This window comes from Tasmannia lanceolata, unplaced genomic scaffold (assembly GCF_043159265.1).
Source record: "Tasmannia lanceolata isolate RefF3 unplaced genomic scaffold, GAP_Taslan_0.1 ptg000002l, whole genome shotgun sequence".
In the NCBI taxonomy this organism is placed as follows: domain Eukaryota; kingdom Viridiplantae; phylum Streptophyta; class Magnoliopsida; order Canellales; family Winteraceae; genus Tasmannia; species Tasmannia lanceolata.
The window spans coordinates 29588408-29659706 of record NW_027518679.1 but is presented as its reverse complement, the minus strand read 5'-3'; the positions used below and the strand labels follow the sequence as shown (position 1 = coordinate 29659706).

Here is a 71299-nt window from a genome sequence, read left to right as displayed (position 1 = left end):
GAAGTCCAAAAATTTGTTCGAACTTCCGAGTAGGGCTAGGAGCTGATGTTACGTCCTCAAATTGAAGGGTTAGGATGATCCGATGGAGCTGATTTTTTTCGGCAGACCCTATATATGTGAGGGCCCATCAAATGAACGCCTTGGATGATCCAAACAATGTGGGCCCACTGTGTTTTTGGTAGTATATGGATTCGGGTATGGGGTTTGGAGGGGTTTAACACAGCAATGATACACTCATGATCGCTATTACAATGTACGAACTATTAGTTGGACTCTTGGAACCATACTTTACACTCATTGAACCAATATTTAACCTCTCGGAACCACTAAATTGTGGTTCCGAGGCCTACATAATGATTCCAATATGTTCCAAACACTAATGATACAATCATTTTCCCTTTGAAAACTAATAAAGTAGAATTACAATGTACCAACCACTTCAGAACCATAATTTACAGTCTTTGAACCACTAAGGAACCACATCTTATACCTCGAAACCACTAGGGAACCACATTTTATACCCCGAGACCACTAGGGAACCACATCTTATACCACGGAACCACTAGGGAACCACATTTTCTACCCCGGAACCACTAGGGAACCACATTTTCTACCCCGGAACCACTATGGAACCTCATTTTATACCCCGGAGCCAATAGGGGACCACATTTTCTACCCCGGAATCACTACGGAACCACATTTTATACCCCGAAACCAATAGGGAACCCTGCCTTAAACTTCGAGTCGGAAGTCCGAACCAATTGTCGGACTTCCGAATGGAAGCCAGTAGAAATGAAAAATCGACTAGTTTCCGTCGGAAATCCGAAGGTTGGTTCGGACTTCCGAGTCGGAAGTCCGAAACAAACGTCGGAAATCCGACAGAAACCAGTAGAAACGGAGCTTTATCATGTTGGCAATTAAGTTTTTTTTTCCAAAACTACAATGGCAATGGAGCTTTATCACGTTGCAAAATGAAGTTTTTTTTCAACACTACAATGACAATGGAGCTTGGAAACGTTGGCAATGGAGGTTTTTTTTTTAAAACTACAATGGCAATAGAGCTTGGATAACTTGCCAATGGAGTTTTCACATTAGAAAAGCTTATGGAACAAGAAAATAAAAAAGTCAAATGGGCAGGTGAGAATACATAGGGATTAGAGCTCAAAAAGCAAAATTTCTTACCTAACAGCCTCTCTTTTATAAATTTAAAACCCTACCCTTTGTTCACAATATGAGTAAAACTTTGCATTTTTTTAATAATTTTTCCTTTAAAAAAAAGTAGAGCACAAGCCACTTCATGGGATAATCCAGACCGTTCAATTTTGGGCCACACAATAAAGAGGCTCTTTCCCGAAATTCATTTCCACAGGATGATCTTAATCCTTCTATCTATAGAGGTTTCCTATGGAAAATATTTCCACTTCTTTTATAGCATTTCACTCACTTTTTTGTCTTTACTTGAAAATGTGATTCTTTCCCAAAATGAAATAACTTTTAGGAAAAGAAGAAATGCTGAGGAGGGGTTGGAAACGTTATTTTTGTATACTTTTAAATAACCATATCCTTGTATACTTTTAAATAACCATGATACAAATAGAATTGGAAAACCTTTTCTTTACACCTCATCTTTCATGGGATAGTGCCCTCCATTTTATAACCAAGCATAGAATGGGTGAGGCCCACCTTTGTACACTTGATAGGACGGTCCCACCATATCTACCAAAACCCATGAATATGGTAGGGCCCAAATTTTACAACCGTGCCTAGAATGCGTGGGGCCCACCATTTTACCCCTCACGTTTTGTTTTGGCGGGCCCACCATCTCTCCCCAAACCTAGGCATAGCGTACAACCTACCATTTTACTCCAAAAGTTATTGATGAGGTGGGCCCATCATATCTAGCCAACCCTCATTACGGTAGGGCCCATCATATTACATTTTCGTTTCATTGAATACCATTCATTCCCTACTAATAACGTAACGCATTACCGTGACGAGGGCGAGTCACGGTGCTCTCGCACTCATCTTGAACGAGTCTTGGGACTCGTGCCTCTGAATGCGCCACGTGGGAAAATATTACAGGCCGTGAGAAAAACGTCCTAAACGTGAAGAAAAGTGTCTGAAATTTATTCGAGCGGAATATTCGAGAACTTTTTACCCTTATAAAGACTACCTCTCTGTCTTCCCCAGAGCAAGCATATACACTCTAGTTAACGTGCAAATCCCTTCAAACAATACCTTTTTCAATCAACGGCCATGGCTGTTCTCAAGCTTCACGGAGGCGTGCTTTCAACGGCTACGATGCGAGCTGCCGCTTGTCTTTACGAGAAGGATTTAGAGTTCACATTCATTCCCGTGGACATGAGCAAAGGGGAACACAAGAATGAGTCTTTCATTTCTCTTAACGTAACCTTACCTATCCTCTATCATTTGATTTACACAATTATTCAGTGTATATATTTAGGTCCTGTTTCTCACCGCCTTTGGGGGAGTCTCGGAACTTTGACCGGATATATACTGAATGACGGTGTATATTTTATTGGCTTATTTTTTCCTTTTCTTTTACTAATTTTTTTTTTTTTTTTTGCATGTGATTGGTTTACTCTCTTTGGATAGCCTTTCGGTCAGGTTCCGGCATTTCAAGATGGTGATCTGACGCTTTTTGGTAAATACAGCCCCTTTTTTTTTTTTTTTTGGTTACGCTCATGGGAAATGTTTATGTTAAGGTGTGGAAATATCAGAGATTTTATATCATTATATGGTGTGTGTGGGGACAATAGTCCAGTATTTTTTCATTAAGTACTGTAAGCCCTACTCCATGAGATGATCTAAACCGTTCATTTGTGGGGCCATAACAAAAATAGGTTGTGCCCCTAACCCTCTGATCTCTAGAGGTTTCCATAATGTGCAGTCCCTCTATAGATCGGAGGGTTGGGATCATCCTATGAAAATGTGTTTTGGGGCACAACCTATTTTCTTTGTGGCCCTAAAATGAACGGTTTGGATCATCCCATGGAGTGGGCCGTACAGTACTTTATGAGAAATACTAGACTATGGCCACACATTTTTTATAGGGAAATGTTATCAGGACAACCTTATTGTAACCTTTTCACAGCTCTTTAAATATTAAAAGACAAAATTGTTTGTGAAAGGAAAATGTTATCAGCACAACCTGGTTTTGATATTTGCACAAACCCAGCTGTCTTTTGTCTTTTCTTCTTTGATTGGCTTCTATCTAAATGGTAATTATGTAATTTTGCTGCAGAATCGAGGGCGATTACGAAATACATATGCCACGCGTACGCCAAAAAAGGTCCTGAGCTGATCCCAGCCGAGCCGAAGAAGATGGGACCGGTTCTAGTGTGGATCGAGGTGGAGGCTCTCCAGTTCGACTCGGCGGCTTCAAAGCTGGTTTGGGAGCTGGTCTTCAAGCCGATGTTCGGCATGACTACTGACTCGGCTGCAGTAGCCGAGCTGCAAGAGAAGCTCGCTAAGGTGCTTGACATTTACGAGGCTCGGCTTTCGAATGCCAAGTACTTGGGCGGAGCCGAGTTCAGCTTAGCCGATCTCCACCACCTCCCTTCGTTGCAATATCTCATGTCCACGCCAGCTAAGGAAGTGTTCAGCTCAAGGCCTCATGTTGCAGCCTGGTGCGCCCATATCATGGCTCGCCCCGCTTGGGCTAAGGTTATAGCCATGCAGAAGCGTTGAAGAAATATGGCTACTATCTTTTGGGAGCTTTTTTTAAATAAGTGTAGTTTGGTTTGAGACTTTGGGTTTTGTTTGTTGAGAGGGTATTTAGTGCAGTGTGTGGGATAGGAGACTTTTTTTGGTTTGAGAATGGATGAAGGTTGTTTTTGGGGGGGGCTTTTCTGGTGATGGTAATGGTAGGTTGAGAATAAAGTAGTAAATTTGGCATGAATGGATATGGTTTTGAATTAACTGCAATATGACAGAGATAGAATTAAAACCATTGTTTGAAAACTCGTTCAAAAGACGAGGAACTTGCCCGAGTCGACAAGGATTTTTCTTAACCGCACTCTGCGTTGCACCACATCAACATTCCACAGTTTGTCAGAGTTAATAAAACCTCTTTTGACTCTCCCGAATTATGACCGTGTCAATATTCTTGGCCGCGTCCACGTCGAGTCGAATTGGATTATTCTTCACCGTGTTGCGTGTCATATGGTTAAAATAGATCTTTAAAATGAGGAAAAAGCAAAAAAAACATTTGTAGAGGTCTCAAACAATGTGAAAATTGATAGTGAATTTTCTTTTCCAAAACACCTTAATGAGCCCCCGTTAACAAAACCCCAGGGACTTAGTAAAGGGTAGAGAAGGATTCTCCCATTGGTCAATTTCCATTTATGATGTTTAAATGTCATTTTGGCAACCATGAAAAAATATTTCATAGGTCTAATTGTAACCCAGCGGCAGAGGAGAAAAGGGCTTTATGTGTTGAGAGGGTACAGTGAGAGCATGAGATGTCTCTAGAAAGTTGTGAAACAAAAGCAGTGAAACAAAAGCAAGATACTACTTCAAATGGTCTCTCATTCTCTGCCCATCTCTCATTCATTTCTTTCTAATATCTGTTTCCAATCTCCAATCAACAACGGGTAGATCTATAATTTCCAAAGGTAAATTATAATTTGAATAAGCAGATTGGATTATGGAATCGCGAAACATAATTTTTTTTGAGTTGGATCAAAGCATAGAGATTTCTTGGGTTATCAAATAATACATAGTGTGATATGGTGACCGGACTCCAAAAAATGAGAGGTATTTCATAAATTGAATTATTTTTCTTTCTTCAGAATCATGCTTTTTTGACCGAAGGACAAATGATTCGAACGATTAGGTGACTTTTTAAACAATTCTTCCATGGGGATACACTTCAAGGTACATGTTACACCACGATTTTGAATCAGAAGAGAGATTTTAAGAAATGGCGGATCTATTCACTCTATCAATAACTGAGCTCATTCTTCAACAGGCACGCGGTCAGAGATCCAACTCTCCTCCCACTGCTTGGGAGCTCACGGATTCATTCTCTCTCTCTCTCTCTCTCTCTCTCTCTCTCTCTCTCTCTCTCTCTCTCTCTCTCTCTCTCTCTCTCTCTCTCTCTCTCTGTGTGTGTGTGTGTGTGTGTGTGTGTTCTCTAAGTTTCGTGACGTCTTCTAGAAAATCTGGGAATCCGACAATTGCCGGAAAAGGAGCCTCTGTAAATCCGGGAGGCAACCGAATACCTACAAATTAGGGAGGCAACCGAGTACCTACAAATCCGGGAGGCAACTGAAAATCCGACGCCTGCTCCTCCAGCCATGACCGGCAACCAAGCTGCCCCCCAAACCATGTCCCAAGTGGGAAATGTTTCTGGATCAACTCTGAGTCTAAGATCTTTGACAAGTCACACTAGATATATGAATACGCAATATATGAATAAATTTGTAAGATCTTTTACTACTGAACTCTGATAATAAATTTGTAATATTCTAATGTATTTCTTCTTTCATGTTAACTATTATAGTTAGAGTCCTACTTTGCATGTGCTTTATCTCTAAACTAGTTTGCAGGTGCTACATCTCTAAACTACGTTAAAGAAGTGTTTTTTGGGTTATGCAGATGATGAATGAAAAATTTACTCTAGGGTCTGAGTCCATGCCGCATAGGGGAAGGATTGATAATACTCTGCCAGCCTAGGACCTTATGTGGATGGTTAATGGAATTCAATTATTAGTATGTTAAGCAATATTTTGTTTTGAACCTTCTGTTGTTATGGTCTCATATATGGGATATACTTATGTAGTTCGCTTCTGTTTATATTGAATCATTGGAAATTTTATTGGGATTTTATTTCTATTTTTAGTAAATTTTACTTTTTCAGGTCATGTTAGGGTTTTGGGAGTCCTGACAGACACATATTGCATCGTAACCAAAATCCAAGTTGTTTTATCTCTGGAATACAATTTGTTTTACCCTAATTCATGGTGCAACTAGGGGTTGAAGACGTGATGTTCTTCATGATATTTTGCAATTTTCGCTATTCAAATTTCCTTTACACAAAAAAGATAACATATATGTAAACTGAATGACAGAGAAGAACCTATAAAACTCATACAAGAGATCTAGCCCAAATCCTCAGAATTACCCACTAACAAGAAAAAAAAGAGCATGAACATAAAAGAATTGAAATTATATAAAGGAAATTCAGAAGTTTTTTCACCTTGGCAAAGCTTGCACAAGAAATCAATCCAATCTTATCAACCTCATAAAAAAAATGATGAATCACTGCTCTCCAGATCAGTATTAACTTTTGCCAACTTCATGATAAATTATAGCTAATGTGACGACGAATCAACTAAACAAGACAGAACATTAAATCGCTAACATGGTCGGTGTAAATTAGTCAGCATTTATAAAAGGGAGAATATGTGATAACCTCCAACTGCCACATGCCTTGCTAGAAATTATCACTCGGAAAATTCGAAATCTTGGATATGCATCAAGATATGTCATCGAAATAGCCCTTGGCACTGTCAAATGGAAGACTATTTTGGAAGCTAAGAGACAAATGAGATTCCAAGATCAATGAATTTACTGGATTGAGGCAAGTATAGGAAATATCCATGTTTTCAGTTCTTGTAAATGATCTCCCTATGGGTATTTCAAAAGCATCCGAAAAATTAGGCAACATGACCCACTATTAACTAAAATGTTTGCTGTTAGTCATGGAAGTTTTCAGCAAAAAAACTAATACGGAGCCCTCTAGCTCAATGGTCAAGGCTTTGTTCTCCGACATGGAGGTTTAATTAAGGATCAATCCCACCTTACCTATCAAAAAATAAAAGACTAATATGGAAATTGAGATGGTCAACATTGTGTGACCAAATTGCATAGATGATACCCAAATATCACATCTTGCCTTTGCTAACAATTTTCTGGTTTCTTTTTGGCAGACATAGAGCCTGTCAACAAGCTCAAAGAGGTTTGCAAGCAATTCCATCAGGGGATAGGGCAAGAGATAATTTTTTTTTTTCTCTGTAAACAAGAATAAGAGGATTTAGTGACAGATGACGAAAGTATTCCAATAGGAAGACCTTGCTCTTTGTTTTCACGGACAGGATTATAAGAAGTTTTCATGACTGATTGTGGTCTAGTTTAGATTCAAAAGGAAAAACATCCTGTCCAGTGAAGGATGAGAGAAAGGCTAGTGGAATTGAATGGTGCAGCTCTAACTTATAAGCTTCTAATAAAGAGAATATTTGGGTGAAAGAGACAGAGATCAAATATCGTCAGTGTTCTAACACTTGGAACACCAACAAATTATGCAAGCTCATGACAACGGTACACCATTATTGGAAAAAAAGGGGAAAATCATCTTCTAGTTGGATTCTTGCTACCTAAAGGCCATATTGTACACACACATGCTGTTAGAATCATCTACAACAAGGGACGGGGAAGAGAAGCACTAGTAGAAATAATACAAGAGAATGAATGTGTGGAACTTCAAATTGAAGGCCGTCTTGCTCCCATTTCTAGTTCTCTATGGATTCAAATATCACCAATTCAACTTCTTGCAACGGAAAATGTAGGGTAAACTGTTAGGACACTTGGAACGAGATGGAAGTACTCTCTAAGTTGTTATGGTACACCATCGAAAAAACAAGGTCGAAAGTTGACAAGCACTTTATGGAAGGCCTCAGATTCACATTGCTTAAATTAAAATTGGCATGTGAGCCACACACTGTGCCCTTTATGTTGGAGAAAAACAGAAAATTATGTATACAACTTGTAATTATTTTGCTACATTTCTTGGATAAAATGCTCCATCTATTCAAGATATATTATCAAAAGGAATGGCACTACATGATAAATCCTACTGGATTTTGCAATTACAGGAAAAAATCCAAACAGGCACTGCAATTGTATCAGAAATAATAGATGACATACTTGAAGGGTAACAAACATCAACCTACTTTCAAGATCATCACCACACACATAAACAAGATTATCGTCCTTGATATTATTCAAGATACTATTAGGGGTGCAACTCGGGTCGGGTTCAACCCGAACCCGAACCCATCGGGTTGGGTCGGGTTAAGCTTTTCGCAAATCGGGTTGGATTAGGGTTGTGAAAAATCAACCCGAATTGGAAATCGTGTTGGGTCGGGTTGGGGTGTCGGGCAACCTGACCCGACCCAACCTGAATTGGAAATTTCAAATTCCCATTTAGTAGTGATGTTAATTCCAACATATACATATGATCCTAGTTTATATTAATATTATTGTATTCCATCTGAAGAAGTTTTGTATGTGTTTTTCTTTTTTAACATTGAAATAGTCTCCACAGTCCACAATGGACGGTTTGGATAATCCTATGGTGCGGGCCATACGGTACTTTAATAAAGTGAAGAGTGTGATCATCAAAATATAGTAGTGCGGATAACATTTCCCTTTGTCAATTGTTAGTCCCTGTTTGAGAACCGATTGTGAGTCAAAAACTGATTATTGGTGACTCACTATTGGTTCTCAAAATCCAAAACAACCTGGCTTGAGTTGAGGTGGTCAACTGTTGGTACCATATCAAATCAGGTCAACCCGACCCAACCCGACCCGAATTGGAAATCGGGTTGGGTTGGGTTGAGGAAATTGCAAATCGGATTGGGTCGGGTTGAACTCAGTCAGATTGGATTGGAAAAATGGGTTCCTCGGGTTGGGTCGGGTTGGCCTCAACCTGACCCAACCCGACCCGAGTTGCACCCGTAGATACTATGGTTAAAGTTGCTCAAAGCGATCAAATGGAGGTTCATAATGTAGAAAATCATCAAATTCTTCTACATTTCTAATGCCATAATATCCAAGCTGACATCAACAAGCCAAACAACACAAATGGTAGGGCTGCAACTCGGGTCGGGCGGGTCGGGTTTTGGAGAACCCAACCCTACCCGAGAAATATCTCGGGTCGGGTTTTTTTTCGGAAAACCCACGATTCCCAAACCCGGCCCTACCCATGATAAATCTCGGGTCGGTTCGGGTCCGGTCGGGTTTTTTCACGTTGACGCAATTTTTTAAGGAAAATTCTTGTTTGGCAAGGCAACTCAACTCATAGAAGCAGAAATTACACTCACATTACACTTGAATCAAACAATGATGTAATTACACTCACATTACACTTGAATCACACAATGTTGTAATCAAACAATGTTGTAATTACAATCAAACAATGCTGAATCAAACACTTGAATCAACTCAACTCATAGAAGCAGAAATTACACTCACATACAGTAACAGTGGGTGCATGGGTTTTCACTTTTAACTTTTAACTAACAATAGAAAAAAATGTACATACTATAACTTATGTAACTCGGGTCGGGTCGGGTCGGGCCCCTTCAAACCCGGCTCGACCCAAGATTCATGCGGGCTTTTGAATGCTAAACCCGGCTTGACCCGAAACCCATGAAACCGGCCCGAACCCAACCCAGGGTATTTTCGGGTCAGGTCAATGCGGGTCGGGTAAAACCCGGCTCGAGTTGCAGCCCTAACAAATGGAAACTTTAAAGTGAAGGATGGATGAAAATCAATGCCAATGGCTTGCCCAATGATAATCGGTATTTCTATTAGACTTGGCAATCAAACGGGTTCTTGAGTTGGTATTTGACAAAAAAGTACAAAAGAAAACTTAGGGATTAAGAATGATTCCCTCCTATAAGATCAATTCATTAAAAGAGAGATTGATTGACCCACATTACTCTGGACAAGATTGATTTCTACTTAGTTCATGTGTGATCATACATAGAGTTGTTCTACTCTTGTTTCCACTAAATATCCTACTTCTTCACAGCACAACTGATGCAGCCACACTTTTGGCAACTTCGAGCCAAGGGATTTTGTTTGCTAATAATTACCTTCGTCTTTAGAAACGAAATACATTTGAGATGTTAAGATATATTGTTAGGAATTTTATATCTATAGTAGTTTAGAAAGTTGACTTTCATTAGAAGTCTATTATTAGAGGCTTTTCTATTGTTTAGAGATTTGGTAGTTATATTTAGAAAGCTGCGAAGATGAGGATTTATGCTTAATATAAAAGATGTATGGGACATTTGAAAGTGACTTTCATTGGAATGTAAAATCCCTACCAAGTTGAAGGGAAAGTTTTATAAGACAACATGCCACCAGCCATGTTGTACCGTTCAGAATGTTGGGCCACTAAGAAGCAGCATGTGAATAAGATGAGTGTCGCTGAGATGCGAATCCTTGGATGGAAGTGTGGCCACACAAGGTTAGATAGAATTAAAAATGAAGACATTCGTAAAAAGGGGAGGGACACCAATTGAGGAGAAGATGAGAGAGCGCCGCTTGAGATAATTTGGACATATCCAACGTAGGCCTTTGGTTGCGCCGGTGAGAAGAGGCGATTCGTACCAAATTGATGGAGTAAAATGAGGTAGGGGCAGACTGAAAACAACTTGGGTAGAAACAGTGAGGAAAGACTTGATAGCTAGGAACATAACAGAGCCAGGATTAGAGCTGGGTAGATTCCTTTCACCTTCTTCATGAAATTTTCTGAACGATTCATTTAGCCAACCCCAACTAGTTTGGGACAAAGGCTTTGTTGAGTTGAGTTGGTGGGGGTTTATCCACCAAAATATTCAAATCAATAGTGTAAATCACAGCCTCCTTTTGGCAAAAAAACAATTTCAAGTGTAATACGAAGGAAACAAAAGGAGGCTAATGATATTGGCACTACCATGTTTTGATAATTGAACAAACCCATCTTGTCTTTTATAATTTAAGTAGCTGTCAAATGTTATAATGACAGTTCCCAAAAAGCTCTCAAAAAGCTCATTAAAAAGTATTTTTTTATAACTGCACGAACTCATGTTGTCTTTTATAATTTAAGTAGCTGTCAAATGTTACGACAGTTCCCAAAAAAGCTCTCAAAAGCCCATTAAAAAGAAGAAGACGAGCTGAGTTAGTGCAATTATTAAAAAAAGGTACTAGTGTCAAAATCACTAGCCCAACATAACAATCTAAAAAAAAAACCCAAAAAGAAAGAAAGAATAAGGGTTTCTGATTTCTCCTAACATTTAGTAAAAAGAACTAACCAAAGAGAATCAGATCTCCATCCTCGAATGCAGGAAGCTGACCAAACGGCTGAAAAACAAAAAACCCAACAAAAGAAAATCAGGAAAACAAATTCATGAAGAAAAAAATTGGAAAAAATTAGTAAAGAGATTAATGGGTTAATTACGTTGAGGGAGATAAAGGGTTATTGCTTATGAGCACCGGTTGGAAAATTAACGTGTACAAGTTGGAAATCAATTTCCTTGTCATTAAGACATGCTATAACACGTGCAGTGTTTGAAGACATTGGAATCCCATGTACTTTGATCCCCATCTCTCTATCTCTTTGCTTTGATTTGCTTTACTTCCTGTGTTTTTCTATGCGTCTATGTACATATTCAAGGAAGGAAAATAGGGGTCTAAGAGATTAGTTGCAAAACAATTAGCCGTTCAAGTGTAAGGATTGGGTGACTTCAGTGTACAAAAAAAGGTGACCAATTTTGTCTGACTAAACTCGTGCAGCCGACACAGCTAAGATAAAGATACCACTAGGGGTGCAAGTTTGGCCCTGACCCGCCCTGAGCCCGAACAGGGTGTGGGCTGGATTTTCCAACCCTAAGAGCGGGTCAGGGTTCATTTTTTAGGCCTTGACTCTGACCCGGCCCGATCCTAAGTTTTCTATTATAGAATTGAACCATCTGTGCATGTTTCTTTTGCTAATGTTTTCTATTATCTTTGATTGATGTTTCTTTAGATTGTTATTATTAATTGTCTATGCTGCTCGTCATGTTGTTGAATTCATATTGCCTTATTCTATTCGATTTCTTTCTTTATTGGTCATTTTGTTCTATATGATATGTGGGTACTTTATTTTTGGTACTCTTAACAAGTATTTGCACTAGGGTCAATCAGGGCCAGGCCGTGGTCATTTTGTTCTATATGATATGTGGTTACTTTATTTTTGGTACTCTTAACAAGTATTTGCACTAGGGTCAATCAGGGCCAGCCCGGCCTGGCCCTATTCAATCAGGGCCAATCAGGGCGGGCCAGGGCCGCGCTGAGGTTTTTGACCCTGACTCAGGGCGGGTCAGGGCCGAGATAATGGATCCGGGTTTGGGCTGGGGTTCTGAAAAACCCGACCTTGTTGCAGCCCTAAAAACGCAGGTTAAAATTACGAAAATACCCTTAGTCTAGATAATTTTTTTTCTTGGAAGATGTGCTTGGATTGCTGTAGTCATCCTTTTCATTTTCTATTGTTAGTCTCACCTAATCCTTAGCTGTCAAAGTTTTGCAACCAATCTCTTATACCCCCATTTTCACATAGACACGTAGAAAACACAGAAAGTAGATCAAATCAAAGCAAAGAGATAGAGAAATGGGGATCAAAGTACATGGGCTTCCTATGTCTACAAACACTGCTCGTGTAACAGCATGTCTTAATGAGAAGGAAATCGATTTCCAACTTGTACCCGTTAATCTTCAAACTGGTGCTCATAAGCAAGAACCCTTTATCTCTCTCAACGTAACCCACTAATCTCTTTACTAATTTTTCCAATTTTTATCTTCTTGAATTTGTACGTTTTCCTGATTTTCTTTTGTTGGGTTTTTGTTTTTCAGCCGTTTGGTCAGCTTCCTGCATTCGAGGATGGAGATCTGGTTCTCTTTGGTTAGTTCTTTTTACTAAATGTTAGGAGAAATCAGAAACCCTTACTCACCTTTTTTTTTGGGGTTTTTTTTTCGATTGTTCTGTTAGGCTAATGATTTTGGCACTACTACCCTTTTTTTAATAATTGCACAAACTCAGCTCGTCTTCTTGTTTTTAATGGGCTTTTGTGAGCTTTTTGGGAACTGTCGTAACATTTGACAGCTATTTAAATTATAAAAGACAACATGAGTTCGTGCAGTTATCAAAATTTTTTATTTTTAATGGGCTTTTAAGAGCTTTTTGGGAACTGTCATAACATTTGACAGCTACTTAAATTATAAAAGACAAGATGACTTCGTGCAGTTATCAAAACATGGTAGTGGCAATATCATTAGACTTCTTTTATTTCCTTCATATTACACAGGAAATTGTTTTTTCCACTGAAAAGGAGGCTGTGATTTACGCTCTCTTGATTTGAATCTTTCGGTGGGTAAACCCCCACCACCCTCTTTGATTTTATATCTTATCATTGACTTTTGGAGCTCTATTCAATTAATGATAAACAATCACACCTGCTAAGGCAAATTGGAGAAGAAGATGAAAGGAAAATGTCCAAGTTTCTCCCTTCCAATCAAAGTCACCTTTCAAATGTCCCATATATCTTTTATATTAAATCCTCATCTTAGCAGCTTTCTAAATATGACTACCAAACCTCTAAAAAATAGGAAAGCCTCTAATAATAGACTCCTAATAAAAGTCAACTTTCTACTACTAAAGATATAAAATTTCCTTACAATATATCTTAAAATCTCAAATTTAATTCGTTTCTAAAGATGAAGGTAATTATTAGCAAATAAAATCCCTTGGCTCGAAGTTGCCAAAAGTGTGGCTGCATCAGTTATGCTGTGGAGAAATAAGAAATTTAGTGGACACAAGAGTAGAACAATTCATAGTCTTTGTTATTCTTAGATTACCAACTGACTGCTTGATTTGCCTCTATGTGATCACACATGAACTAAGTAGAAATCCGGGGGGGGGGGGGGGGGGGTGTGAATTTTGATGGTTGCTCTATTGGAAAGTCGGGTCGTGCTGGCATTGGAGGCTTGATTCGAGACGCAAATGGTGCAGTATTGATGTCTTTCTTGGCCCCGGCTGGATTTTGTGATGCTAATGAAGCCGAAGCTAAAGCCTTACGTGGTTTGTGAAGCACAACTTGGGCCTGTAAACTTTATTTAATTTGAAATTAATGCGGAACTTACCTCTGGTCATGTCGATTAGAGTTGAAGATCATGAATCCTTCAAAGCTTTGGAACCACGAACACTATCTCCACTGCGCACGAACAAGAGAAGATAGATCTTCTAATCTGTAGAAAACCTTAGGGCTCGATCGATGGAATCGCAGGTACAATATTTCCTCTCAGATTAGGAACCCTCTCTTTATGATGTACTTACTTGAAACACTCACATGTTTTAGAGTTTCAAGACACTTGGGATTTATCCCTAAGACTCCCTTTTGTGAATACAACAAAAAGTGAATAGGAAAGCCAACGTTTTCTCCTAAAGTGGGTCCCACCAAAGTGGGCCACACCAATACACCATAAAACACCAACAGGGCCCGCTCATTATTTTGAAGGAGACTCATCGAACACGCAGCTTGGACGGCCAATAAAAGTGGGGGACCATGGAAGCTTGATAATACTGTCGCGGAGATTCGTGACTTGATGCGCCTATTAGAGCCTCAAATTCAACGTATGAGATGATTGGCCAATGAGACGAGTGATGATTTGCAAAGGAGGGTGTGGAATTGGAATCAATTGAGTTGGTTCTAAACATCCCTCAAGATGGAGTCAGATGATTTGCTTGCATGAATAATCGAAGCCATTTCACTTTTTGTTTTTTCTTTTCTTCTTTCTGATGGGTTGGGTATGTCTTATCGATTTGCTGTAAGAACTGTTACAAGCCTTTGTTGGGCTTGTTCTGTGGTTTTTTGGGGACAACTTGTCCCCTTGGATGTACCATTTTCTTCCTGGGATTAAATTAGTTACCTTTAAAAAAAAAAGTCTTAAGCCCTAAGCTTTCTTTGTTAGAAGTTTCAATCTTTGAAACCTTCTAACCTTGTTTGTGGCCTTGCATTAGGCAATCCTTTGCATAAAGGATACTAATCAACATATTTGGTACATTCTTAAAAGGCAAGTTAGCACTAAAGAAACATGCTAATCTTGTGCTAAAGAAGCCAAACAAATTTCTGCTGTTTTTAGAAGTATTATAGGAGCTTCATAGCCTATAAATCTAGACTCTTGGTCCCTCCTCCTCTCACCATTAAGTGTTCCTTCTTTTTCTGGAGAAAACACATCAAATGAGAGGTTTCCCATAAGCCTAGCGATGGGGATGAGGAGGAGAAGATCAAGGGGCGTTTCCGAGTCGTCATTGTGCTCGCAAAATTACAAAGGCTTCGTCCAATTTCAAGCTTCAAGGCAACGACCATGGTGAAAGGTACTTCTAACCCATCTCGTTAATTCAAATTTTTCTTTGATTTTCAATGCCCAAGATCCAAAGGGATCATTAAGTTAATGTTTATAATAACATTTGGTATCAGAGCGTAGGTTGTAGGCTTTGAAATCAAAGAAAAATTGAGATTTTGGATAAAATATACTTATTTTACTCCTCACCGGAAAAGTGATTCCGTCCAGCTACCGGCGAACTTTTCCTGCGATTGGCCAGTACGGTTGTGCTCCCCTCCGACCAAGCAACATTCTCCTAAAGTTTCATTAAAAATTGACGGTCAAATTGTGTGATATGTGCTTCCAAATATTAATGGCATATTCAATAACTTTTATAGAAAGTTACTGGTTTAAGGAAATCTCGTCGAGAAGACGAGTCAGACGACTGAAACTTTAATATTAATAAGGGATGTGCTAGCCACCTTCTCCAAAAGCTATTTTGCATGATTAAAGCATGTCAGTTGAATTAAACGAATAATACAATGCCTTCCAAAAGGGGAAGATAAAGATTTATTATTTTCACCCCTAGATTTTGCTTGGGACAGCCCTCTAGTGTATTTATAGTTCTCTGTTTACATTACAAGGGGTCCTTTTACATAACAAGGGGTGGGCCGGGGAAGTAAATGGGGACGAGTTTATTATTACTGATAAAATAGGGTCTGTGGTGCGGCATCGCTGTGACGCTGTGCCCGTAACGGTGACATGCGCGTCACAGTGAATACCTCAAGTTTGTGTATTTAATGAGGATCGGATCCTATAGCTTTTGTGTAAATGTGCTTATAGGCCTCCCTTTGTGAGTGGTTTTGGACCCTTAACTTTCAGTTTTCTGTTTCTCACAACTCATACTTGTTTTGTCTTATTTAGATGCATTAATTGCATAAATTAGTTTTTTCTGGTATGCATGTTTAGTTTACTTTTATGCACCCAAACACATATTGTGGATTCTTTGTATTCCCTTACTTGATCTTTCAACATTTATGATTGCTTGTTCTTGAGGTTGTGAGGCATACTATTAATTGGGTACATATTAATTTCATTATTGGACATGAATCTAATATGAAGATGTGCTTTTAAGCTCCTTTTAAATATCAAGTGCACTTTTGTGTTTTGATTTTAGTTGGATTACCTAAAAAATATTTGTGCATGTTTTGCGAATGACCTTTGGATTCATGTAACAAAGTTTTCAGAGGATTCATGATGTTTTGAAGCACTAATTAAGAGCCTAATATATGTAAATATACAATAAGGGATTGAAATCTTGCGAGTTGCATTGTTGGTTGGCCGTGGATAAACACCTTTGTTGTACTCTGTATCTATTTTGTTTCCCTTGTTGAACCAACTACGGTTCCTACGTGTTCATTATTCACATAAAAGTTTTTTGTGCCTATATGTAAAGGATTCTTTGGATTCACGCAACAAAGAATCCCTATTGGTTGTGAGGCACAAATTGAGAGGCTTACTTATGTATGCACACTGTGAGAGTTTGCAATCTTGGAAATTGCTTAAGGGCTTTGATCGGCCCAACGGAAGGTCATTGCTCATGTGTAATTTTGTCTATATGATTGCAAAATTTCATAATTGTAGCCTCTATGCATGTGATTGAGATTTTAAGTTGGATCTTCTCTTCTATGGCTAACTTTAAGGATGCAATCTCCTTATATTATTATGTGAGTATATATTACAATCTGTTGTATGAGGTCATGTTCAACTGGCTACCACCCAGGCATGGAAAGGTTTAACCCAACCAAGAATGCTTGTCCGGGTTATTTGGGTGATATAAGGAAGTTGAAAATGAATAACCGAGCTTAGAATTCTATTATGCCCAACGGTGATGGAATTTCTAGTGCTAGGTTGTTCATTTGCCTCGTGGAGAGAGCCCACTGTGTGTCGTGGTTCGGCCCAACGGAAGGGCCACGATGACACGCCGGGTATCACGGCAAGGTCACATGAGGATATTGTGGGTGATCTTGTAACAATCTAACAAAGTTGGATAAATTAATCAAATTCTAAATAGTAGGTGTTGAAAGTGAGCTTGTTAGGAAATTTCGGTCCATGACATTGAGCCCTAAAGGTGTCTGATTTGGATACCTGGTTGTATTAAAGTACATTGGTGGGATAAAACCCGTGAAAGAACGGATCGATACAGTTCTATGCTACATGGATAGACTATACATTACTGGAAGACACGCCCATCAAATTCACATATGAAGGAAACTTGTGAAAAGTCTTAGAATTTACACCCGTGATAATGCTCACAATGAGGTCATTTTAAAGGCAATATATCGAGTCTGGCAGATATAGTGACCCAACAGGGTCAATTGGTTAAAGATTAAGACTTTGTATTTAGTGTCGCCCTTATGGTAGAGGGAAGACACATCAAGTAACAATACCTTAAGTTTGTGATGGCTGTAAAAAAATGTGGTAGGACTCTATTTTTTCAAGTACTCATAGAAACAAATTCATGGATAGATTTAGATCTTACTATCCATATTTAAGTTTCGTGTGAGGATTCTTATGAGTAGATTCTAAGTAGCAGAAAATTGGATCAATACATTAGGGAATGAGAATAAAGTACGGATTGAGGCCGTTATCGTTTTCTGTTAATTTCTGAATATGATTTTCATTAGTTTCAGAAATTTTATTTCAGGAAACTTGCTTCTTTCAGCTTTGAATCAAAGTTTAGAAGCATGGCGGATTCTTTCTAATTTTTCATTGTCATTTAGTATGTAAGTGATTCTTTTTCAAAGGCAATCCATAAAGATTCGGATTGGTTTCTTCTTATTATCTGACTCGAATTACCTTACATGAGAATAAGATAGTCAGTAATGTTGGAAATGAGCAAATCAAGTGAGTAAGAGCTTATCCAATCAGTGGCTCAAACATTAGGCCATATATATATGTTCAGAAAATTGGGTTAAAGAAAAGTTCTAAATTCATTTGATTTTACAGATTACAGTGTTTTTATGGATTACATTAAAGAAAAACATATAATGGTAAGGGTTTAAAGGTGTCACTTAAAGTATCGGTCAACTACTGATCATTTATGGTAAGATCGGTAGACCCTTTCTAACTTTGATGGTAAGTAAAAGAGATTATTAATCTCTGACTCTTATAGTTTAATTTTTCACATGTTTATCTCTTTAATTGAAGAATGAAAGCCGTCGTCTGAGGATTTTGGCCTTATATCTTAAGAGAACAATATTGCTAAAAACGAGACCGTACACTTATTGACATAATGATGAGCACGTTGTGCAAATCATCCTTACCTGAGTTTCTATGGGGAGATGCCTTAAAGCCAGCAGTGCAAATTTTAACTCAGATTCTTTAAAAATGTTACACCTAAGACCTCTCTGTGTTAAGGGTCAGTAGGGAGTCGAAACTAAAACAATTGCACATATGAAGATTCATTAGCCGAGACTAAAGTATACAATCTCCAAACTAGGAAAGTTGGACCCTAAGATAAGTAGTTGCTATTTAAGTGGTTATTATAAAAGGTTTAAGGGTTTTTGGTTTTCTAGCCTTAGAGATAGTACCTGTATCTTAGAAATTAGATACGCCGAGCTTGGAATAATGGCAACCTTAGTGGGAGTGCCTTGATCCCACCTCAAGGTGGCAAACAGGCCGAGCCATGTCGGCACGGCACGAAAATTGTCGGCCCAGCGTGGCCTGTGGCCCGTGCCGGCACGGCACGATTTGGTCACGGGCTGTGCCGTGCCGGCACGCCAAAGGGTGGGGGTTAGGCACGGCACGGCCTGCGGCCCACTCGTGGCGTGCCGTGCCGGCACGTTTCGGCACGTAACGGTAATTCCGAGAATATGTTTTTTTCTACTGGAATTTTTTCCTAGAAAAATTCCAGTAGAAAAAAAAACATATTCTCGGAATTCTGAGAATTTTCTTGGAATTCCGATAATGCACTTGTTGAAAAAAATTGAAAAAATTTGCATGTCATTTATGAAAGTAATTTAAAAACAAAGATTGATTGTGCCTGGAATATTTATCCAGGAACCCGGGCGGCATCTTAAAATTTTATTAATATAGAAAATTATTAGAGGACATAGAACCTTGCCTCTAACCCACCAACATACAAGAAAAAAAGAAAAAAAATGAAGTACAAATACATTGTGAAGTACAAGTAGAAATTAACGACTTAAAAATTCGAATCCTCATATTTCTTCAGGTGAGTCGGTTGAGTCATCTTCTCTTCTGTCTTGTGCTCTATCATCTGCATCCAACCAGTCCTTGAGGCGCACGCATACCCTACTATTTTTTGTGACATTCTGCTCCGTGTGTCATCTAAGACCCTGTTACCTGCACTAAAAGCAGACTCCGATGCTACTGTGGACACCGGGGAGATTAGTAGATCACGTGCCATGGCGGATAGTACTTGATAACTTTTTTCATGTTCTTTCCACCATGTCAAAATATCAAAACTCTCCTATTCATCAGGATTAAGGTAGCTTGAATAATCATTTCCCAGATATAACAATAGCTCATCAGAAGATGTACTAACACTATTTATAGGTTTTTTTTTATTTATTAGTGACCAAAGTGGGTTATTTATAGGTTGGTAGTTTTGTGAAGAACTCGGTCTTCTATGTCCATGTTCTGTCTCATACAATGCATACATAGAATGTAATAAATTTGTAATCTCATCTATACTATGCCCAGATCCAGTACCTGCGTTTTCATTGCATGCATCTAAAATGACCTTTTAACCTTGTAACTTGATCCTTGGGTCTATTATTGTACTTAAAAAATATAGAGGAATTTCTTGAAAATATTTTCTGAATTTATCCTCCATTCTATGAAGTAGACTTCCATTTCCCAATCTCGATCTATTGTTTTTAAAACAAATAGTAATTTTATATATTTGACCCAAAATTAATTGTGAGGTTGGATAGTAAACACTTGGAAGAAGATTAGTTGCATTTAAAAATACTTCTAAGAAATCTACAATAATTTCACAACTATTCCAATATTCTAGAGATATAGTATGATTGCAAGGTGGAGGCATATGTTCTTGGCAAAATGTTGTAATTATAGTTTTGAACTCAAATGATGCTTTTAACATTCTATAAGTTGAATTCCACCTAGTTTTAATATCTAAGGGATTTTTTTGTAGTTTTTTTCAAATTTTTTACATAAAGTTTTAAATTCTTGTCTTCTATGCCTTGAAGACTGAATAAATTGAAGACAATTCTTAATAATCTCTATCTGTGGTGCAATTTCCGATAAACCATCTTGTACAGTTAAATTTAAAATATGGCATACCCATCTAATATGAAATAGTTGTCCATTTAAAATAGGTTTCAATTGAGATTTTAATAACCCTATTGATGCAGTATTATTACTAGCATTATCGAAGCTAATAGAAAAAAATTTATTTTGAATTTTAAAATCGTGAACAATAGATAATATAGATTTTGATATAGAATGACCATTATGCGGGAATTCTAATTGAGTAAAACTAAGTATTCTTTTTTCTAACATCCAGTTCGAATTAGTATAATGTCCTGTTACACAAATATAGCTTTCATTTTGTTTACTAGCCCAAATATCGGAAGTGCAATTTTTCCATTAAAATTTTTAAAACTTGAAATCAATTGTTCTTTGCTTTCAATAAATAATTTAAAGGAATATGATTTTATAGTATTTCTAGTCACTTTTTTAAAAGCAGGATTTAGAGCTTTTTGAATATATTTTTCAAATCTTTGACTTTCAGCTATAATAAATGGTTGCTCATCTTGTATGATGTATGATGCTAGTTCTCTCCTATTCCTATCTTGAGAATAAGAAAAAGTTCCCAATGAACTAGAAGTGAGGCTTAATTGGGTTTGTTTATTGTTTAATGACCCATGCTTTGCACCACAAACAGTGGAGTGCCTTGCCAAGTGCCCTGTTCCACCTTTACTCTTACAACTAAAATCTTTTTTACATAATTTACAAATAGCCCTTTGTTCTAAAACTCCCTTAGAATCCTTCTTTTCTTCAATGGTAAAGAACTTTCATACTTGTGAAATCCTACCTCTAAACGTTTTAGTACTAGGAGCTTGACTCCCATTAGTACTACAACGTCCTTCGGTAGGTTCAGGAGCAATTGGATATTCGGATTCTGGAGTATATGTATCATCATTCCAAGGTTCTACACAAGCCTCCAGTAATTCATCATTTCCCATTTGGTTGAAAATAGTGGTCACTTGAACCGGCCATTTTAAAAAGCTTTGGATTCGGGTATGGGCCCACATTATTTAGATGATCCAAAGCGTTCATTTGATGGGTCCTAACATAGATAGGGTATGCCCAAAAAATCAGCTCCATCGGATCATCCTAACCCTTCAATCTCTGGACGAACCTTCAGCTGAGGGGGCAAACCTTAAACAAAACGAAACTAGAGGGGATGTCTTTGTCACTTTTTAAACTATAGGGGTTGAAGTGGATGTGTCAGAAACTAGAGGGGGTGTAAATGTAATTATCCCTTAAAAAAATTACAAAGATGGACTATAAGTAAATTTTAAAAAATAAATTCTAAATACCTCAACTTTGCTTGAATTGTCCACGGAGTTGTTAAGTGCCTTCTTGAATACTAATTACCGCAAGTTGTTAAGCACCTCCTTAATCCCTTCTTCTTAATTGTTAATCGAAGTGCATAACGGAGAGAAGGATTAGAGAGACTAATAAGAGAGAAGGATTAAAGAATTGGATGTAATAAGAGAATTTGATGTAATTAGAGAGAAGATTAGAGAGAGTAATATGAAAAAGAGAGCAATAAGAGTGAGAGTAATAAGAAAGTAATAAGAGAGTAATTGAGGGTGAGAAATGAAGTGAGGGGGAGTGATATTTATAAGACTTGTAATATAATGAGTTACCAAAATACCCCCAAAATATAGTTGTTGGGGGGGTTATTTTGGTAAAAACATGTGTAATCCCTAAAGTACCTTCAAATATAGTTGTTGGGGAGGTTATTTGGGTAAAAACAGGTAAAATCACTAATGTACCCCCCAAATATAGTTGTTGGGGGGTTATTTTGGTAAAAACATATGTAATCCCTAAAGTACCCCCAAATATAGTTGTTGGGGGGTTATTTTAGTAAAAACATGTGTAATCCCTAAAGTACCCCCCAAATATAGTTGTTGAGAATGGTATTTTTGGAACACAAGAAATTACCCAATGTAATTTCTGAAATTACCCCCCTCACTAGCCGTTTTTTCTAACTTTAATGCTCTGTTTGGTTGCCGGGTTTTTATTGTTCCTGGGAGTTATGTGGGAGAAAAAAATATCCTGGGAGATAGGTGGGAAAAAAAGAGTCCTAGAAGTATCCTGGTAAAATAAAAATCCCATGTTTGGTTGACCGGATTATGGTGGGAAAAAAAAAACCTTTGTTTGGTTGGTTGAACTATTGGGTAGAAAAAAAATTCTTCTCAAGCTTATTTTTGGTTCCTGAGTTTATTTTTGTTCCCGGGGTTATTTTGGGATGGAATGAAAAGGCAATCATTACAAAAGTGGGATTAAAAAAAACACCACACAAGCAATCATTACAAGAGTGGGATTAAAAAAACCTAGTGCTAAAAGGCAACCAAACATGGGATGGGACAAAAATTTAACTTACTCTCCCACATAACTCCCACGAACAAAAAAACCCGGCAACCAAACAGAGCAAGGGGTGTTTTCGAGAAAACACAAATAATTTTAAAAAACACAAAAAAAAAAAACGAAGGCAAAATCGCCAGTGGGCCGTGCCGTGCCGCGGGCCGGCAAGCCTAGCCCGGCACGGCCCACGTCACTGTAGCAATCGTGACGTGCGTGCCGGGCGTGCCGCGGGCCGGCACGGCCCAATTGCCACCTTGAATCCCACCTCTTTATATCCAGCCATAATGGGTAATCCGTCGACTCAGTGGCTTGACGCTTCAAGCCATGAAGGAAGAGCTGCTCTCAATAGAAAGGAACCAAATTTGGAAACTCAATGAGTTGCCAATGGAGTCAAGCCAGTTGGCTATAGGCAGATCTTTTAAAATCAATATTTGACTCCAAGGATGACATTGAGATGCATAAAGTAAGGCTGATTGCAAAAGACTGTACTTAGAAGGAAGGGATATAAAATAAATGGAATCTCTCTAGTTTTAAAGAAAGATTCTTTATGTATAGTTATATTCTGTGGATCCTTTTATTCTGGAGTTGCACTGGGTGTCTCGGTAGTGGTATCTAAAGTTTTACATATTAGACATAAGATTTGGGTTCTATAAATATGTCATGGATAGATGAATATATCTTAGGGACAGTGGGAGTGATACCATCATTTTGGTACTTGTGAGTTAATGGTGTACTATGCTCTAGTAGTATTCTTTTGTCCATGTTGTATTAAGACCAAGCAAGCGCAGCCTTCTGGCTGGGTAATTCATTACTCTAGTGCCATGTTGACTATGTCTTGGAAGGAATCTTGGTATAAAGGTTTAGGTGGAACATTCTATATGATAGAAGTCTATGTCGACCTAATTAGGATTACTGATATTATCTCCGAAGGCCTATAATGAGAAGGTCCTTGAATTATCAACATGGATAAGTACCCCACTAGTGGTTCCCCTTATGGTTAGTGATGATATATTCAGTTAAGTTTACAGGTCCCAGGATCGTACATGAGCAAATAAAAGAGAATCCTCTATAGTTCTGCATTTGGGAATCTCATAAATGCTTGAGTTTGCACCTGTTTCAGCATAACCTATGTGGTGGGCCAGCTTAGAGGGTACGGATATGATCCTATGAATGGATTATTATGAAGCTGCCAAGAAGGTTATGTGTTGTCTGTAAGGGACTGAAGGCTTACATACAGTAAATCAGACGACCTTAAGGAAATTGGTTGATCTGATTCCGACTTTGTAATTGTCGGACACCTAAAGTTCTGCTTAAGGATATTTTAGCAGAAATTCTTAAATCGTGGAAGAACGTAAGATATACACCATTGGTTGCTTCCACCTTGGGTTTAGAATTCATGGTGTATTCCAAGCAAGGTTGCCAGAGCAGGAATCGAAGGCTCCCAGGGAAGAATCCTGCTTCCTTGATTCCAAGGCCTTAAGCTATGCCTTGTAGTTGCGGAATTTTGACTTTGGGTGTTACCTTGTTGATAATCAACAAGTTACTAAGAATGTGTTGTGATAATTCCGTTGCGTTTTACTTTTTCAAGAACGACAAATAAAGTAAGGAGTCAGTGTGTTGACATATTGTAGTGAGGAAGATAATTCAGGATCAATTAATGTCTATTGAGTACATAAGTACCACACTTATTTTAGCATATCCAATAACCAAAGGCTTACCATTTGAGAACATCAATGACCAAAAAGCGCTCATAAGGTTGGTGGTTAAGGCCGATTACGTTGATTGGTGGGAGTCTGCATAAATATTATAGACATTGTAATGTGATCACTTTTGAGCTTGATCCTGATAAATAAAGTTATCTGCTTTCCCATTATTTGTTTTGTGCACATTGAATGGATATTGTGAAAGCGGAATGTCGATAATGACATAAAGTAGACCATGTTTTGTTCATGTTGGTAAGTTTGCTAGTTTTGTGACCATGGGGAGGTCATTGGACAATTTAATAGTCCAATGATTACATGATCCATTGTTAGTATACTTATTGAACGGAATGTAAGGAAAAGTTTATCGTGATTAGTAAGTGTTGCAAAAGGTTTAAGGCCCATGGAGGCCAAGTGGGAGATTGTTAGAAGTTTCTGTCTTTGAAACCTTCTAACCTTGTTTGTGGCCTTGCATTAGGCAATCCTTTGCATAAAGGATACTAATCAACATATTTGGTAACTTCTTAAAAGGCAAGTTAGCACTAAAGAAACATGCTAATCTTGTGCTAAAGAAGCCAAACGAATTTCTGCTGTTTTTAGAAGTATTATGGGAGCCTCAACGCCTATAAATCTAGACTCTTGGTCCCTCCTCCTCTCACCATTAAGTGTTCCTTCTTTTTCTGGAGAAAACACATCAAATGAGAGGTTTCCCATAAGCCTAGGGATGGGGATGAGGAGGAGAAGATCAAGGGGCGTTTCCGAGTCGTCATTGTGCTCGGAAAAGTACAAAGGCTTCGTCCAATTTCAAGCTTCAAGGCAACGGCAATGGTGAAAGGTACTTCTAACCCATCTCGTTAATTCAAGTTTTTTCTTTGATTTTCAATGCCCAAGATCCAAAGGGATCATTAAGTTAATGTTTATAATAACATACTTTACATTTTTTTATGGGTAAAAAAAATGTACAGAAGAAAGCTCAGAGCTTAAGACTGATTCCCTATTATAAGATCAACTCAATAAAAGAGAGATTGACTGACCCACATTGCTCCAGAACCCGTTTGATTGCGTCAAGTCTAATAAAAATACTGATTATCATTGGGTGAGTCATTGGGATTGATTTTCAGCCCCCTTCACATTAAAGTTTCCATTTGTGTTGTTTAGCTTGTCGATGTCAGCTTGGATATTATTGCATTAGAAAGTTTGCAGAATTTGATGATTTTCTACATTATGAATCTCCATGTTATCGCTTAGAGCAACTTTAACCGTAGTATCTTGAATTAATAACAAGGATTATAGTCTTGTTTCTGTGTGTGGTGATGATCTTGAAAGTAGGTTGATGTTTGTTACCCTCCAAGTATGTCATCTATTATTTTCTGACGCAATTGCAGTGCCTGTTTGGATTTTTTCCTGTAATTGCAAAATCTGGTAGGATTTATCATGTAGATGGAGCATGTTATCCAAGAAATGTAGCAAAATCATTATAAGTGGTATACATGATTTTCTATTTTTCTCCAACATAAAGGGCACAGTGTTGGCTCACATTCCAATTTCGATTAAGCAATGTGAATCCTAAGACCTTCCATGAAGTGCTTGCGAGTTGCAGAAATTATGCCTTGAAATGTTGGCAGGTAACCAATCTGTTTTCGTCCATTCCACTTTCGATCTTGTTCCTCCGAAGGTGAGTACTGCCATCTTGTTCCAAGTGCCCAAACAGTTTACCCTGCATTTTTCATTGCAAGAAGTTGAATTGGTGATATTTGAATACACAGAGAACTGTAAATGGGGGCAAGACGTCCTTCAATTCGAAGTTTGATTCATTCTCTTGTATTATTCGTACGATTGCTTCTCTTCCCCATCCCTTGTTGTAGATGATTCTAACACCATGTGTGTATACAATATGGCCTTTTAGGTAGCAAGAATCCAACCAGTTGAGGATTTTTCCTTTTGTTTCCAATAATGATTTACCAGCGACGTTGGTGTCTTACGTTAATTGACCTTTGCCTCTTTCACCCAAACAGTCTCTTTATTAGATGCTTATAAGTTAGAGCTGCACCATTCAATTCCACTAGCTTCGAAACCCCTAACTTCATTCCATTGGATATGATGTTTTTCCTTTTTAAATCTATACTAGACCACAAGCAGTCATGAAAACTTCTTGTAATCCTGCCCATGAAACTTCAGGGAATTCAAAATGTGGTAGAATTTACCCATATAAAATAGAATTTAGGCCTTCCATCTGCCATGTTTATTTTATTATCTGTCACTAAATCCTCTTAATATCATCCTTATTTTGTCTTCTTATTGCTGAGTTCTGGTTTGTTTTCTTGTCTCTGAATTCTGGTCTTATGATCTGACTGCCAGAATCGCGCGCCATCACCAAATACTTGGCAAAAAAATACGAGGAAACAGGTCCTGATCTTTTGGGACACAAAAGCCTCGCCGAATCTGCATTAGTCGAAGTGTGGCTAGAAGTGGAGGCCCAACAATACAACCCATCTATCTCACCCCTTGTCTTCGAAATCCTCATAAAGCCATTGCTTGGAGGGACAACGGACCCACAAGCTGTTGAGAAACATGCTGAAAAGCTTGGAAAAGTGCTAGACGTCTACGAGGAGAGGCTGTCCAAGGCCAAATACCTTGCTGGTGACAATTTCACATTGGCTGACTTACACCACCTTCCTTATACCTTCAATCTCATGAGCACTCCCAAAGCGACTCTCATCACGAGCCGCCCCCACGTGTTGGCTTGGTGGGAGGACATCTCGTCGAGGCCTGCGTGGAAGAAGACCGCGGAGGGGATGAAGTATGCTTAGTAAAAGTCTCTGTTTTGAGAGCTTTGATGATCAGAATAAAATGAGGGGTGTAATTTCTCTGCTTCTTTGTGTTTGTTTTTGCTCTGTTTTTGTTTGGAGTGAAGGGGTGTGTGTGAACATCTATATATGTTGGCCCCCATTCAAGTGTGTGTAGGTTTTTGTTTGGCTATAAGAGGCTTAGGCCCTTTGGATTTTAAAGATGGTTGTTTTTTTCTGTCTCTAGTTTGTATGTTTCTTTGGTTTTTGGTATATGAAACAGCATTGGCAGGAATGAACCCTCTAGAGGGCAGCCTTAGTGGTGTCAAAGGGCTGGTCCCACTTGTGGATTCGCTTTGAACTGTGTGTCATGATGTCTCCATCCCGTCGCATTCCATTTGGAAATAGCTCGAGCTCCAGTCAAGGAAAGCAACTGTTTGATTGTACAACATGGAGGACTTTACTAGTTGTTTACTGAGTAAAGTTAGGTTCATGTGATGTTTAGTTGTAAAAAGGTGCCAAAACCCCATAGGACCATTTACTCACTCTCTAGTCTACTCGTGAGTCGATTGTCTATTGAGGTGGCGACCTTTTCACTCTACTACTAAATTCCCCTTTAAAAGGTAGTATTTTAGTAGTAGTGTTGTAGGATTGAAGTCTCTCTGTCTAGATCTCCTCTACAAAGACGCTACTGACATCTTTGAAAGAGGAGCCCTAGGTTGATTGGAGAGAGCAATCTAGATCATATTGGAGGGAATGGGAGACACTTGAGAGGGCATGGTTGGTGAGGGCATGGATAGAGCATGAGAATTGCTTTAAAACAGTGAAAAAGTAGGGCGATGATAAATTCACACCCCTTTAAACGAGCGAATGCGGCAGACTGCAGACTCTAAGGTTATGTTTGGTTGCAAAAACATGGAAGATGGTTGGGCATTTTCCGGGGACATCATTATTAGCTTTTTTCCTACTTAGTGCTTATGTGTAGAATATGTCTTGTCTTGTGTAATCATTACATTTTTCTCTCTTTCTCTCTCTTCACTTTCTCTCTCTTCTACTATCTATTTTGGTAATGACACCCTTACATTTTCCACACGGCCTATTCTCCTCTAGACAACTCTATACATCTCCCATCCTTGTCACCTCCCCGTTGACTACAACTTCCACTACTCTCCCAGAGAACCAAACAGCGCCTAAGGCTTTTTAACTTTAAACTGGTGCCAATTATCCACTTGGGAGTCCAGTGGTGCGAATTCATCACTGCCCAGATTGGGGCAGCAATTCAGGGTAATCCCATAACCGGAGTGGCATAAGCTGCAAAGCCCTTCCTAGCAGTAGAATTCCCTTGGTCGAAGCCTCCCCCGGCTGGCCCTGCCAAACCGTTAGTCGCCTTTAGGGGATACTAACCTAATAAGGGTGTGAGAGGGGCGCCAGTTACAGCACTTTAAAGAAGCCCCCTATCACGTACTACACTAATAGAGACGTGAGAGACTGCTGCTTACTGCTCAAGTCGCAGCAGTTGCATCATCTGCTGGAATTCTCCCATTTGCTTTCTCAATGCTTCGAAGTCAGCTGAAGAGGGTGTCTACTGATTCTGGTGCTCGGGCTTATCATATAGTTAGTGTTGCTTCAAGCAAGAAACCCCCAAGCGGGGGCCACCGTTCAGCTTGTCATCAACGATTCTGGGATCCAGCCGTGGTTTCAAATTTCTTTCGAAATTTCGCCGACATTTAAATCCGAAATTTTGTTTTTTCAATACCGGATTCCGGCCAAAATTGTGGTCTCGGTTATGGCCGAAACATATATTGAAACCAAAATTTAAAACCATGGACCCAGTAAGTCAATTAGGTAAAATATATGCTCGCTAGTCTAGCTCCATGGCACCAAAAATGTATCAGGGTTCAAATGATTCACCAAAGCAGCGAGAACTTGAAGGATTCCTCGAGTATATGAAAAACAACATTTAGGTGAAGAGGTCCTACGATGAGCTCGCTGATTTTATATGGCGTCTGCGCATGAGGTTCAGTATTTTTCAAAAAGTACCATGGGGCACACTTCATAAGATGATCCAAACCATTCATTTGTTAGGCCATAACATATATAAATCGGCTATACTCCTTTAAACTCATCTCTATAGGATGATCCTAACTCTCTGATCTACTGCTGAATTATCCTACTGAGATGATTTATGGGATACAGCCTATTCAAGTCGGGCGAGAAATTATATGGTGAACACGCATGTAGATCAGTGTAGGTGGTATGACACAAGTACGGCCCTTAATATTTATCCGGCAATAGTAGGGGTGTAAACGAGCCGAGCCGAGCAGAGCTTGGCCAGGCTCGGCTCGGCTCGTTAAGCTCAAAAACTCGGCTCGGGCTCGAACTAGGCTCGGGCTCGGGCTTGGCTCGGCTCGGTCAAGCTCGCGAGCCTTACCGAGCTCGGGTTATATTCAGTTCACACCCCTCATCTTCCCTGGACAGCCCTATCTAGTGTAATTTGACTACTTTTTTTACACTATGGGGGGTGGTCCAAGTAACAAATGGGGTTCCAAAAATGAAGTGACATATTTTGCCTCCCCCTTTCACTCCATGGACAACCCTTTTAGTGTATATATTAATATATAATATATATATATTTAAATATATTAAATCCTTAACGAGCCTTAACGAGCCTGGAGAGCCGCCTCGGCTCGGCTCATTAAGGATTCGAGCCGAGCTCCAGCGAGCTTCCGAGCCCGAGCCAAAATTGACACCCTTAGGCAACAGCACCTTAAAAAGTGCACTGCTGTTGGAACAAATAGATTGTGCCCCAAAAATCACTTCCATACCCTCCAATTCTAAGCGGTAATTGATATCAGCAAAACCCGGTTTTAATTTTTTTTTCACTAATCCATCATCGTTTCTTTTATTATTTAAAGAGTTGTCAAAGTAATTACAGCTCCTAAAAAGCTCTCACAAGCCAATTTAAAAAGAAAAGACAAGATGGTTTAGTGCAGTTATCGATATAATTTCCTTCCTAAATATTTAATTTTTTTTGTCCTATCTCCCTCATATGCCCATTTACAGAACGAATATTCCATTGAATATGTTTTCATGGTGTGGGCACACTCAAGTCTCACCATCTCCTGTCCATCTCTTAGGGGGACCAAACCAAATTTTGCATGGAATCTTTTTTCATGGTGACCAAACATGGGAGTGAGGGGAGCTTGGAAAGTTCTTAAAAATTAGGAAAATAAAAAACCAATTCTAAATAGGTAATTAAATGTTTGGCCCAAAACAATGTCAAATTTGTGGACCACCTAATCAATCTGAATAATTGAATCTACTTGTGGGGCCATTATAAATGTTCTAACTAATCTAGGGAATCACGTTTTTATAGACTATTTGTGTCATCACTTTCTATGTACTCAATTTTTGTATCCTATAAGAAGAGTGATTTCAGACTAGGATGACAGGGATAGGCCGAAATTGATGTACGAAATTTCGGATTTCGGTGGAGACCGACACCGAAATGACGGAAAACCGAAACAGTATATTATTTCGGCTGAGATTTTGGAATTTTGGTCGAAATTTTGATATTTCCGAAATTTCACCCAAAAAACCTGTTTTTTTTAAATTAATTTAATATTTCACCGAAATTACCGAAATTTAATATTGAATAAAGTAATCTTTTCGGTTCAGTACCAGATTTCGACCGAAATTTTGAAATTTTAAACCTTGATCCTAAATGTATATTTCCTTAGATGAGTGATTTCAGACTAGGACGACAGGGACAGGTACTACCACTCCTGGTGCGCCCTGCAAGTGAACCACCTGAGCCGTTCGGCCCACATGCATGGTGCATATAAATGGAAAGTGGTAGTCCTAATTCTTTGTTCTTTGGAAAATAGTAAAGGTGCCTTCTTAGTCATCATATTTTTTTGGTAGGTAAGATGGGGTTGAACCTCTGACCTTCTGGTTGAAGGACAAAACCTTGAACATTACTATGGGGAAGGATTATCCCGGATCTACACTGAGGTATTGACGGTGATTCTCAAATATCGCCGGAATAAAAATTGGACCCAACGAATTCCTAATGGGAATGATGGGATCCTCTTTAATTTGGTTTGATTCTTTTGTCACATTGTGTCACCATATTTTGGTAGGTAAGCTGGGGTTGAACCTTCGACCACCATTACTATGGGAAAGTGATATATTTGGCCGTATTTCTTTTGTGGGTCAACCCCTCTAGTGTATTTATGACTCTTCTTTTCACACTACAAGCGTGTGGCCCAGGAAAGAAAACGAGGCAAATTTATGACTTTCAACATGGGAAAATGTAATTCAACAAGAGCATGATCTGAGTTACAGTCACATGCAAATCTAACGGTCATCTATTCACCAATCCAAGCTGGTCCACCGTCTCTGCACCCACCAGATCAATGGTGACAATCAATTTTAGGATCCTAGTGGGGAACTTCCCAATGGACCCATGCATAAGATAAAGACCCGGAAAAATCAACAATTTAGCTTTCATTGGCAGAACCCTAAATAAGCTTGATTATAAGGACTTAGGATCGTGCGATCAAGGTGTTCTAAACAGATCAAGACCATAGATCTAATAAGATCAAGTACACAAAGACATAAGTGGGTCCCACTAAATGCCTTTTAAGAAGGAGCATAAAAGTGACTTTCCTTCTAAGCATTTCCCAATTGCCTTCTAAAGTTAGAAAATTCTAGAAAAGAAAAATATTTTCTAAAAAAGTTAGGATCATCTAATCAAGGTGTTCTAAACATATCAAGACCATTAAACTTGCCGAAAGTATGAGGAGATCCACATATCTAATCAGATCACTAGGGGTGTAAATGGATATTTGAAAATTCGATTACCGTCCACATCCGAATCCATTTAAAGCGAATATTATCTAGATCCATTTCAAGCGGATATTATCTGAATCCGTTTATGAGATATCCGGCTCTTAGCGGATGCGAATCTGGTAAATGGTATATCTGATCCAGTTAACATCCGAATCCGAGAAGTAAATCCTTTTTATTTATTATTAATAATATCATTAATATTTATTTTTAGTAATGATACACTATCTTTTGTTTCTAAAAGAAAAGTGAATTTTTCTTTTAGAAAAAAAAAACAAAAAGTGTTTTGAGTAGGAAATGAAGTAATCTCTCATTTTAAGGGCATTCTTGGAGTTTGACATGGCTTCTTTATGAAGCGACAAATGTGGGCTGTAGAATGAAAGAGATAAATGGATGATGGTGATTGAAAGAAGATGTCATAGTTTCTTGAGAATTCTAAAGCAAAAAGGCCATCTAGGTCATTGATGGTAAATGGACGGCTCAGATCAATTGTCCAACTTAGGGTTATATAAAAACCCAGAATGCAATTAAAAGATGAGACTTCTAAAGTTTGCAAGGAGAAGGAAGAGAGGGGATAAAGGAAGAGGCTGAGACACCATCTTCGGCATTCCTTGGTGCCTCCAACCCCACCAAAATCCACCGCCTCCCCTCTCCACCTTCTCACAGCCACCTCTATCACCGCCAGTCACCTCCTTCTCTAACCCAATCCCCATCTCCATCCCCATTTCTCTTCATCTTCCACAATCAGCACCCACACTTCCCTTGTTCAAAATAGCCCAAACGCATTCCATCATATATAATAGGGGTGTAAATGGATATTCGGAAATTCGATTACCGTCGCATCCGAATCCGTTTAAAGTGAATATTATCCGAATCCGTTTCAAACGGATATTATCCGAATCCGTTTATGAGATATCCGGCTCTTAGCGGATGCGAATCTGGTAAATGGTATATCCGATCCGTTTAACATCCGAATCCGAGAAGTAAATCCTTTTTATTTATTATTAATAATATCATTAATATTTATTTTTAGTAATGACACACTATCTTTTGTTTCTAAAAGAAAAGAAAAATAGCCTAAACCCATTCCATCAAAATAGCTCAAACCCATTCCATTATATAAAAAAAAAAAAAAAAAAAAAAAAAAAACCCAAAGACCACTACCAACACTATCATCCATCACCACTGCCTCCCTCTCTCTCTCTCTCTCTCTCTCTCTCTCTCTCTCTCTCTCTCTGCCTTTGTTTTAAAAGGAAGAAGAGGATCTCATATATTTTAGGGTTTGAGAGTTAATTTTGTGAAGAGAATGTAGAGGTCTAATTTTAGGGTTTGGAAAATTCATTCAAGAAGGAGAAAAAATATCAAGTGCTGCAATAAAATGTTCAAATTTACCGGATAAACGGATACGGATAATATCCGAATTCGAACAGTATCCGGCGGATAAGAATTCGGTAATAAATATTAAATATCCGTCGAATCCGAATCCGAATTCAGATAGTGTATATTGTAATCGAATTCGGATATAGCCATATCCACTCAGAATTCGATCCGTTTACACCCCTAATATACACACACACAAAAAAAAAAACCCAAAAACCACTACCAACACCATCATCCATCCCCACCGCCTCTCTCTCTCTCTGCTTTTGTTTCAAAAGGAAGAAGATGATCTCATATATTTTAGGGTTTGAGAGTTAATTTTGTAAAGAGAAGGTAAAGGTCTGGTTTTAGGGTTTGGAAAATTCATTCGAGGAGTAAGAAGGAGAAGAAAGATAAAGTGTTGCAATAAAATGTTCGAATTTACCGGATAAACGGATACGGATAATATCCGAATTCGAACAATATCCGGTGAATACGAATTCAGTAATAGATATTAAATATCCGTCAAATTCGAATCCGAATCCAAATTCAGATAGTGTATAGTGTAATTGAATTCGGATATAGCCATATCCTATTCGAATTCGATCCGTTTACACCCCTAGATCAAGTAAACAAAAGGCATAAGTGGGTCCCACTAAATACCTTTTAGGAAGGAGCATAAAAGTTACTTTCCTTTTAAGCATTTCCCAATTGCCTTTTTAAAGTTAGAAAATTTTAGAAAAGAAGAAAAAAGATTTTCTACGTGAAAAAGTCAAAAAGGAAAAAAGAAAAATACGGATCAAAATTAGTTATTTCTCTCTTTAAATATAGGCCTCTCTCTCTCTCTCACACTCAGAACTAGAAAACCATTTTTTTCTGAGTTTGAGATTACAGAGAGAAAAAAACTCCAGAATTTTCATGGCGTTGAAGGTTTATGGAATTCCCATGTCCACGTGCACTGCACGTGTGCTTTCATCCATCTACGAGAAGGAAGCTGATTTTCAGATCGTACCCGTCAATCTCCAGGCCGGAGAACACAAGCAACCCTCCTACCTTGCCACCAAAAATGTATGATCCGCGTCTGACCCTAGCTTTATCTCTCCATTTTTTATTTATTTGGGGGATCGGAATTGATATTTCCACACCCTTTAATAAGATTTTTCTTTTACCTTTTGTTCTCTGTTTTTGGTTCTGTAGCCTTTTGGTCAGATCCCGGCGTTGGAGGACGGAGATCTCACGCTCTCTCTCTCTCTCTCTCTCTCTCTCTCTCTCTCTCTCTCTCTCTCTCTCTCTCTCGTGTTTTGATAATTGCACGAACTGAACTTGTCTTTTCCTCTCTCTTTAATAGTATTTTGATAATGGCACGAACTGAACTTGTCTTTTCCGTCTTAATTGGCTTGTGTGAGCTTTTTGGGAATTGTAAGAGCTTTTGACAGCCGGTTAAAACAATAAAAGACAGGGTGAGTTGTGTCATTATAAAAACATGGGATTGCAAATATCAGCAGCCCAATTTATTTTTGGTTTTTTAGTTTTTAATTTACAATGGGAGAGTACTTGTTTTCATGTGCATACGTCACAAGCTAGGATCTCGTCTTTATTTGATATTTACAGCCCTTTGCCATTAATTTAGGAGACTGATATCTCCACGACCATATATTGATGAGATTTTATATAATGTGTGGCCGTATGAATCATATGGCCCACTTCATAGGATGATCCAAATCGTTCATTTGTAGGGCCACAATGTAAGTATGTTTTCCCCAAAACTCATCTCCATTTGGATACTGGTAGATGTTGGGAGGATTTGGAGAAGAAGAAGTTAAAGGGAGATTAAAAGCAAATAAAAAAAAATCAGTCAATGGAGAGATTGAGAGCAAATTTAAAAGATGTTGTTTGGTTTAGCCAAGATTTGCCACTTTCCAATAAACTCATGAAGATAAGATTTGCCACTTTCCAATAAAACTCAGAAGATAAGATTTGCCTGAGAATTTCTCCCCTTTTTTCTTCAATTTGGAGAAATTCATCAAGCGAATTTTGAGGGTTCCACGTCACCGACAAGCGCCCGACATCCCCGGTAGTCAAACTCCCCAATTTCGCCAAATTCCCTACCAAACACCCTTCAGCGAATCAGGAGAATTACATTCCCTTCTATTTTTCTCAACAAAAGGCAACCAAACAGATATGTTTCCATAATTTGTAGTCGGAGGATCATTTTGTGGGGCCACAACCTACTTACATTGAAACCAATCAAATGAAACGGTTTGGATCATCCTATGAAGTAGGCTGTACAGGTTTTTTTTTCTTTTTTTAAGAAATACGGGTTCATACGACCACACATCATTTAAAATCTTTATTTTGAAAAGCTTTGTGGGAGTGGCGATATCTTTTAAGAGATGGTTAAAAAAGTGTTAAAGAAGGGGTGTCAATACCTTAATTTATCAGAATATAAAATTTTAGGATGGAAAGAGGTGGAATTGATGGGAAGTTTGGAAAGAAAAAATATTTCTAAATTTTACAACTTTATTTTTGCACACGAGAAAAAGTAACTTTACCAACAAATATTTCATTATTTCCTTAGAGGGACATCTATTTTAGGCTACTGATATTGCACTGCATTGTTCTGATAACTGCACTAAAGCACCTTGTCGTTTTCAGACCCATTCTTTTAGGTTACTGATATTAAGCCACGTATGCTTTTATTTTTAATCACAACCACTCCTCTGACTTTAGTACAAGGAGCATGTTAGTTCTCAACAACTTCAAATATATAAGAAAGTGGGTTTGGTTCTTCGAGTTCAGGTCGGGGTCTGCCTAACCCTATCCAAGTGTGATTTCTATGTTATGTATGGCCGTGCCTAAGGCCATATGTTATGTATGGCCGTGCCTAAGGCCATATCGGTTGAAGTAGATTCTTCTTTTTAATCAATAAAAACCCCTTCCCAAACTGTACAAAACGTTAGAGTATTTCTTATCGAGCGGCTACGATGATCTGATTTGTCTGCCGTGAGATGAAATATCGCAATACGATCCTGCCATGGAAGAGTGATTTAAGATAGAATTTATTCTTTTAACAGCGAGTGAGAGATGGGGCCCAATTAGAGGTGAATGGTTTTCTATCTTGGCTTGTGATGTACTAGGCCAATGATATCAGCACAACCATGGTTTAATAATTGAACAATCTTAGCTTGTCTTTTTTTTTCTAATAGGCTTGTGAGAGCTTTTTGGGAACCATAAAAATCTTTGAGAGCTAGTTAGTGCAATTAATAAAAAATGGTTGTGCTGATATCATTAGAGGGTTACATTACATAGTGGGTCAAAGTCTAATGCCAAACATATCTTGTTCTAATATTGAGGCGTGCAAAAATCAATGGCTTAAAGATTCCAGGGCCTAATTAGGTTAGCAATTTTCTTTTAAAGCACGACAAATTTGTTATGGTATTTTTTTGGGAGTTTTGATAAGCTTTCACAGCAGGTTAAATGGTAAAAGACAAAGTGAGTTAGTGCAACTATAAAATATGGCATCCCAATGTCAGTAGCTATTTTTTTTTAACTATGGGTCCAGTTTTTTGGACGTAAAAGGGGTGTTAAACAATTTTCAAGTCCAGTTTTTTACTTAAAAATGTGTGTTAAATTTGTCTTATTACTAATTTTTCATTGAATTAAATTTGTCTTACGCCGATTTTACGTCCAAAAGGAACAGAATATGGAAAAAAAATTCTATACAAAATGAGCTAACCAAACCTTCAAAATTCATTAGCCAGGGAATTTCTTTTCCTACATCTAAACAGGCCCTTTAGGCTATATTTAGCAATAATGAAAAAAATTTCCATGAAATATTACTTTACCACGAGCGAGTGGTAGAGAGGGTAGGAGAGGGAGAGGCTTGAGATTTTGTGCAGAATAAATTTTCAGGGTCACCAAACATGGCCTTAGGGTATCCTCTTTTAATTGTGCTTTCAATGAATAGAAATAAAATCTTGTCCTGTCTAACTATCGAGACGCATATTATTTATTCACTTAGCTATTGGTATTTGCATTATCATGTTTTGATAATAGCACTAACTCATCCTCTCTATTAATATTTAAACAGCCATAGAAGGTTATTTCAATTCGTAGAAAGCTCTCATAGAAAAAGGGAAGCTGAGTTTGTGCAATTATTAAAAGAGGAATGATAGACTGAAGGGCGGCCTTGCAAGTTACAAAAAACCCCGCTTTTATTGGTCCTTACAAGCAAATTATTGTTCATTTAATTTTATAGTTTTCAACGCCATTTCCATAATTGTTTTGTGCCCTTGTCAATGCACTTTCTTGTGATTTAACCAATGAAGGCGCCCTTGTAGCTGGTTTTTACAAGGGCACACTTGAATCTATCATTCCTCTTATTAAAGCATTTTGTTAATGTGTTGCAATGTAGGAAATTACGTTGCCATGTAGACTCGAGGGAGGAAGGGGAGGGCTGCCACTTAGGCGTGGACAGTGAAACAGCCCTTCCTCCTTATAATATATCGATGCCAGTGCCAATATTAGCCTATTCACAATTGTTATTTATTTATTTTTACTAACAATTGATCTCGATCCTATGGTCAGAATCTCGTGCGATCACCAAGTACGTTGCGACCAAGTACGACAAGGGTACTGATCTTTTGAGGCTAGGCAACCTCAAGGAATCTGCGATGGTCGGAGTGTGGTTGGAAGTGGAGGCGCAAACCTACAACCCGCCCATCTCTGTCATAGTATACCAGTTGGTCATATTACCCAAGTTTGGTGGAACCCCAAAAGAGGAGGTGATCAAGACGAACGAGGAGAAACTCGCTAAGGTTTTGGATGTTTACGAAGAAAGGCTGTCAAAGAGCAAGTACCTTGCCGGAGATTTCTACAGTCTCGCCGACCTGCACCACGTCCCTTACACTTACTACATGATGAAGACTCCCAAGGCATCTCTCATAAACTCGCGCCCTCACGTGAAGGCGTGGTGGGAGGATATCATGTCTAGGCCCGCGATCAAGAAGGCCACTGAGGGCATGACCCTCGCTTGAGTTGTAGGTTTCTGGGTTTGGGTTTAGGACTTGGTTTTTATAGGACTGTCATGAATAAAGGGACCGAGTGTTTTGTTTGTTTACCTTCATGGTTATGAACCTTTTTGGTTTATTACTCTACTATTGTTTCTAAGTTAGTTCATAATATATTTTGGTATTCCCCCCTTTTCAGCATTTATCCCCTTTCTTTGCACAATTTATAGGTTAATGATATGAGTATGATTAATTTAGAGGGATACATCAAAAATTGGAAATACCTCCAGCCTTATACAAGAGCGGCTCTGTATGAATATTGTATGTACCGTGAACGACATACTTCAATAATTTATGACGATTTCTCCAAACAAGTTGTGCGTAGCTGTATAGTCCAGTACTTTTCGAAAAGCACTGTGTGGCCCACTTCATAGGATGATCCCTAGTTCCCTACAATCAATTTGTTTGGCCACAATGCCCCAAAAACATTTCTATAATGTGCAGTCCCCCTAAAGATTGGGGTTTTAGGATCATCCTATCGAAATGATTTTTGGGTCACAACATATTTATGTTATGGGAAATCCGAAATCTGTAGATAACAAAATCGAAATCGACTAAACCCGAAACTATAGTTTATTTCAACCGAAATTCGTTTATCCTGAAATTTCGTCCGAAATTTTAAGAATTTCACCCAAAAATCTGAATTTTTTATAATTATTTAATAATATTCCGAGATTTCAACTGAAATTACCAAAATTGCCAAAATTTCGAAATTTCGATTGAAATAAGGTCGGAGAAAAAATAGCCATGGAATAGATTTCGGCAAATTTTGGCTGAAATTTTGGGTTTGGTGAAGACCGAAATGCATTACGAAATCAAAATTTCAAACCTTGCCTCTGACCAAGGTTGCAGAACAATCTAATTTCAGTTTCGGTATGCATTTCGGCCCTCACAAGAAAATTTCGGCCAAAATCCGGTACACCATTGAATAACAATATTTCGGCCAACATGGTGGCACTGCACTTTGATTTTTATTTTTTTTTCTTTTTTTCTTTTTTGAAAGAAAAGAGGGATAAGGGTGCAACGAGAGGACTAGCCAGTAGGCCACCCATCCTAACACTTCTCTTGCCCAAGCACGCTTAAGTTAGGAGTTTTGATGGGATCCTATGCATTTGTACTAGTATAATTGAACCCATTTGTACCAGTATAATTGAACCCTCAACTCCCCTTTGAGAATTCTTTAGCAAATCACTGTAAAAATATCTTTCGAGAGGCAAAAATTCAAGCGTGATTTAGATTCCAATTATAGGCTTTGACCCAAAATCGATTGTCAAAATCTTATGTTCGTTTGAGATTATGCCAACCGGTTGTGAGATCAAAACCAATTATTGGGCTCAAAATCAAACGTAAATTTGAGTCCAATAATTGGTTTTAGGCTCACAATTGGCTGGCACAAACTTAAACAAACAGGGCCTAAAAGAAAATTGGCCTTAATGGTTTCTAAAGTAGCTGATATGTGCTCGTGTGGGTTGTTCTGTTTGAGGCTGCTAAGAGGTTACTGCAGATGAGAATAAATCACGTATTTGTTGGTTCTGTTACGAATTGTAGACGAGTCCAAGAATCCTTAGTGGGTTGTTCTGTTTTTTAGGAACTATTTCCTGAGTTGTATTTAAAGAACTAGTCATGAATAAAGCAGCAGAACATCTTATTCCAAACGACTCTTGAATTGGTGCAGTCTCCCAAACGAAATTACTCTCTCTCTTTCCTCTTGAGCAGTGCATGTGAGGCACCATAGCTCGAGCCTCGAGGACACAAGTAACACAGGCAAGAAGCTTCCTCATTGAAGAATCTATTTTATGAACATAACAGTAGCATTCATGCCCCCGTTTGCGAAAATGATTTGCTTAATACGATATCATTTCCAAAGCTGCCAGCAAAACCAGATTTTGTTCGGAAGATAAATATAATCCCAAGTTGTGACACATTCGCAAAAGACAAGTGAGTTTTGGAATTGACCAAATCGTCTGTCAATTCTACTTTCTTCTTTATTTTCAATAGGAAGTGTTTTCCATAATCTTATGGTGAAGAAAGAAACATTTAGGTGGTACAGAAAGAGGCCCTTAGGCCCTGGTTTGCAACAACTTGTAAAGGAAGTTCGAAAAAGAACGACATTTCTAAAGTTTCCTATTTTTTCAGACAAAAAGATTAGTTCAGCCAAACCTATTCAATTTTTATTTAGAGTGACCTTCAATTTATGGAACTTTTATATTGTGTGTGGCCGTATAGTGGAGTATATTTTTCAAAAGTATTTCACGGCCCACTTCATAGGATGATCTAAACCGTCCACTTGTTGGCCCACAACCAGGGGCGGAGCTACATGTAGCATAAGAGGGGCAGGGCAACTAGTTGCCCCTGTTGAGTTGGGCCAAATCCTTAATAGGCCCAACTCATTTGGCCCAGCCCCCTCTAAAATTAGAAGGGCTGCCCCCCTTTTGTATAAGCCTGCATAAGCTTGCCCCCCTAATGCATAAATCCTGGCTCCGCCACTCCCCACAACATAAATATGTTTTTTTTTTTTTTTTTGAAAAATAAACAACATGACCCAAAAATCATTTCCATAGGATGATCCTAAAACCCCAATCTTTAGAGGGACTGCACATTACAGAAATGTTTTGGGGGCAAATCCTATTTACATTGTGGCCCAACAAATTGATAGTAGAGATCATCCTATGAAGTGGGCCGCACAGTACTTTTTGAAAAATACTGGACTATACGGCTACGCACAACTTGTTTGAAGAAATCATCATAAATTATTGAAGCTCACGGTAGATAAAATACTCAGACAGAGCCGCTCCTGTAGAAGGTGGGAGGTATTTCCAATTTTTTATGCTATCCCTCTAAATTAATTATACTCATATCACTATCCTATGAATTGTGAAAAGAAAAGGGATAAATGCTGAAAAGGGGGGAATACCAAAATATATTATGAACTGGCATAGAAATAGTAGTAGAGAAATCAACCTAAAGAGTCGATAACCGTGAACATAAACAAACTAAATAACTCGGTCCTTTTTATTCATGAGAGTCCTATAAAAACTAAGTCCTAAACCCAAACCCAGAACCCTGTAACTCAAGCGAGGGTCATGCCCTCAGTGGCCTTCTTGATCGCGGGCCTAGAAGTGATATCCTCCCACCATGCCTTCACGTGAGGGCGCGAGTTTATGAGGGATGCCTTGGGAGTCTTCATCATGTAGTAAGTGTAAGGGACGTGGTGCAGGTCGGCGAGACTGTAGAAATCTCCGGCGAGGTACTTGCTCTTTGACAGCCTCTCTTCGTAAACGTCCAAAACCTTAGCGAGTTTCTCCTCGTTCGCCTTGATCACCTCCTCTTTTGGGGTTCCACCATACTTAGGTAATATGACCAACTGGTATACTATGGTGGAGATGGGCGGATTGTAGGTTTGTGCCTCCACTTCCAACCACACTCCGACCATCGCCGATTCCTTGAGGTTGCCTAGCCTCAAAAGATCAGTACCCTTGTTGTACTTAGTCGCCACGTACTTGGTGATCGCGCGAGATTCTGATCAAGGTCAATTATTAGTATAAATTCTAAATAAGATGATGTTGTTGGTGCAATATTTGAGAAATCTGAACACTTCATTAAGTTATCTTGCTCTCTTAAAGGAAATGAAAAAAGGATACATAGATATGCAGAGAATTCGGATAAAAAATGAATAAAAATTGTAATGTATGAGCCTAGTTCATATTTGAGCTAATGCAAGATTCTAATTGTAATCAGTAGAAACAAATAAATGTAATGAGGATGCCTTTAAGCCATGTTGGATCGAGATCAATTGTTAGTAAAAATGACTAACAACTGTGAATAATATGCATCTAGATAGTAATGTGCTGTCCATCTATATATCGGAGGGTTAGGATCATTCTATGGAAATGATTGTTAGGGTCCCACCTGTTTACCTTGTGGCCCAACAAATGGAAGGTTTGTCTTTTAGCGTTTAATGGTCAGGTAAGTGCTTTCTGGGCATATAGTAAAAATCCTTTTACAGCTCTTTAAATATAAAAGACAAGAAACATGAGCTTCTTGTATCAAAACATGTTTGTGTTGAAATCATTTCCCAAAGGTGATTTAACATCAAAAAATCGTCTTTTTGACGTTTTTTTTTATGTTATTTCACTTTTCACGTCAAATCACGTTATAAGGAAGCATGCACGTAATGGAGGGGAGGTGACATCAGCATTACCTTGGAAGTCTCCCATGTAATTTTCCAGGGAATTGTGCTCTCTCTTTATCACTCTTTCCTCTCTCTCCACTCATAATAACACTACTGTCTAATAAATGCTTATCCCCTCCCTTGTCTCCTCCTTTTTTCCACAAAATTACTTGCAACCAAACGAAACAAAAGGGAAATGAAATAGTACAGTGGCACATAAATGAGGGAAAGTAGCCATTCATCTGATCTCCCATGGCAGGATCGTACCATCCTAGCCACTCGATTAGAAATAATTGTATGTTATTTATTGAACTTTGTTGAGAACTGACACACTCGATGTACTAAAGTCAGAGGAGTAGTTGAGATTACAATAAAAGCACACGTGGCTTAATGTCAGTCACCTAAAAGGATGGGTGTGTATTAAGCACACGTGGCTTAGTTAAATCATTTAATTAGGGTTAATACACCATGTCTTTTATTATTTAAAAACAGCTATCAAAGGTTATTACAATTCCAAAAAAGTACTCCAACCAATTTAAAAAGACAAAAAGACAAGGTGCTCTAGTGCAGTTATCAAAACAACGCCAATATCAGTAGCCAAAAATAGATGTCCCTCCGAGTAGTAATGAAGTATTGGTAAACACCATCATTTTTCTGTTGTGCAAAAATAAAGTTCCCATCATGTCCATCCTAAAATAATGATATTCTGATAAATAAAGGTACTGGCTAACACCATGTTTTGATAAAGCCACGAATCACCTTCTCTAACACATTTTTAACTATCTCTTAAAAGATATTGCGACTCCCACTATGCTTTATCAAAATATAGCTTATATGAGCTTGAGGGCCCAAACACATGTGGGCCCACATTGTTAGGATGATCCAAAGCATTCATTTGAAAGGCCTTTGCATAGATAGGATGTGTACAACAAATCGACTTCATAGGATCATCCTAACCCATCCAAATGTGGAGGGCAAAATGGAGAGACACCGTTTGCCACAAATCTGCCCATTTTTTTCCTCCGCTTTTGGAAGGGTTAGGATTATCCAATGGATCTGATTTTGGCATACACCCTATCTATGATGGGGCCTTGCAAATGAATGGTTTGGATCATCACAAAAAATGTGGGACCCATGTGTTTGGGCCCTCAAGATCATATAAGCTATATGAGCTTCAAGCTCACAATCATTTTCCTCATATATATATATATATATATATATATATATATATATATATATATATTAGGCTGCTGATGTTTGCAATTCCATGTTTTTATAATGACACAACTCACCTTGTCTTTTATTGTTTTAACCGGCTGTCAAAAGCTCTTACAATTCCCAAAAAGCTCACACAAGCCAATTAAGAATAAAAAGACAAGTTCAGTTCGTGCCATTATCAAAATACTATTAAAGAGAGAGGAAAAGACAAGTTCAGTTCATGCATTTATCAAAACACGAGAGAGAGAGAGAGAGAGAGAGACTAACCGAAGAGCGTGAGATCTCCGTCCTCAAGCGCCGGGATCTGACCAAACGGCTTCAGAACCCAAAACAGAGAACAAAAGGTAAAAAAAAAATCTTATTAAAAGGTGTGGAAATATCAATTCCGACCCCCACAAATAAAACCAAAAAAATGGAGATAAAGCTAGGGACAGACGCGGAACATACATTTTTTGTGGCAAGGTAGGATGGTTGCTTGTGTTCTCCGGCCTGGAGATTAACGGGCACGATCTGAAAATCAGCTTCCTTCTCGTAGATGGATGAAAGAACACGTGCGGTGCACGTGGACATGGGAATTCCATAAACCTTCAACGCCATGAAAATTCTTGAGTTTTTTTATTTTTTTTCTCTGTATTCTCAAACTAAGAGAGAAATGGTTTTCTAGTTCTGAGTGTGTGTGAGAGAGAGGTCTCTTTATACAGAGAGAAATATCTAATTTTGACCCCTAATTTTTCTTCTTTTCTAGAATTTTCCAACTATAAAAGGCAATTGAGAAATGCTTAAAAGGAAAGTCACTTTTATGCTCCTTCCTAAAAGGTATTTATTTAGTGGGACCCACTTATGGATTTTGTTTACATCTATGGTCTTGATCTGTTTAGAGCACCTTGATCACATGATCCTAAGTCCTTATAATCAAGCTTATTTAGGGTTCTGCCAGCGAAAGCTATTTTTCTGGGTCTTTATCTTATGCATGGGGGTCCATTAGGAAGTTCCCCACTAGGATCCTAAAATTGATCGTCACCATTGATCTGGTGGGTGCAGAGACGGTGGACCCAGCTTGGAATGGTGAATAGATGACCGTTAGATTTGCATGTGATGTAACTCAGATCATGCTCTTGTTGAATTACATTTTCCCAAGTTGAAGGTCATAAATTTGCCTCGTTTTCTTTCCTGAGCCACACACTTGTAGTGTGAAAAGAAGAGTCATAAATACACTAGAGGGGATGACCCACGAAAGAAATACGGCCAAACAGCAAACTTATCACTTCCCCATAGTAATGGTGGTCGAATGTTCAACCCCGCTTCCCTACCAAAAATATGGTGACACAATGTGACAAAAGAATCAATCCAAATTAAAGAGGATCCCATCATTCCCATTAGGAGTTTGTTTGTTGGGTCCCGGTATTGATCCGAGACAATCCTTCCCCATAGTAATTAATGTTCAAGGTTTTGTCCTTCCACCAGAAGGTCGAAGGCTCAACCCCACCTTACCTACCAAAAAAATATGATGCCTATGAAAGCACCTCTACTATCGGGACTACCACACATACACTCTCTCTCTCTCTCTCTCTCTCTCTCTCTCTATATATATATATATATATATATATATATATATATGCACCATGCATGTGAGCCGAACGGCTCAGGTGGTTCACATGCAGGGTGCACCAGGAGTGGTAGTCCCCGTCCCTGTCATCCTAGGCTGAAATCACTCTTCTAAGGATATATACATTTAGGATACAAAAATTGAGTGTATAGAAAGTGATGACACAAATAGTCTATATCACGTCATTCCCTAGACGACCTCTCTTGAGAAACGGAACAGATCTAAATTCGCCGGCCTTAAGCGGTCGTCACCTATCATCATTCTCTCGAAAGCGTGATAGTACAAAATATCGGCCGAACTCCCATTGTTGACCAGGATTTTCTTCAACTCCCAGTTTGCGACGAGCATGGTTAAGACCAGGGCGTCGTCATGTGGCAGTATCAGGTTGTCGAGGTCCGCATCTGAAAATGAGATCTCATTCTCCGTCTTCATCTTCTTACTGCATGTGTGCACATCGTTGACTCGTAGTGCATATGCTTTTCGAGCAGCAGACTATGTGCCCCCGGCTGCCGGACCGCCCATAATTGTGCAGATGACCCCCCTTGGCTAGGAGCGGTGTGCCTCTCGTTGTAGACTGGAGGGCAGAGGAGACTGACCCCGGGCAGGGGGTGGCTGTGACCGCCGAGGGCTCCGGCCCTGGGGGGCCTTTCTCCTTGTGCTCATTTCTGTGGCTGTCTTTTATGACATACTTCTTTAAGTATCCCCGGCCAATCAGCAGCTCGATTTCTTCCTTGAGCTGCCAGCATTCGTTTGTGTCGTGGCCGTGGTCCTTGTGGAACCGACAGTACTTCGACTTGTCTCTCCTGTTTCCCTTGGAGATCATTCTGGTCGGCCATCTCACGAACTCTTCTCTACTGATAGCGGCCAGTATGTGTCTCCGGGAGGTGTTGAGAGGGGTGAAGTTCTCTTCCCTCCTCTAGGGGGACTTCTCTCTTCTGGCGATCTTCTCATCTCTACGCTGTTTAGTAGGGTTCTTGTCTTCATAGGTTCTCCTCCGATTTGAGTCCAGGCCGCCAGTGTCTCTTCCACTGATATATATTCCTCTGCCCCGACCATTAGATCTGCTAGAGAGTGCAGATTCCAGCGGGCCACTGCTCGGCGGAAATCATTAGATCTAGCACCTGCGAGAAGCGCGTTTGTAGCGGCTGAGGGATCTAGATTTGGCACTTGGAGTGCCTCCCTGTTGAAGCGGCTGACGAAGGCTTTCAGAGGTTCATTATCCTCCTGCCGCAAGGCCATCAAGGATGTTGTTGTTTTTCTTGGCCTACGGCTACTCATGAAGTGGCGGACCAGATCTTCCCCGAAGTCATCGAAGTTGCTGATGGTTCGGTTTGATCCTTGAGTACCAGTCCCTTGCCGCACCAGTCAGGGTCGTCGGGAATGCTCTGCAGAGGAAGTCGTCTGACGCACCGTGGAGGAGCATCATTCTCCTGAACGTCTCCAAGTGGTCCACAGGGTCAGTGGTCCCGTCGTATTGCGAGACGGTTGGCATTTTAAATCCTCTGGGTGCTGGGGCACCCATGACGTCGTCGGTGAACGGCGTTCTGCTTGAGAACGCCCTAGAAGCGGTCCGGCTCTGATCCTTTGCCAGCTCTTCTATTCGGTGGTCCATCTCTTCCATCCTCCGTGGCATCGGATCAGCTCTACGGTCTGGTCGGTCCGGTGACCTGTTTCTCTCCACGGATTGGCTCGCCGCGGAGCCGGACTGGCTTTCCGGACTCCTACGATGAGGTCGGAGTTTTTCGTGTGGCGCGCGGTCTTCCTGGGCTCAATGCTTTCGTGCAGAGCGGGACCCTGATCTCCGGCGGTGGTGAGGTTCTGTGTGGGCGTGCCTTGTTCTGGAGTGATGGACTCGCCTGGTGGAGTGGTGAGTCCGATTTTCTTCGTGACGCGCCGACTCTCCTCCATGAGCTCGTGACCTTTCCTGTACATGTCGCGGAGCTTCTGGAGGATGTTGGGGAGGCGCTTGGATCAACTGCTGGTACTGACCAACAAGGGTAGTCATCTGTTGAAAAAGAGCTTGCACCTGATCCGGAGTAGGAGTAGAGTTGAGGTATTCCGAGTGAGCAGGGCTCTGCTCGGCTGTAGCAGAAGTAGCCACCACCTGTGAGGCGATTCGCTCACTCCGGGTCTTGTGAAGTAGCACGGCGCGGGTAGTCCGTGCAGTTGGTACTCGAGCATTCCTCCGTCCTGCCATTTTGTATATAGGGGATTCGAACAGCCTTTAGTCCATGGTCCCACGGATGGCGCCAATCTGTTAGGCCTAAAATCGGTAACAGATATGACAGTGAAGTAAGAGCCGAGCTGGAGGACCCGAGAAACCGAGGTGAGAGAGCTGAGTAGCTGAGCCCTGCGTAAAGAGCAAACGAGGTCAGAATGACCAACCCGGAGTATTACTCCGGACAGGCCCTTCGACACTCAAGTCAGTATGAGCAGCAGTGCAGAGCGAGTTTAAGAGTGGTGGGTGAGAAGTTATTACCCTTTTTATGAGCTTTGGAAGCCTTTTTATAGAGAAAAAACTGGGGTAGTTGGGGAGTTATTACTCCATGACAGGTGTCGGCCAGCTATAGGTTCGAGCTCACCTACTCTGCTGTAATTACCAAACTACCCCTGCTGACGCGGGGTCTGCGGTGAGCCATCCTCGGGCCACGTGTCGACAGCTAATAGGCTGCTGTTTTTATACCCCATCAAGAGGAATACTGGAAGGGTAAATGGGCATATGAGGGAGAGGAAGAGAATTGAGCTGGCAATAGTGGAGATAGCATCAAAATTTCCTAAACACCAATAAAAAGTTTACCTATTTAGAAGGGAAATAATATAAGCACAACCTTGTTTTAACAATTGCACTAAACCAGCTTGTCTTTCCTTTTTTAATTGGCTTGTGAGAGCTTTTTAGGAACTGTAATAAATTTGAAAACTCTTTAAATAATAAAAGACACGATGATGGGTTAGGGAAAAAATTAAAACCGGGTTTTGCTGATATCAATTCCCATTTAGAGTTGGAGATTTAGAGTTGGAGGGTTAGTATCATCCTGTGGAAGTGATTTTTGGGGCACAATCTATTGACATTGTGCCCAACAAAATGGAGGGTTTGGAACATCCTATGATGTTGGCCCTAGAGTACGTTTTTGAAAAAATAAAGGTTTACACAGCCACACATAATATAAATTCTCTATTTTATATGGTTAATGCGCATATAGATCGCGGGTACGGCCCTTGATAATTGATCCAACAGCAGCGGACTTTTTAAGGTGATGTTGCTGGATCAAATATCAAGGGCAGTACTTGTGTCATACCACCTACACTAATCTACATGCGCATTCACCAAAAAATTTCTCACCCAACTTAAATAGGCTGTATCCGATAAATCATCTCAGTAGGATAATTCATCTGCAGATCAAGGAGTTAGGATCATCCTATAGAGATGAGATACGGAGTATAGCCTATTTATGTTGTGGCCCAACAAATGAATTGTTTGTATCATCTTATTAAGTGTGACCCATGGAAGTTTTTGAAAAATATTGGACCTCATGTGCAGACACCATATAAAATCAGCGAGCTCATAGCAGGACCTCTTCTGCCTAGCTCAACATTGGACCTCTTCAGAGGAGCTCATCCCAGGACGTCTTTAGACGAGCTCATCGTTGGAACTCTTCCGCCAAGCTCAACAAGGGACCTCTTTAGCCTAGAGCCGGTTTTAATTTCATTATCGACAAATGCCAAACACGTTAATCGAAAGCTAATATTTTAAATACAAATCCTCATATGATCATCCAAATGAAAAGCATTGCATAAAGTTGAATTTGGAATCTTCAAATTTTCAAATCCAAATCCCTTGTTTAGAGGGTATTCACGCGGCCACCTAAATGTTATTTTTCATATACTCGAGGAATTCTTCAAGGTCTCGTCACTTTGGTGAATCACTTGAGCCCAGATACATTTTCGGTGCCATGGAGCTAGAACAGTGAGCTATTATGCCTCTTAGCCCTTAGCTACTTATTAGTTCTTTCCATTATTTATGATTGATGTTTCATTTTCTCTTTCTATGGTCTTGGTACGAACAATGAAGCTGAGGCTCATGCTTTATTGAATGGATTGAAACTATGTGATGAGCTTCATTTGCCTGCTGATTGCATTGAATGTGATTCCAAGACTATTGTTTTTTGTGGATTGCTTCTCAAAGAAGAAGGGAAACGAACTATTGACATCTAATATTTGACCTAATCGACTTGCTGGATCGTAGATAGAATCGTTGATGACAAACTGAACGGTCGCCCTCGCTTGGGGGTTTCTTGCTTGAAGCACCACCAACTATATGATATGCCCAAGCACCAGAATCAGTAGTTTGCATAGTTGTCTGTGGACACCCTCTTCAGCTGACTTCGAAGCATTGAAGAAGCAAATGGCAGAATTCCAACAGATGATGCAACTGCTGGGACTAGAACAAGAAGCAGCAGCCTCTCATGCCCTTATTAGTATAGTACGTGATAGGGGGCTTCTTTAATTAAAATGCTATAACTGGCGCCCCTCTCACGCTCTTATTAGGTTAGTTACTCCTAAATGCGACTAACGGTTTGGCAGGGCCAGCCAGGTTGAGGCTTCGACCAAGGAAATTCTATTACAAGGAAGGGCTTTGCAGTTTATGCCACTCCAGTTCTGAGATCACCCTGAATTGATGTCCCCTTCATCATTCATCCACTTAGGTCTGAATGAATCCAGGGAACCTGGCTCGGGAAAGGATCGAATATGACCCTAGTCGTTCTTCTAAGATCGCTCCTTGGACATCACTCCTCATCTTTTATTTAAAATAAGAAAATGGGATTTTTTGGGAACCATGAAAAAATATCCATGGGATATTATTGGAGCCAGTTGTAACCAAGAAAAGAAAAACCCAATTTGAATTAGCATATTTCCTTTTTACTGTTTTGAGAAATTCTCATGCTCCATCCATGATCTCACCAATCATGCCCTCTCAAGTATCTCCCATTCCCTCCGATCTAGATTGCTCTCTCCAATCAGACTATTGCTCCTCTTTCAAGCATGTCAGTATCGTCTTTGTAGAGATGATCTAGAGAAAGAGACTTAAATCCCACAACCCCACTGCCAAAATACTATCTTTTAAAGGGAATTTAGCAGTAGAGTGAAAAGGCTGCCACCTCAACAGACAATCGACTCACAAGCAAGGTTTAAAATTTCGATCGAAATCGGAAATTTCATACCGAAATCGTGTCTACCCGAAACGGTATAAAATTTCGGTCGAAATTTTGAAATTTTGATCGAAATTTCGTTTCCCCTGAAATTTCGGCTGAAATTTAAGAGATTTTTTTTTTGTTAAATAAAGCTTTCACGAAATTTCGGCCAGTAATATCGGCCGAAATTTTCTCTGGAATAAAATAATATTTTATCTGGTTTCGAATGGAAGAAAATGGTCCACGTAGAAGAACCCAACTAGAGCCAGTATTAGAGCCGTGTAGATTCCTTTCACCTTCTTCATGAATTTTTCTAAAGAATTCATTTAGCCAACCCCAACTAGTTTGGGACAAAGGCTTTGTTGAGCTTATCTGGTTTTGTGGAATTCGCCCGAAATTTCGGTTTCGGTGAGGACCGAAACTACCCCCGAAACCGAAATTTAAAACCTTGCTCACAATTAGAATAGAGAGAAAGTAAATGGTCCTATGGGGTTCTGGCTTCTTTTTATTACTAAACATCACATGAACTTAACTTTACTCAGTAAACTACTAGTAAAGTCCTCCATATTGTACAATAAAAAACAGTTGTTTTCCTTGATGAGGTCGAGCTCGAGCTAGGTTGAGGTCACGGTGATCAAGAGAGAAAAAATAGAAGAAGTAAAAAATCTACTTCCATCTCTCAGCAACGAAAAACAAAGGGATGGACACATGATGACACATCGGTTTAAAAGAGAATCAACAAGCAACAATATAATGGGCCTTTCCATTTCCCTTCCACGTGCGGCAACTTTGATTCTGCCTCCTTTGTGGTGCAACTCGGGTCGGGTTCAACTTGGAAAAAAAGTTGGGTCAAGTCGGGTTGACTTCGGATCGGGTTTGGGTTGAGGGTTTGGCAAGCTGACCCGAGTGAAACCTGATATTTTCTATGAAATTTTTTTTTAGAAACTTAAAAACTCAGGTCGGTTAGGGTTGGAAAAAAGGGTTCCTCGGGTTCCTCTCCCCTACTCCTTTGTCGTGAAAATGCTGAAAGGGATGGTAGAAATATCATTTTCCCTTCTCATATACGATACATATAATATTGCAAAGTCCATGATGCCTCCCCCACAAGTGGCCCTAAAATTGCTTTACAAAGTCTCCATTGCTCCCTCTTAATAAACGTGAAACCAAAGGCACTAACAACTTGACCTGCCCAAAGTATTAAAAAAGCCCAATTGCGTGGGGGAGATTCCAAAGACGAAGCATAAAAATATTCAACGATGACTGAGTAAAAGAGGAAGAAGGGATTGAGCTAGATTAAAAAAGAGCTAAGATATTCATTCCCTTTTCTTCACAGGGCCACGCCCCTCTGTTGCATTAATGACTACTCTTTTTACACTACAAGGGGCTCCTTGGGGAAGTGAAGGCGGAATATATCACATCCCAATCAGAAAATGATACGTGTGTACAGATATTGAATAGATATCCCATCTTTAAAATTGATGCTTATAAAACTCAACGGTTAGCTTCTACTTTCTATTGGTGGAATAAAAAACAATGCCTTATTTATCGAGTGGCTAGGATCATCTGATCAAAATGGGACATATAGATCAAGTGGCTAGGATCCTCGCGGACCCAAAGATCGAGCAGCTCGGATCATCGGATCAATGTGGGACTGCAAAATTGGGAAATATTTTTGGACAATATTCTAATATGAGTTTTCAATGTTACGAGGGCCGAAATGCCATTTCTATAAACATTCATAATACAAAATCTTCAAAATCAAAACATCTAAAAAGTGAAAAGATCAAAAGAAACAAGAGAAAGAATTATACATTCACACATAAAATGGGAAATGATTTTAGCGTCCAATGTTTTGATAAACATGCGCTCACTTGTTTGTCGAGCTTTTAGAGAGCCGTAGTATCCTCTGACATCCCTTTAAATACTACACGATAAACAACAAGTGGATCATTTCCCATCAAATGATATCAAATTACATACATCTTACAAAAGAAAAAACACTAACAAGTAACCACTTTCTCCCACCTTCAAAATCAAACTCTCATCCTCCAAAGAGGGAAAAAAATCAGAAATCAAACCCACCACCAAAACCATCTGAGATCATATCTCCAATCAAAAGCCCCCCTAGCGCTCCCCCAAGCAATCCCATACCCAAACCCATCCCTGATCTATTATTCTTTTGCTGCTGTCGCTGTGGCTGCACCACAGGAGGGTACCCGCCGTAATTTCCCTGCGGCGGGTACCCATATGGCCCACCATACCCTGGTGGTGGTGGACCACCATATCCATACCCCTGCTGTGGCTCACCATACCTAGGTGGTGGTGGGCCACCATATCCGTACCCGGCGGGTGGCGCACCATACCCAGGTGGTGGTGGGCCACCATATCCGTACTCCGCAGGTGGGCCACCATATCCGTACCCCGCCGCCTTAGCTGGGTACGGGTACGGGCCCGCACTCGGGCCTGGCCCGGGCCCGGTGACCGGATAAGCGGTAACGGGCTCGTCCGATTTCAAAGTGGGTCCCACCACCTTATCACCAAATTTGAAAGAAAAATTCAATACCCCTCTAGGTTTTCCGGAGGGTTTCCCGACCTGATAGCTGACGGATTTTGCCGACTTGTCATCGCCGGCGGCGGAGTCGAGGAGCTCTTTGACTGACACGTGGACTTCTCCGACGTCTTTATCTCCGAGGGTCCGATCGCAACGGATAAGAAAGTGGAGGAAAAGGGTGTTCTGTTGGACGGAAATTTCGTCCACGTGGAATTTCATGGGGAAATTCCATGTGGGATTTTTGCCTCCTTGTTTGTCGACGGGAGTCTTTTGTTTTGATTTCCGGTCGCCGTTAATTGAGACGGTAACGTAGACGTCCATTTTGTTGAAGAGATTGACGTCGTTAAGATCTTTGGCGGAGATCACCGTTAAATCTAACGGCCGGTATTCCATGACGGAAAAAGAAGTCGGGGGAAAAGATTTTCTGGGAATAATATAGAATGAAAGGGGGAGGAGGAGGGGGTGGGGATTTTATAGGGGATTTTTGAGAAGTCTCTGGGTAACGGATGCTCACGCGTTGAGTATTCGAAGAATAATATATTACTTTAAGAAAGCCCTCGGTATTCGTTGAATTTGCTAAAATACCCCCACCTTCGCAATTTCTTTTGTTTTCTTTCTCGAGATTCTTTTCTAGTAGACGCGTCTGTTTCTGGAATGTTCCTGACATTCACTTCTATGTTTCAGTTAACGAGGTAAATGATACATTGGCCCCCTTTTTGTACCTTGGAGTAATTTAGGGGTGCAACTTGGGTCGGGTAAAGCCCGACCCGAAAATAGCATGGGTCGGATTTAGAAATCATGGGTCTTGGGTAGGGTTGGGTTTTAGTTTAAAAACAGCTTAATCTTGAGTAGGGTCGGATTTAAAGGAAAAAAATCTCAAACCTGGCCCAACTTATGTTGGTGTACTATGATGTTTTTAATTATCTCTGGAACAACATAGCGAATTATTTTTCAATATATTGATATAATTGTTTTTATTGAGGTGATCATGTTTGTAATGTGGAAATATAGTATCTTTCTGAAATTTATAGACTTGATTACATAAATTTAGAGATTTTTGGTGTGTGAAAAAAAAATTAAAAATTCTACAACTCGTCAACGTGAAAAAACCCGACCCGAGAATTATCATGGATAGCGCCTGGTTTGGGAGTCGTGTGTTTTCCGGAATAAAACCCGACCGACCCGAGTTGCACCCCTACCTAGGACAGTCCTCCTATGGTAAAAGAGTAGTCATAATTCATAAAGACACTAGGGCTGTACCAAGTAAAAAAATATCGGAGAATATATCACTTCCCTTCTAAAATAAGAGGAATTATATCATGGGCAAAAAAAACAATCTGTATTTTTAAAAAAGTACAGAACGGCCCACTCCATAGGATGATCCAAACCGTTCATTTCTCATAAATAGGCTGTGCCCCAAAAATCATATCCATAGGAAGACTGTACATTATGGAAACTTCAATAGATCGGAAGGTTAGGATCATCCTGTGGATATGATTTTTTGGATCCAATTGTGGCCAAACAAATGGACGGTTTGGATGATCCTATGGAGTGGGTTGTAACATAATTTAAAGAAAACGGGCAACATATAATTTCTCCTGAAATAAGTGCTGATCGGGTAAACCTTTGGTCCCACGTGGGAACTTCCGTGTGTAATTGGGAAAGCTCATCTGGCCACACGTGCACCTAATATCATCTGTAAAATTATAGGGCTACGAAAGTAGGAAGTAAATGTCTTAGATTTTCTTAGACAGGGCATAATAAATCAACGGTTAGGATCATCTGATCAGATGGGGCTAACAGAAAAGGATGGGTTTGAGTTTTCCGGTCACATCAATGGGTCTGATCATTTCAAGTGGCAAGTGTGGGCCCCAATGAGTGATTGTTGAAAAAATCATTAGCACCTTTCATTTCGGGCTACTATCACCACAACGAATCTGCTTTTTAGGGCCCACCAAAAATTAATATGACATCACATGAGTTCAACCCATGGGACCCACTTCTGCCGATCCAATCCGTTGATCTGAATGGCAACCGGACCAGATGTTGTTGAGAACACTTTGATCGAACGGCAGAACGGCTCCATTATCTTATACATTAAGGGGCCGTTTGGATACGCAAATTTTAGAATCCAGGTTTTTAGTTTGAAAACAGTGTAAAAGAGGGTTCATGATCAAGCTGTTGTACGCTGTCCTGACAGTGTTTCTTGGATTTTAAGTGAGAAATTCAGGGTTTAAAAATCTCTCCTGCATCCTGGGATTTTTAAAACCTGAAAATATGGGAAGATCTGCTACTCTCTTGCTGACGGAAAGAAGAGCGAGAAGTAAAAAGACGGCCGATCCACTTCTTCTCTTATCTGTTAGCTACAATTTTGAAGAAAACCCGGATTCTAAAATCCTTGTATCCAAACGGCCCCTAAATGTCCGTTAGGATGGGAGTAAGACCATGTGGCCCCCTCATTATGTACGACATGATCAGCGGTGATAGAGGGGGCCCAAGGGACATCTGGCGGGCCCAACGGCAGGATTAGGCATCTCATATGTATTTTAGGAATACCATAAAAGTGACTTTCTGGTAAGCATTCAGATTTCTAGAGAAATTATATGATGTGTGGCCGTATAAATCCGTATTTTTTCAAAACGAACGGTATGGCTCACACCATGGGATGATCCAAACCGTCCATTTGGATTGCCACAACCTAAATAGGTGGTGCCCCAAGAATCACTTCCATAGGATGATCCTAACCATCCGATCTATAGAAGTTTCCATAATGGGCAGTCCCTCTATAGACCGGAGGATTGATTAGGATCATCGGAAATTATTTTTGGGGCACAACCTATTTAAGTTGTGGTGATCTAAATGGGATACTGTAGTTTTTGAAAAATACGGATTTATACGGCCTTGATTCTATGAAGCGTCAGGCTCAATGGAAAAAAGGATTTAAGTATTTAACTCTCCCATTATAAATGGAGAGGAATGATAGATACAAGGGAGCCCTTGCATAACGAGCCTCAAAAGGGCTATTCATTGGTTAAGAGATTCAAAGTTAGGGGTCATTCTACCTCGCGTGGCACGATTCGGGTTAGCAATTAACTATGATTAAGGATCGTAATCAGCTGGAAAATAGGATCCTAACCGTGGTTTAGGACCCTAGGCGTATTTGAATAAGATTTGGGTGTGACAAAAGAAAAATGCTCTCACATGATATGTATGATTTAATATGAAGGTTTTATAATAATATTTACATGGTTTAGTGAGGAATATGAGATTCTTAAACAAAGCCACATGTCAACATTTAATTTTCTTCTAAGTATGTCATTGACCGGGACATTGGAATCGGGATCTGATTCCAATGCCTTCCTATCCGTGGGTTTGGTTCAAAAAAAAAATAATTGAACCAAGTGGGCAGAATTGAGTCGATTGACACGGCGGCGGAATCAGTAAGGGGAAATGCAGGAATATGTTACTCAAACGAACAGGTGGTATTGTGATTCCACCTTGGTCAGAATGGAATTTTATTAGAATTTTTTAAGGAGTTCTAAACTCTTTTTTTTGAAATGGCAAATATTATAAAAGGAGCAGAAAGGACACCCGAAAGGGAATATCCAAAGTTACAGAACAAATAAAAAAATAAAAAAACTTATTACAAAATAGATAGGACATCAAAGAGGGAATTGATCAGACCAATTCATTGAGTTGCATACCACCCCTCTTCTAGCCAACTCATCTGCCTTCTCGTTAGTAGACCTCCTAACATGAATCAACTCAATATCTGATTCCGCCAATATATCTTTCATTTCGTCAAAAAAGATCCAAAAACCTCCAAGGCGGATCCACCCCACCCCTCAGCCACCGGATATCATTTAACGAATCCCCTTCAACAATTACATTCTTCAAAGGGTCCCTACACACCTTTTTTATGCCATTGAAAGCCGCTTGGACTTCCGCCTCCGTAGCATCTGTCACACCTGAAGGGCCCCAAAAAGTCCAAAGAACCTTGCCGGCATCATCACGACATAAACCTCTCACCCCGACAGGACCAGGATTCCCAAAACAAGCACCATCGAAGTTTATTTTTAGCACTCCTTGAGGCGGTGGTTCCTATCTCTGAACAACTTTATCAGCCCACTCACTACTCAAACACACCACACGCCATCCTTCCCAAAGATCAAACGCTGAGACAAACCGGAAAGATGGATGGCATCTCGTCCAATTAATAACCAATGCAATTATCCGCATACAAAGATAATGAGGAGCCTTGGCCATTCCGTCAAACACCCATGCATTTCTCTCCTTCCAGACCACCCACCAAGTGGCAAACAAGCATACTTCCCACAAAATTTTCCCTTTCTTCTTCCAAGGCATGAAGCTCCATTATTGCAGCATCAACTCAATAGATCAAGGGAAAATCCAGCTAATCCCAAATCTTATAAATATGCGACCCCATTTAGACCGGGTGAACGAACAAAGCATAAATTGATGATCCAGAGATTCCCCATCCGCAAGACATAGGGGGCAATGATCAATAAGTCACATACCACGGTTTCTCAGAAAGTTAATGGTTTGTATCATGTCGCGACATGCGGCCCAATCAAAGATACTTACCCACGGCGGACAATGAAATTTCCACATCTTTGCTAAAAAAGAAGGAGTCGGGCAGGGCATCAGGCTCGTATAGAAAGATCTGACTGAGAAAAACCCAAAAGAATCCGCAATCCATATTCTCTTATCCATCCTATTTCTTTTAATGTAGCCATTATCCAAAAGCCTCATAAGTCTAGCCGCAGAAAGGGTGCCCTTGCAAAAAATGCTTGAAAGGGCGCCACCATTGGTTGTAAATCACCAAAGCGCATCAAATGTTCTTTGACTTTTCATCCCATTTAATGCACTTTGGGGGCGCCCTTTGATGCCATTTATAAGGGTGCACTTCAATTTAGAACTCTTTTTAAAATTAAAATTTTTATTTTTTTTTCTCATTCCTCTCAAGGTAGAATCAAAATAGGAATCATAATATGATGTCGATTCCCATTTCTGATTCACGCAATCCAAATGCAGGCGTTCACTGAATTTTGAAGTTAGAAACATAAACGATTAATGATCCATGTGAGGGCCCATCATATGGATGGTTCAGATTGACTGATAGATACATAGATCCTTACGATTTGTTCCGATTAATGTATGGATCCATTTACGATTCCTAGAGGCGTTGGAATAAGAATGGGTGTGACAAATTAAGAAAATGCTCTCACATGATTTGTATGATTTAATATAAATTAAAATGGCATTATAATAATTTTTATAAGGAAATTAAGAAAATGTACTCACATGATTTGCATGATTTTATATAAATTAAAATGGCACTATAATAGTTTTTATAGGAAAATGATATATTCGCCCCCTTTTCTTCCCTGGACCACCCGCTTCTAGAGCAACCTCACCGAAAACCTCTCTAAACTATGACGGGTTTATGGTGGGGCTTTCGCCTATGTAATACTGAAGGAGCCTGTTCCTTCAGAGATGGCTTTCGAGCCCCCTTAGTTTTTGTAACCTCTTTTTATTTATGATATCTTGTCGGGGTCCTGCCTAACCCCATCTTTCCGCTCAAAAAAATGCCACACTTAATAGACGGAGATTTTGTCCGGTTTTTTTTATAAAAATTACAATGGGGCCCACTTCATAGGATGATTCTAGCCGTTCATCTGTCGGAACACAACATAAATAGGTTGTACCCGGAAAATATAGACAAAAAACACATTGCAACATGGGCGCGCAATTTGATATCAGGAAAAAAACATTAGGCACTGGTTGGACGGCAAGAATTTTTTTGGAAAAGTTTGGAAAATAAAAAAGTAAAGTAAAATTGTGTCCAAAATTTCTTACTTCAGTGTTTGATTACAAGTTAAAAAAACAGTAAGTTGAACCACAGCAGTTTAAGTTTTATTTAGGGAGACGATCACTCCCCCTCTATTAGGCATGCGCTCCCCTTTAATGTGATTTGACGTGAAAAGTGGGCAACTTTAACTCTCTTTGACGTCAAATCACGATATAGGGGGCCGCATACGTAATGCAGAGGGGGGTGAAAATATCATCGCCCTTTATTTAGAGGACCTTCAATATATAATAGTATCCCTTTAGATAAGTCATAACTATGTCATTTGCCTCTAAATTGTGAAGATAAAAAAAAATCCAGTGACAAAAATTCCCATGAGATATATTTTTCCTGCAATCCAAACAAGGTCGTAAATACATATCCAGATATGATAAAAAAAAATTACTCTCTCTCTCTCTCTCTCTCTCTCTCTCTCTCTCTCTCTCTCTCTCTCTCTCTCTCTCTCCACACAAACATGAATGTTTGGTGGGGTCTAACAAGTGAATTGTTTAGATCTTTGAACAAGGTAGGCCCCACTTGTACGTAATCTCACAACTATTACTCTCTCTCCCTTCTCTTTGAGCACAAACCCTTGATAGGGGGCCCGACAATGAATGGCCTAGATCTTTGACGAAGGTGGACATCATAAAAAGTGTATTTAAAAAAAAAATTCACTTGGGCCCAGCTGATGCCAAGGATCCAAACTGCTCTATTGTTGGGCTCGCCTTGCCCATAAAATTATCTCCATCCGATGATCCAGACCCTCCAATCAGCCTCTACACATCTGCGATCAGGATCAATATACGGAGATGATTTTGTGGAAAAGGCCTATTTACATCGGCCCATCAAACAAACGGTATGGATATTGGAATAAGGGCCGCAATGAATTTTCTAATAAATATACATTATTAGATTATTTTAAAAAAAAATAGAGTGGGCCCACCTTGTTCAAAGATCTAAACCATTCAATTGGTAGGCCCCAACATAAATACAACAGACCACACAAAAATCATCTGGATTGGATGATCCTAATCGTTCAATCGATAGAGATTTCTATACGGTGCGATTTATCTATTGATTAGTAGATTAGAGGGTTGGTAGGATCATCCAATTGAGTTGATTTTTAAGGGCACAATCTAGTAATACTAGGGCCCAACAACTGAATGGTCTGGATCTTCGTTGCCTCCGGTTTGTAGGGTTAAAGGGTATTCATAAATACACTAGATGGGGCTGGCCCAGGTAAGAAAAGACAGAGATTATGCAAATATCAAATCATGGTAGTGCCAATATCAGTAGCAAAGAATAAGCTTAAAAACAAAGGAGATTAATAACAGTATATTTTTTGTCTACTTTCAACATCACATGTTTCTCATCAATACACGTCCTAATAAGGGCCCCAAATTTGTGTGTTACAACCTCTATCTAACACATGCCCCACCCACCCCGTGGGGTTTTCGGTCATGCATCAACGAATTCCGGCCGGCACAGTGAATCCTTTAGAGTGGATGGTAAGGTACGTAGCCTAAGTTGCGCTTCACATCCGAAACTACATCATTGCACCTCATCAGAAGGCTCAACATCTGATGGGAAATGTCAACATTGTTGTTGTTCCTTCTCTCTACCTCACTAAAATGCGCATGGTGCACATTGCTAAATTGAATGCTTCCAAGGCTCTCATGCAAAACTGGTTTATTGGCAGGAGGAATAGTAATAGGAGGAGGAAACACCATTTTTGTTGTCATCATGTTCTTACTATTAAAATCCAACCCAAGTGAAGATGCTCCATCAACACTACCACCATTTTTCTTTACACCCACAAACACCTCTCCCTTGTTACTTTCTTCAACACTGTTGTTGTTCCTTCTCTCTACTTCCCTAAAATGCGCATGAAAATGTGCATGTGGGTGTACATTGCTAAATTGACTGTTTCCACTGCTCTCATGTATGACTGGTTTAATGCCAGGAGGAAAAGGAACAAGAGGAAGGCCCATTTTTGTTTTCATAATGCTCTTACTATTAAAATCCAACCCAAGTGAAGATGCTCCATCTGAAGTACTACCATTGTTCTTAACACCCCCCTTGTTACTTTCTTCGCCACCCAATAAGAATTTTACACGTGGGACGCTCACGGCGGAGGACCCCACCTCTTCCCCCGATGGCTTCTTCAGACACGATTTCAGCTGGACGCCAATTTGTGGGGCATCTCTAGAATTGTCCTCGACCCTTTGCTTGATGGTTTTGGGTAAACCCGGTTCAGGCACATCGAGTTCTTGGAGATAGGAATTCACCTTCAAATGGCCAAAGGCAGCATTGTTCTGAACAGAGTTGTAGGCTGCCTGTGCATCAGACTTTCGCTTGAACGCCACCCAGCATGTCGAAACCTTCCAATTGATACGGGTTCCGGAGAGATCAAGCGGCCCAAATCGTCCGAACCTTGCCTTAAGTTGCGGAACTGATGGAAGTGTCGTTCGAGGAGGGAATTCCATCACCAGTGAAGCTGGTTGTGCCGCCCTTAGTGGTGGTTCCGGCTTCATTGGCTTACTTGTCTCTTTTCGTTCTTCACTCTGCCCATCCAGTTTCTTCTGGCCACCAGCCTTCTTTTCCGAAGACAACGCCTTTATTTGGTTAAGTTTTTTCAACCTTTTTGCAGACATCTCTTCCTGTCGATCGGAAGGACCTCTTTTCTGGCCCATTTTGGGGGAATCGTTAGGTCTTATTGCATGTTTCAATGACTTTGAAGAAAAGCGCTCTCTCACCTCTCCACTGGAAGGAATGTCAGCATTTCCAATACCAGGTTCCTGCAACGATTTACTCGTGGCAGATTTACTGGCAGAGGTTTCAGGTTCAATTATTGATTGTAGAGCCAAGCTTTTCTCATAAACAAGTGACCGAAATCTAAGAAAACCCTGATAAACGGTTGCTTGGCGTTCAATACCATTAAAAGGATCTATAGCTAGGTCTAACAGTTCATTCAATAGCTGCTTAAGATCAAGCCCAAAACTTCCAATATCCAGTTTCGGTGATGGAACAGCAGAATCTGAGTTAAAACTACTATGGATACCGTGGTCTTTGCTCTGAGACAATGTCTGTGGATGTTGAAGGCTAATTGGAGTGATCCCGATGGATTTGCCCGCTGATATTCTTGATGAATCTCCATCTGTTGTGATTTTAGGACGCTTTTGTGCATGCTTTAGGTTTGTTTCCTGGCCTGAATCTCTCTTCTTTTTCTTCTTTTTCTCCCCCATGTCAGATTTCCAAGAACTTAAAGCCTCCCGTGGACGTTTAACAACATTTGCTGCCATATTCACCACATCCGTGCTCGCTGTTGCAAACTTACCTGGTGGTTGGACATCGACAGGTGATTGAGCTATACCAACTGATTCCAAAACGGCTCTGCTACCTCCAAGTTCCATCACACGATCCTGTTCAAGCCGAGCTCCTACCGGCACTAGAACACTCGGCTTCCTACCACCCACATTGGCAGATGATTCTAATTGCCCTGGCATGTACGACACGTCCATGCTTGTGCCTGTGGGCCCAGGGCTTTCATTCAACTTCATCTGTTTAGTCTCCTTTATAACACCCATCTTCTTACCCACCAATTCTGGTTGCACCTTCCGATCTTCAGAGACTCCTACCACTGCAGGAATACCACCATATAATAGCGGCTGACTTTTCTGAAAATCAACGGCGATTACATTTGGAGAATCAAGCCGATTGGCATTCTGTGGTGCCTCGGCAGAACTGAAATTATTAACTTCCCGGATGATGGTCCCGCTCTGTTCCTGTTTTGCGCGAAGTGAGTGCTTCTCCATAACAGCTGGAGGTCTCTTCTGCAAGACAAAACCACCAACCGGGACAGGAGAGTCGACAGCTGGTAAGTTGAAAGGGGGCAGGGGCACAACGTTCGCATGAACTTGGCTGACATGATGGAAATCTGGCTTTGGAACAACTCTCTGCTCATTTGGTTCATCCCTCCGCTTGAAAAGATACTTGTCTTTCTTGGATTGATCCTTAGCTTTTACTGGTTTTGTGGCGTTTTTCCTCTCACCTAGGGCTTCGGCTATCACCATAGGACCACTCAAAGGAGCTGAAGAAAACAGGATCATATGTTTTGTGAGGAAAGGATGAAGCTTAAGTACACGACAATTTCCAATATCAAAAGCACAACATTGCACAAGGTCACAGGTATATACAAAGATAAAATCAAAGCAAAATATTTGCACGCACATACACACATCGCCCACTCCCCTTTCTGGTAAACAGCCCAATGGCATATGCATCAGAACAATGGGGGTGCAGATACCAAATAAAATAAAATAAACAGATTCAAGTAAAGTGAACTGCCCTTTTACATACATAATGGCCAAAATAGCCCCAAGAGGCACAGCATCTAAAATGCTTCGTCTCAGCATTTGAAACTCTCAAAGATAATTTCCTGTTTTCTACAAGTGTTCATATTCATAAATAACAAAAGAAAATATGTGCAGAATAAAATGTGACCAACTGGGAGAGGGATGGAGGGTGGGAGAGGAAAATTCATGACTTTTGATGCTAGCACCACACGCATAGATCAACGCATTCTTGTGACAGGTATCAGCTCACAATTGCAACAGATAGTTAACAAATATACGTGGTTGCTTTTCCCACAATATGCACACATAATTGTATTGCGATTTTATTGTGACATTGTGACAAAACGACAAAATCCCGAAATAATCCTGAGATTTTATAAAACATAGCAATATTTTCATTTTAATCATTTACTGCGATAATTTTGCATGATAATTTAGATTTATATTTTTCTTACATTATATGTTTTAAATAATTTTATCCTTTCTTCTCAATATAAACCTGAAATAATTAAAAAAATTTAATGTATCCCAAGGTTTTACAAAAAATTAATATATCCAAAGATTTTCCCTCGCAGAGCCATTCCTGAGAACGATATTTGCTACTTAGACTGGAAACTATCATTCAAAAATTTAAAAAAAAAAAACTTAGATCAACGCATTCTTGTGATAGGAATCAGCTCACAAGATGCTAGCACCACACGCGTAGATCAACGCATTCTTGTGACAGGTATCAGCTCACAATTGCAACAGATAGTTAACAAATATACGTGGTTGCGTTTCCCACCATATACACACAAAATACATGCTACTAAGTAAACAAAATATTTGCAAGCCATATACAATCATACTTTCAATTAGAACTATAATTACATTTTGCCCTGCGTGAGAACATGGTTTTAAACCACCAAAGCAACCGAAATATTTCTGTTTCCATCCCCATTGAAATTATACCAAAACCGAAAAGCATACCGAATACAAAACTGTAAGTGTAATGTGATGTATGTATGACGCGTAAACAATGTGGTGAATGTATTAGTGGTGTGCTATATAAGCATGTTAGATTTTTTTTTTTTTGAAAAGGCATGTTACATAATTATATTTGCATAAATTGTATATGATGCAGGGTTTTCATATGGGGTAAGGGCTTACAACAATACGTTAGAGGTGCCACCCTTGATATTTGATCCAACAGTGAGCAGTTGGATCAAATATCAAGGGCGGTACCTCCACCGTACAAGAGCCTTATTGTTGTGAGGCCTTACACCATATAATTTCTCTATGATGATACATAGTGCATGTATTATGTGTAAATATTTATATGACTTACATGTGAAATGTAGTATGTATTGAATTATCAGACATGTACGACAACGCATGCCACTAGGTATTCAATGTTGATAAACCATTATGGATGGCTGCTGTCTTGCTTATGTGATAGTTTCCGGTCTAAGGTTTTTTTTTCTTTTGTTTTTTTTTTTTTTTTTTTTTTTCTTTTGAATGATAGTTTCCAGTCTAAGTAGCAACTATCATTCTCAGGAATGGCTCTGCGAGGGAAAATCTTGGGAGATATTATTTTTTTGTAAAACCTTGGGATACATTAAATTTTTTAATTATTTCAAGTTTATATTGAGAAAAAAGGATAAAATTATTTAAAACATATAATTTAAGAAAAATATAAATCTAAATTATCATGCAAAATTATCGTAGTAAATGATTAAAATGAAAATATTGCTATATTTTTTAAAATCTCAGGATTATTTCGGGATTTTGTCGTTTTATCACAATGTTGCAATAAAATTGCAATATTTTGAAAATGTCAGAGATATTTGTGACCATAGTTGTCAAACTAGTACGGGTCGCATGAGTCAACTCTCAAGTCGGGTCGAGACATTGGGCTTTCGAGGCGAGACGGATCGGTGACTCGCCTCTGTTGAAGACTTACGAGTCGCTGCAGGTCAACTCGAAAAAATAACTCTCTTATGAGTCGAAACGACTCGCTGGGCGTGGGCATTCTTGTTTTGATGGTTGAAAACTTGGAAGTTGGAACTTAGAACTTAATTATTTTGTGCATGCAAGTTACAAGCATATAGTTATTTACTGGTATTCAATCCCATGCTACGCATGGGTGTAACATGGTGGGCCCCACGCCATCAAAACAAGAGATGTAAAATGGGGAGCTCCAGTCAAATGAGTATGTTTGGGTAGGGATGGTGGACCCCACCTCGTCAATAATACGAGGGGTAAAATGGTAGGGCCCATCTTCTGCATTGGTTTGGGTAGAGATGGTGGGCCTCGCCCATTCTAGGCATGGTCATTAAATATTGGGCCCCGCCCCATCATAGCATAAGGTGTAAAATAGTTGGTCCCACGATATAAGCATGGGTTTGGATAGAGTTGGTGGGCTCACCGGATCAAGTGTAAAATAGTGGACCTTACCCATGCTATTATTCTTCAGTATAGTATATAAAGCCCCACCCCATCATTCAAAAAAATAAAAAAAATGGGCCCCACCCCATCAAAAGTTCAGAACATGGTGTAGGAGAAAATACTCTCCAAGAAAAACTTTTCCTGGAAAAGGCAAATGACATTTGGAAAGTTACATGCTTAGTATATATTATAGATAGATAGATAGATAGATATGTTTGGCTTAGTCATTTATCTATGTGTTATTTGGTTATATTTTTTACATGCTTCATATTTTGATATATAATTATATTTTTTCAACTAAATTTATGTTCTTGTCAAGAACTATTATGAGTCACGAGTCGAGTCGAGTCACGAGTCATAAAATTAAGAAATTGAGTCATAAGTCAAGTAACGAGTTGACAACTATGTCTGTGACAGTGTATTTGTGCTTATTCTAGCATTTCTTGAAGTTTCATCATGATATTCTATCACTTGCATATGTTTTCATGGGATTTGCTAGGGGCCATGGCAGAAGGCATTTCTCAGACCAGCTGTTGCACGATAAAGCACCAACATGGGCTCAGAGTTTCACTTATTCATTTAATTCATCTGAGGTGGTTGCTCTCTCATGCAACAACAGGTCCTCAAAATCCCTTCTACAATGGTCCCCTAGCAAACCCGCTTCTATAAGGGAAAGAATCGAGATCATCTTGACGATTGAAAACGACTATGATCCAATAGACAGTAGCATGTGTACTAAGATAATTTGGCACTGTCAATTTGGTGGGCCATCCTAGGGAAGAAAGATCTCACATGCAAGACTTCGATGTGCAAAAATCAACGGCTTAAAGAAATTTTAGTGTCTTCATCATGCTTTGGCGGTGAGTCATTCCATAAATGATCTTTTTTTTTATTTAACTAAAAAACGATGCTAAAAGGAATATTGTTGTGTTATTTCAAGAGTCGGTTTTAGGGCCCACTTGTGCCACACAAACATGATGAGTCCATTGATTTGGCAATGTCTGGCTGTCACAAAGGTATGTTTGGTTGCACAAACGCTCGGCACTCATTGGAATTTCAAATGCCAGTGAATGTTGATTCCTTGTTTGGTTGCCAATATTGCATTCAAGTTCCATTTGACTCCCAGACAAGTTCTAGACATCATTATTATTTTTTTGCACATGCGGCGCCCAAGTGGCATTAATGTCCCCTCTACTCATCTTGCAAACAAATTCTACCAAAATGTTGAATTTTTGGTAGAAGAATAGTGGAAAAGGTCATGTCCTTTCTATATTCTCTCTCTTCGCTCTCTTTTTTGGCAATAACACGCCTACTTTTTCCACTACTCTCAGAGAGAATTGTCGCGCAACCAAACACTGCTAACCACTATTACACTATTCTTCAAGACAAATCAAATGCTTGCCTCCCCCCTTTTGACTTCTTATTCTACTACTCTCTGAGCTACCCTCACGCAACCAAACATAGCCATAGTTTTTTTTCAATGAATTTAAGTTTATCAAATGGTAATAGAGTGTTAGGGAGATGGGGATGGGAAACTCAGCGAGGGGAGGGTGGCAAAAGGTGTAGACCTCATTTTGTCGGACCTGGACCGACCGTAGGTCTTCGCGATGAAGATTCCAATGATGAGCATTCTCGTGTAAGCAACTTTTGATTCGTTCTTAAAAAATTCGGGTCCCATTCTTCTACCCTTTCCCGGGAGATAAGAACTCTTTGTGAGAGTGAAAAGTGGGAAAAATCCCGCATCCAGACTACCTATCAAACCAAATGAAACCCCTGAAAAATCCCAAAAGAAACCTAGAATAATTCCAAAATTCAGCGCTCACAAACCCAAAAAATCGCACATGTCACATAATATGCAACACACCCTCCATCTAACTTGCGGTCACAACTTACAGATATGGTCGCTGATCACCACATAAAACAGAAATGCTCCAGTTCTGATTGGAAATTTCAGTGGAAAACCTGTACAGGCACATAAGCATATAGAAACATATGCAAATGACAGAATTTAAAGATGAAATTACAAGAAATGAAAGAATAAGAAAAAATACACACTTAGAAACCATCACATAAGCAAGACAACCATTCATAATGGTTTAAAAAAGCCCCAAAATAAACAAAATCGATGACAACGGATCATCGAGTCCAGCTTGAAAGCAGAGCGAGAGAATGAAGTGGGCTGTGGTGATGTCGAAATTTGCACCTATTTGTATCGATTTAGTTGTCAGTGCACTAGTTTCTTTGATCCCACTCGGTTTTCCTTTTCCATTTGCTTCTAATAGTTCGACCTATCCAGAAAAATTGTTGGCCCGTGAATGTGGTTCCGATCCTTCCGGTGATGTGGTTCCGATCCTTCCGGTGATGCCAGAAGTACATCAAACACATAGTGACATGCATTGTAGCACATGTCTGATAATTTAGTGGATACCATATATTTCACATGCAATTCATATAAATATTTATACATAGTAGATAGTGCATGCACGTCTTCTTTTTTTTCTTTTTTTCTTTTTTTTTAAATGAATACGTGAACCACATTTGGCATGCAATTTATATAAATATATTTATGTAATACATCAGTTCCAGTTTCGGTGGAGATGGAAACAGAAACGTTTCGGTTGTTTCATGTCGATTTCAGTGGCAATTTAAAACCATGCTCCAAATCTCAAAGGTTTCAATCTTCGTCAGTAAAGCCACTGATTGAATACCAAATAATCTTCAGAGGTGGAAGCTTAAGAATTTATAAACTTGCAAACTATAACAAAGAATGTAGTGATTCACTTGGTGGATTTTGGATCACTATATTTTTTTTACATCCCGTTTTACAACGTGTAATGGAACAAAGGAAAAAGCAAAAATTTACAGTGAAAAAGTTCACCATGTAAAGTTTTACTAATAGAATGTTTTACAACAGTTTTACTATGATCGGAACATACCCTAAAGGATTCTTGCCTATATACCACAAACTTCGAATCTTTGTCGTATCTGCATCCTATGATTTTTGGAACTTACAGGATTCCCGCACTAGCTGCTTGCAATATCCAACACACACGCCCATATCAGGGTAACATAGAATGACTCAATTTAAAACATTCTAACAACTTGTTTAAAGGGAGTGAAATGCCACACTAGCATACTTCAACTTGGTTTGAATTAGATCAGGTAGAGGAAGATACACCTATTGGAAACTTTCCTCAATCTCCTCTGAATATAGAAAATATAACTCAGAGATACATGTTGACGGAAGTTTGAACTTTGGCATTTTGATATAATAAAAAAACTAGAAAACAATGGCTTTTCCATCAAATTTAGAATATGTTCTCGTGTCTATCATGTCTTTTAAGAATAATTATGTATAGGGCAAGTGTGCAATTTTTTATTCTTTTTGACATAGACCATCACCGTTTTCATCTTATCACATAACCAGATGCACATATGAGAATAACGCATATAGTTTGTTCAAGAAAAAAAAAAGAAAGGATATAGCCCATAATGATCGATACCTCGAGGAGGAACTTTGCCAGGCTGTTCTAATGCCCCGTACGAGTTACGAGAAGGCCGCACTGGCTCCACCCCGAATGCCTGAGCATATGTCACGTCAAACTCCTCAAATACTGCTTTCCGATAAGCAAAAATTGTAGCTACATTCTTAATCTGATTGATACTTATACCCCCGTCATTTCGAGGCATCAAAGCCAACTTCTGTACAAAAGAAAGAACTTCAACAGGCTTAAAACTTTCTCGTGCCTTCTTAATTTGCTTTGCAGAATAAACTCCTCCAGGTTCATAGCCATCCACATTAACCGCTAAGAACCCCCGAATCGTAGTGGGCCGAAAAGTTTTTGGATTTCGACAATAACAAGTCAAACCAAGAGCGCATCTCCTACGCAACTCAACAACAGCATCTTCCACTGCAATTACGAAATTCCGGAAGTTTGTCTGCCGTGATTTTTCCTCATAATAAGGCTCAAAAGGGATAAGCTCTGCAGGATCAAACCATCCGTAACTATTATCGCCAAAGAAAGCTACCAAGACATGACCCTCGTGCTTAGTTCGCCGAACAGAACTAGTCGCGAAGGCTTCATTGAATACGTGCCCGGGCCACCATGGGTGAGATTTCACCTTTCCCCAAACCATCTCGCCCGGTTCAAACCCATAGCTCAAATGCTTTGTCCCATCCAATAACATTGTATCCAGACTACCAACTATAGTTCCTTCATCAAGCATTGAACGCGAAGAACTCAAACCAGAAACACTCCGTTCCTCCACCATTTCTCCAAAAGAAACCCTAGTCTCCTCCGACTTCATCTCCGCCATTTCTCCAAAAGAAACTCTATTCTCCTCCGATTTTATAATCGAATCCTCCATTGCAGCATTTCCAACAGAAAAATCACCATTCCTGTGATCAAAAGGCTGCTCCCCAGCCCTAATTTCCAAAACCCTAGCGTTGATTTTCTCCTCAATTTCCTCTAAATCAACCTCCAAAGAAACCTTAGGTTCCATTATCACCTTAATTTCCGAAACCCTAGCTTCAATTTTCCCCTCGATTTCCTTTGAATCAAGCTCTGAATAATCCTCACATTCCTCAACCCTAAAATCATCGTTCCCTCCACTCAAACGCAAGTCCCCAGTGTTGGTTTCCGAAACCCTAACCCTAATTTCTCCAGCACCGACCTCCGAAGAAACCCTACCTCCCAAAACCCTAGTTTTCTCAACATCATAATCTCCATTCCCCCCACTAAATATCGGCTCTAAAACCCTAGTTTTCTCAACATCATAATCTCCATTCCCCCCACTAAATATCGGCTCTAAAACCCTATCTCCCAAAACCCTAGTTTTCTCAACATCAAAATCTCCATTCCCCCCATTAAATAGAGACTCTACAACCCTACCTCCTGAAACCCTAGTTTTTTCAGGGTTTTCAATCTCGAAGAAAGAAAGATCGTCCGAAACAGCAGATTTCCTATTGATTTCACACTCATTCATTACAGATATCATGGCGAGAGCAGAGAGAGCATCGAAACCCTAGAAAAAAAAAGTGATTTTTGAGTTGAAGATATAAACCCTAGAAAACACACATTTTGTTCCGCACGTAACTGAAAGATGAGACAACTCTTTTATGATTTGGTTTCGAGGATTTTGAAGATAAAAGGGAGACTCGTGAAGGAATAGGATAAACCGACACGACAATGATGGAAAACGGGAATCCGTTTTGGGAAAAACAAAGGGCATTTGATTGATGGAGCCACGTTCACTAAAAGACAAAAGAAGAGTTCAAATCCCCATACAAAGAAATAAATATACCCTTTTTTAAAGGTCAAATCAACGGTCATGTCCTTCCGTTTTTA

General features: G+C 39.6%; 6 protein-coding genes across 6 annotated transcripts; 3 read left to right on the top strand and 3 right to left on the bottom strand.

Moving 5' to 3' along the window:
* Positions 1-2163: 2163 nt before the first annotated feature.
* LOC143858811 (glutathione S-transferase-like) lies at positions 2164-3922 on the top strand. The gene is made up of 3 exons (XM_077369544.1): positions 2164-2406; positions 2617-2665; positions 3266-3922. Exons 1-3 carry the CDS (start codon positions 2257-2259, stop codon positions 3709-3711), a joined length of 645 nt encoding a protein of 214 aa, XP_077225659.1. The 5' UTR covers positions 2164-2256; the 3' UTR covers positions 3712-3922.
* An 8392-nt stretch (positions 3923-12314) lies between these two features.
* LOC143858728 (glutathione S-transferase-like) lies at positions 12315-27508 on the top strand. Its single transcript, XM_077369474.1, has 3 exons — positions 12315-12589; positions 12685-12733; positions 26859-27508. Exons 1-3 carry the CDS (start codon positions 12443-12445, stop codon positions 27308-27310), a joined length of 648 nt encoding a protein of 215 aa, XP_077225589.1. The 5' UTR covers positions 12315-12442; the 3' UTR covers positions 27311-27508.
* A 6831-nt stretch (positions 27509-34339) lies between these two features.
* LOC143858648 (glutathione S-transferase F13-like) lies at positions 34340-38706 on the top strand. The gene is made up of 3 exons (XM_077369382.1): positions 34340-34564; positions 34694-34737; positions 38079-38706. The coding sequence occupies exons 1-3, from the start codon at positions 34415-34417 to the stop codon at positions 38530-38532; spliced, it is 648 nt and encodes a 215-aa protein (XP_077225497.1). The 5' UTR covers positions 34340-34414; the 3' UTR covers positions 38533-38706.
* A 2753-nt stretch (positions 38707-41459) lies between these two features.
* Positions 41460-44671, bottom strand: LOC143858568 (glutathione S-transferase F13-like). Its single transcript, XM_077369270.1, has 3 exons — positions 44402-44671; positions 44222-44270; positions 41460-42084 (listed from the first exon to the last, which is right to left on the bottom strand). Exons 1-3 carry the CDS (start codon positions 44549-44551, stop codon positions 41636-41638), a joined length of 648 nt encoding a protein of 215 aa, XP_077225385.1. The 5' UTR covers positions 44552-44671; the 3' UTR covers positions 41460-41635.
* An 8074-nt stretch (positions 44672-52745) lies between these two features.
* LOC143858485 (protein SRC2-like) lies at positions 52746-53754 on the bottom strand. The gene has a single exon (XM_077369156.1). It carries the CDS (start codon positions 53691-53693, stop codon positions 52815-52817), a length of 879 nt encoding a protein of 292 aa, XP_077225271.1. The 5' UTR covers positions 53694-53754; the 3' UTR covers positions 52746-52814.
* A 6723-nt stretch (positions 53755-60477) lies between these two features.
* Positions 60478-71076, bottom strand: LOC143858409 (PWWP domain-containing protein 1-like). The gene is made up of 2 exons (XM_077369089.1): positions 69455-71076; positions 60478-63259 (listed from the first exon to the last, which is right to left on the bottom strand). The coding sequence occupies exons 1-2, from the start codon at positions 70947-70949 to the stop codon at positions 60666-60668; spliced, it is 4089 nt and encodes a 1362-aa protein (XP_077225204.1). The 5' UTR covers positions 70950-71076; the 3' UTR covers positions 60478-60665.
* Between the last annotated feature and the right edge of the window lie 223 nt (positions 71077-71299).

Coding starts and splice junctions, on each gene's coding strand:
- LOC143858648 (XM_077369382.1), top strand. CDS start 34,415: ATGGCGTTGAAGGTTTATGGAATTCCCATGTCCACGTGCACTGCACGT. Junction 34,565..34,693: donor CCTACCTTGCCACCAAAAAT/GTATGATCCGCG, acceptor TTGGTTCTGTAG/CCTTTTGGTCAGATCCCGGC. Junction 34,738..38,078: donor GAGGACGGAGATCTCACGCT/CTCTCTCTCTCT, acceptor CTCGATCCTATG/GTCAGAATCTCGTGCGATCA.
- LOC143858811 (XM_077369544.1), top strand. CDS start 2,257: ATGGCTGTTCTCAAGCTTCACGGAGGCGTGCTTTCAACGGCTACGATG. Junction 2,407..2,616: donor AGTCTTTCATTTCTCTTAAC/GTAACCTTACCT, acceptor CTCTTTGGATAG/CCTTTCGGTCAGGTTCCGGC. Junction 2,666..3,265: donor TGGTGATCTGACGCTTTTTG/GTAAATACAGCC, acceptor ATTTTGCTGCAG/AATCGAGGGCGATTACGAAA.
- LOC143858485 (XM_077369156.1), bottom strand. CDS start 53,693: ATGGAATACCGGCCGTTAGATTTAACGGTGATCTCCGCCAAAGATCTT.
- LOC143858409 (XM_077369089.1), bottom strand. CDS start 70,949: ATGATATCTGTAATGAATGAGTGTGAAATCAATAGGAAATCTGCTGTT. Junction 63,260..69,454: donor TGGCAAAGTTCCTCCTCGAG/GTATCGATCATT, acceptor TGTTTTCTTCAG/CTCCTTTGAGTGGTCCTATG.
- LOC143858568 (XM_077369270.1), bottom strand. CDS start 44,551: ATGGCGTTGAAGGTTTATGGAATTCCCATGTCCACGTGCACCGCACGT. Junction 44,271..44,401: donor CCTACCTTGCCACAAAAAAT/GTATGTTCCGCG, acceptor TGGGTTCTGAAG/CCGTTTGGTCAGATCCCGGC. Junction 42,085..44,221: donor CGGAGATCTCACGCTCTTCG/GTTAGTCTCTCT, acceptor GACCTTGATCAG/AATCTCGCGCGATCACCAAG.
- LOC143858728 (XM_077369474.1), top strand. CDS start 12,443: ATGGGGATCAAAGTACATGGGCTTCCTATGTCTACAAACACTGCTCGT. Junction 12,590..12,684: donor AACCCTTTATCTCTCTCAAC/GTAACCCACTAA, acceptor TTTGTTTTTCAG/CCGTTTGGTCAGCTTCCTGC. Junction 12,734..26,858: donor TGGAGATCTGGTTCTCTTTG/GTTAGTTCTTTT, acceptor TCTGACTGCCAG/AATCGCGCGCCATCACCAAA.